Genomic DNA, 59218 nt, shown 5'->3' with positions numbered 1-59218 from the left:
TTGAGCAAACTATACTTATATGACCTGGTTTATGAATTAATGAGGGCCAGCTAATCTTTCAGAATTCAATTTGCGGTTTTGGTCAAAAGCCCTTCAGCCTTTACAACCTGTCTTCCTGGGTTGGGCTAACTCCTTTGCCAGTTAAAAGGTTTCTGTGTCTTTAAAAGGAGGCGGTACCCTGTCAAGTGTGCCCCAAAGGATAGGCTGGAGGCTCGTGAAGTTCCACCCGCTTTCTGTGACGTCCTGTGACCTGGCTTCTGATTGTCCGCCTCAGACGTCAATCGAGGGGCGTGTGTCTTGCTGGGACACAGTGGTGGTCTAACCTCTGGTTTGCGGAGCGGTCGGGTGTATTCTCCGCTCGCCCCCACGCCTTCGAGGACCCCGCCGCCCGACCCAACGGCGGAGCCCGCCAGTGGTTCCCTGGGCGCCCTCCCCCACCGATCCCTCCTCTCTGGGGCGGGACCTGGCCCGACGGCTCCGGTCACTATGGTCAGTGGTCGTAACGGGGAAGCGGGGAAGGAGGAGTGGGAAGGGGGGCTCGGTAGGCGGGGTCGCCGCCTGGGCGCATGTGCACTCGCGGGACTGGGGGTCGGGCGCGAGGCTCGGCCGCCGCCGTCAGACCTGACGCGTTCGGACACCCCGGGAATACGGGGGGCCCAGTCCTTCCTTGGAAGGCCCCCATGGACGGCCAGCGACGGAGACCCAGCCCGGCTCCCAGGCCTCCCGCCCCGGCGCGTTCGTCCCGGCTGTCCCCGAGTGCCGCTCGACGGTGGGCACCCGGAGGCTCCAGGGCTAAGGGTCGCTTCCCTTTTGTTAAGTAGACCTCCAGTCGGCAGCTCACGGCCCCAGCCATCCGAGGGCTCAGCCATGAGAGACCTCCCACTCCCAAGCCCCAAGAGTGGACCTGGGGAGTGCAAGGGTGTCCGGACATCCTCTCCGACCTACGCGTCAACAGAAGGTCTTTGGAGTTAGGACCCACGTGGAGAGGCTGTCTCAGGTTGTGAGACACGTGAATTAGGGGTCCCGGCAAAGCAAAGACTAGAGGAACCCCTGATTCAGAAGGCAGAAAGGGCCCTAGAGACCCTCTGAGCCAGGCCAACCGGGTCTTGGTCAGCTGGGGCCACTGAGGCCCAGACAGGGAGGGGGCCGGGACTGATCGTGGTAGACTTGGAACTGAACCCAAGCCTCTGGACTCCCAGTCCAGTGCTCTTTGTATTACTACATCAGTCCATCTTGGGGGCAAGGGGAGGCGGGGGACAGGCACTCTGCAGAGGACTGGGTGTGATGAGTGCCTAAAACTCTTCAACTCTGAGCCCCCCTGCTCCAGGGAGCTTGTAGAGTATAAGGACTGGTGGCCTGGCTTGTGGTCACACAGCCCTGAGTTCAAATCTCACCTCCATCCCTTGGAAGGCCGAGAGGCTTTGGTTGGTCGCTTCCCATCCCCGGCACTATTTTTCACGTCTGTATACTGGGCTGCTGTGAGCACCACGTGAGGTGATGCGAGTGGATCAGTTGGCTCAGATAACTGGGCACGGCTTTCCCTGTGAAAACAGCGTCCTGCAAATGCGCGTGCACGGGTGCCTGGTTTTTCGTGCTCGGCCTCCTCCCTCCCATGTCTGGGCAGAGGAATGGGTCACCACTGCAGGCTGCCGCTGGCTTGGGGCACAGGTCAGAAACTGTTCACGGTCTGACACATTCTGACTGTGGTGTGGGCAGCCAGGGCATCTGCGCTGGCCTGTCCTAGACAAACCAGCCTGCTGCTGGGTGTGGCTGAGGGCTTCTGGGGCATCTGGAAGCACCAGCTTCCTGCTTCTACCCAGTACCTAAGGGTTTACCTGGCTCTGCTGCTCCTGCAAGAGGACCCAGGTGTTTCTGCATCGCCCGCTAGGGAGTGGCCAGAGCTGAGGTAATAATGGGTTTAGCCACCCTGGAGCCGAGGCTGGCGGGGCTTCCAGCCACCACTGGGTAGCTGAGAGCATGGCAGGGGTGGTGAGGGCTGGGACCTGAACTTCTGGCCTTCGTGCTGCACAGGCCTCTGACTCCATCCTCACGTCTGCCCTGGACTCACAAGACCGGAAGTCAGAGGGCAGATGGAGTCAGAGCATCAGCCCTCAGCCTGTGAGGGGTGGCGTGGCTGCCTTGGAGAGGGATGAAGTTGTTAACTCACAAAATAGGACGTCTGCCGGGGAATCCTGGGAGGGTGGGGGCGGCAGAGGCAGTGCACGGTGTGTTCTCTTCTGTTCACCCAGCACTTATTGAGCACCTACTGTTTGGCAGGTACCGTGCTGGGCCCTTTGGTGGTTTTCTGAGTCTGTGTGGTGTAGATGGAGGTGAGTGTGTGTGTGGTGGGCAGAGGAGAATGTCTTTGGAGAATACGGTGTTTTCTTTCTGTGTTCGTTTCAAAGTCACGGGGCTAAGCTTGATGAAGGGTCCCAGGTAGAAGACACAGAACCCCTTGGGAATGCAGGGGCCAGGGTGAGGACAAAGCCTGGGGCTGCCACTGGCAGAGGTTGTAGGTAGTGAGGGGTCTCATGCTCACTCAAAGGGCATTTAACATTCAGTGAAGAATGAGGGTCGGATGTGAATAGCAAAACCACAGGGCCCTTCTGTGCTTTGTTCTTTGGTTTGTCAAACAAGCCCCAGTAGGTACCCTAGTCCAGCCCCATGCTGGGCACTGATGAGAAAGACAAGGGGCTTGCCCACTCTTAGGAGCTTACTGCCTGTTGGACAAGGCAGAGCTGGACACAAGCAATTCTTGAGCTACTGGTCATGACCTAAGACACCTGACCGTGGGCTTGGGGAGCACAGCAGGGAGCCATGCACTCTGAGGGAGTGGGGAGTGTTGAGGAAGGCTTCACAAAGGAGTCTTTTGAATGGGGTATTGAAGGATGTATAGGAGTTTTCAGGAAGGATTTGGGGAAGAGTGTATTCCGGTCAGGGTGGGACAGTGTGCTTACAGGCCTGTAAACATGGTTAAGAGTGGGATATGCTGGGAAAGGTGAGCGGTCTGTATGGATGCAGGGAGCTTGGGGGAGGGAGGAGAGATGAGTTTAGAAAAGCAGGTGGGGTCAGAATGTGCCATGAAGGGCTTCGCATGCTGCATCATGGGCTTTGGACTTTATTCTGCAGGTATGGCTGGGGAGGGGCGAGGACCATAACATATTTTTGACAAATAAGAGATGGTTGCTTTGGATGCCGTCTGGCAATGGAATGGACAGAGGGTTGGAAGTGGCCAGGCTGGAGTCGGAGACCAGCGCATACATCTGTTCACTCATCTGCTCGTTATCCATTTTGGGGGCATTATTGTGTGGCAGGCACTGGGGAATCTAGTCATGACAGGCAGGCAGAGTCCCTGCCCTCATGGAGTTGACATTCTCGTGGAGGGTGACAGACAGCGTGCAAGTAAATGAGTGAACCTACATGTCAGAGAGCTCTACAGACATAAAACAAGTCAAGGCAGTAGGGGTAGGGAAGGGGCAACCTTCACAGGGTGGTCAGGGAAGGAGGTTGTGTCATCTGAGTCATGTAAAGAGGCGAGAGTCATTCCATGCAGAGGCACAGCATGTGCAAAGGCCCTGAGGTGTCTTGGGGGAACACAAGGAGGGTCACTGTGACTGGAGCTCACGAGAGTGAGGGGAGCAAGGCCGGATGGGGTAGGACCTGGGTGGTTGTCATCCAGAGGTTGAGTCTTCTCCCATGTGAAGGAAGCCACTGGAGGGAACTGGGAAAGGGCATGTCCTCATCTGCTTCACATGGTAGGAGCCTGTGCTGGCTGCTGTGGAGGATGGTGGGGCTGGGGGCTGGGAGTGGGAGCCAGGAGGTCAGTTGGGCAGACACATGGTGCAGCCTCCCTGAGGGCAGATGGTGGCAGCTCTGGACGGACACAGGAGCTGAGCTGACGGAAGAAGGGGGAGGAGTAGAAGAGGCCTCCCCGGTCTTTGGCATGAGCTCTGTCTGGATGGAGGAGCTTTTGAGGATCTGGTGACACCTGGAGGGGATGCAGGGGTGGAGAGAGAAAGCAGTTAGGGGCACAGTAATTCTGGGATCTTGGTCAGACATCCTGGTGGCTGGTGGTGTTTGAGGCCAGAGCTCTAGGGAGAAGTCAGGGCGGGAGATCTGAGGGTCCATTAGGAGGATGTATGAGTCCAGGGTCAAATGAGAGAGGGCCAGCATCTGACTTCGGGGTCTCTGCAAGGCCAGCCAATAACTGTGACCCAAGGCAGGTAGGGGTCCAGATGCAGAGTCTTCTCTGTTTCCTGAACTGAACTGCAGAGATGGGGGAATGTGGGTGGTAGGCTGAGTAACAGTGCCCCGAAGACACCCACATCCTAATCCCCAGAACCTGTGACTAGGGTACCTCACGTGGCAACAGGGGCTTTGCAGCTGTGATGAATTAAGGGTCCTGAAATGGGCAGAGTACCCTGGGGTACCCAGGTGGGCCCAATGACGTAACCACAAGGGTCCTTATAAGGAAGAGGCAGGAGGCTGGGAGTGAGGAGACGTGACAGTGGGAGGGAGGGATCATGAAGAAATGCAGGCAGCTTCTAGAAACCGAAAAAGCTAAGGGAGTGGCTTCTCCCCGTGAAATGTAAGATAATAAACCTTGTTTTAAATCACTGAGTTTGTACTAGTTGCTGTTTGTACAGCAGCAATAGGAAGCAATTCAGGACACTAGGTCTCCCCTGAATCTTGGGCCTCCAAATGTTTTTGATCACTCATCAATAAAAATGTTTGATTATCCCGTATGTCGGTATATTATACATCATACCCTGAAGGAGACATTTAAAAAGCCATTTCCTTCCAGCCCCTGCAAACAGCCCCCTGTGGAGACCCCAGCCCCAAGCAGGCAAGGCCAGGTTTGGAGCCACGGGGCGCCTCTAGAAGTGGCGGGGACCTTCTGAGGGGAGGTGGTTGGCTGCGTTCTAGGCCCTGGCCCTCTGGTGGTGAGGCTGCAGGCTCTGGCCTCTGCCGTGGAGCAGTTGGTAGCTTGAGGTCAGGCCACGCGGTGCGTTGTGGCTTCTCGGGGCTGGGCCTGGTTCACGAGGCTGACTCATGGCCCGGGGTCAGCAGAGCGGCCTCAGAGGGAGGTCCAGCAGGCTAACGGCTGGCCTTGCCCGCCGGGGCCCAGGGTGGGCCCAGGAGAGGCCCACCAGCACCTCAGAACCTTGGTTGGGGGTGCACACAGAGGCACCCAAGGGTACGTCATGGGGGGTTTGTAGGCAGACGCATGAGCCCAAGGCCGGGCTGCTGAGGAGCCATCAGGAAGTGATGATAGGGCCCACGAGGGCCAGGTGGGTTCTCTTTGTGGAGAGTTGGGGCAGAAAGGCACCCAGGTCTGTTGAATACCTTTGATGTGCTGGGTGACCAGCATGGAAGTTTCTCCCTGGATTGCCTCACTGTGTGACCTCGGGCAAAGAGCTTGACCTTTCTGGGCTGCAGTTTCCATTTGTAAAACAGAGCTACTGCGAGGCCTAAGTGAGATCATCCCCAGCGCCTGGCATACGGTGACCTCCCGGCAAAGGTAACTTAAGTCATTCAACAAGTGGTTACTTAGTGCCTTCCGGGGGCCCGCTGCTGTTCCAGGCACTTGGAGTACTGTGATAAAAGTGACAAAGGACCCTGTCCTTGTGGTACTTCATTCTCCTGTTGTTTTGCCTCTCGTGAAAGCTCAGAGAAGCTGGATTCAAACTCTGAAGTGAACTGTATCTGTTCCAAGAGGGGCCCACGGAGAACTCACAGGAGGGGCAGGGGTTTGGTTTGGGTCACAGGTCATGTCATGGGTCAGACCTTTACGGCTTGCAGGACTAAGCTGCTAGGGCCCAGTCCTTGCAGTGTGGCCCTCCCCACCCTGCAGCTCCCTGCCACCCCACCGTCTGCTGGGGGCCCCTGGAGATGCTCGCACAGTGCTGTGCACGTGGGGTTCCCGTGGGCAGGGTGCGCAGCAGCTTGTGGGATGGGAGCTCCTGCATCGCCCTGGCAATGGGACCTCACTCTGGCTCTGCTTGGTCACTTCCTTACCGAAAGCTTTCAGGGCTTCAGATGCCACACCAGTGGGGCAGGATCCATGGATTGGGGTACATGGATGGGGGGGGCGGGGTATATGGATGAGAGATGGGGATCGAGTGCGGGGTCAGCAGCACTATTGTAGGTGGTTCCGTGCTGGCTCTGATGATCGGAGAAACATTCTTCTCTCACTTTGAAATATCTTCCTCGACTCAATAGCTCAAAGCTGTTTCCAAGCAGAGGTGCTCTCTGCCTGGCTTAGTTAATTAGCATCTATTTGCAAACCAGCAGTTTAAGGCTAAAATCCTTTAGGATTAGGTAACCTGATTAGGTCTGACAGGACGTTGTCAGGCGAGGCCTGTCCTTTTTCCATAACATCCTGGAAATTTGGGGCCATGATTTAAAAAAACAAACCACCACTTAGAGTCAGCCAAGGTCAAACCCAGAGTATTGTACCTGCTTTATGGGCCCGTATACTGAGGCTGTTCTTCCGGGGGTGTGGCCAGGGTCGTGCCGATGGGGAGGGGGCCGGGGACCACCCGGGCTGACTTGGGTCACTCTGGGCTGCCAGGCAGGGACTTAAAGGCGCCAAAGCAGAAACCCACTCCACTCACCCCTCCCAGTGGCGCCAGTAAACACACCTGGGACCACGAGGGGGCGCTGGAGCTAACTTACAGCTCCATCACAGGGCAGGGCAACCAACCTGGGAGCCATTTGTCAGGAGGGGTGGATCTTAAATAGTATTGAGTGAAGGAAAAAAAAGCCACGATATCTATAGAATAATTTGTATGCATATTTAAAACACGTGCATACATAAAACAACTCTGTATTTTAAAAAAGACATACATTCCACTTACATGAGGTCCCTAGGATAGGCACATTCATGGAGACGGAAAGCAGAGTGGTGGTTGCCAGGGGCCGGGCCGTGTGGAGTTGAGGGGTAGGGAATGGGGAGTTAGGGTTTCATGGGTAGAGTTTCAGCTGGGGATGATGAAAAAGTTCTGGAAAGGACGGTAGTGGCTGCACAACGATGTGAATGTACTTAATGCCACGGAACTGCACGCTTCAAAATGGTTACGATGGTGTATTTTGTGCTATGTATGTTTTAGCACAATTTTAAAAAGGCAGATACGTACTGAAAGACGTGCCATAGGGAATACCTATAGAGGGTGGGGGGATGGCGGGATGGGAACAGCCATCAGGGATGAAGGGGGAAAAGGTGACAGAATGCCTTGCAGAGGCCGGTGCTCACAGTGGGTCTCTTGAACCCTGCGTGTGATGAGCTTGACTCTCAGCGACCCAGAGCCCCCCACCCCCCGCCCCCAAACTGCTGTTTAATATTTTTCTTTTAAGTTGACTTTTAAATAGCCTAAGATATGACTATGGCAAGGGGAAAAGCTAGGGAGGCTTCCCTGAGTGAGGCCCATTTCCCCTTCCTGACCCACCTTTAACATTCTCATTTTGACTGGTGATGGCGGGCTTTCTAACATCTTAAATACTTATCTCTACATATGTAAGATTAATTCCTTATACTCCTTTCCACTCTCCCAGCGATACCTTCTCAGAAACTGCCCATCAAATAGAACTGATTTTATGCATCCTCCCACACCATTTGCCGTCTTTTTTGGGGGGCACTCCAAGCGCGAGCAGCGTTCAATACAGCTGCGCTGCTTTTTAATCACCCATTGTTTAAAAAGACCCAAACCATAATTTTAAGTCTGCTGTGGGTAAAAACAAGACTTTTTGTTGGTGAGATAGGTAAATAATGGGACTTTGGAATGAAAGGAGACGGCGGGTGGGTGAGTGCGTGAGATGGGCATTGTCGAGTGGGGACACGTGCTGTTTCTGAATAGTACCTGTTTGTCATCCCGCCTTACCCTCGGGTCAGCAGAGGTGGATTTGTAAATTCTGAAACTCATGGGATCCCGTGGCTATTCGCTTTATGAGCACACCGTGTGAGTGCAAAATTAACTGTACACCAGCCATTGGTATTTGTTATGCCAATAATGTAAGTCTTCCATGACTTAGAATAGGTCCAAACATGTTCACTTTTTATAACTATGCCAATGAAGTTAGTAAGTTAATAAGTTTTGGACTTCCCTGGCGGTGCAGTGGTTAAGACTCTGCTTCCTACTGCAGGGGGCGCGGGTTCGATCCCTGGTCGGGGAAGATCCTGCATGCTGCGAGGCATGGCCAAAAAGTTTTTAAAAAGTTAACAAGTTTTGTTTTAAGTTAAAAAAATTGCAAATGAAAATGGAAGATTTTATGCTCCAAGTCAGAGGCCTTCTCACCCTTCAAAAGAGGCTAGCACAGTGGAAAGGAGTTAAAGGTACACTGGAAGCCTGCTTTCTCCTTGGTACAATTAGAAGGTTTGAAGAAAGTTGAAAAGAGATTAAGTTTTGCTCCCAATGTCGCCAATGTCTTCTAACCCCCATGTCCAGACATCACCTATAAATGATCTCTCACTCCACCTGTGATGAGCAGCCCTCAGACTGGGGGATCCTGCTGTAGGCACCGAGGTCCGGGGCTGAGCACTCTGCCTGTAATGGATGGAGGGGGAACTGCAGGGGCCCAGCCTGAAGGTGAGAAGGCCCCAGGCTGCCCTGCACACAGTGTTCCTTTGAGGCCTAGCAGCCTTGGTCCCTCTAGAGCTCCTGGACTCTGAGCTCTGTCTGCTCAGCAGTTTGGCTTGGTAGAATTTCCATGGGCTTCAGAGTCAGGCAGATCTGCAGCACACCTCTTCCTGGCACAAGGGACCCAACCTTGTCAGTAGAGTGGGTTTAGTAATTGTCAGTCGGGATTAAATGAAATAGCGGGAATATGTAAGCCTCAGTCCCAGAGCTTGGCCACACAGCTGGTGTACAGTAATGGCATCCATTATTATTTCATACATCTTGGGCTTAGGGTAGCAGCAGATCATCAAACCATCCTCCACGCGTTGGCTTTCAACCTCATGGTCACAGGATGGCTGCTGGAATGCAGACGTTGCATCAGTATTAAGTCAGGAAGAAGGAGGAGGCGGACGCGCTGCCTCTGTTCTTTACATCCCAAACCAAAAGCCTTCCCCAAAGCCCCCAGCAGATTTTTTGTGAGTCCAGTTGGCCAGCCCCGGTCACTTGGCTGCCCACAGCTGCAAGGGAGGCTAGGGAAATCAGTAAGGAGGAGGTTAGGGTTGTCATGACTTAGCCCAGGCATTTTCCATCACCTTGCCCAGAGTAAAACAGGAATCCTGTCTGTAGGGAAGAAATGGGTAATGGCTGATGGGAAAGCAGCCCGTAGCATCTGCCCCAGGATGGTTATTTGATTCCTCCTGATGGCTCTCCCCTGCTCTGCCAGCCTGCCGCTGTGGTGTCAGAGCAGAAGTGAGGAAGGAGCCTGAGACTGACTTAATTTTGCAACAAAGATTGGGTACAGAATAGAAGTTTCCGGAAACAACACCTAGAATCCCTTCGCCCACCCACAAGCATTTGCACGCTCTCTTCCTTCTTTTAGAAATACTTTTCCTGCTGTTTTTAGGGACAACATTCATCTTCTCACTGTTTGGCTTTCGTCTGGGAAGATGCCCGGGCGTCCCACATCTCGGGAGGGCATGTTTGGGGCCACCAGAAAGGGAGAAAAAGGAACAAAGCATGAGTTCAAGGGAGGGCCCAAGCCTGATTCAGATGGGGTGGGGCAACCAGGGAGGCTTCACCGGGGAGATGGCTTTTATTCATTCATTTAACAAACATCTCATCCCCTGCTCTGCTTCAGGCCCTGTGAGGGGCCCTGGGGAATCAAGTGAATGGAAGGTCTCAGATGGTTTGACAGCTGCCCGCTGGCAAGGGAGGCCTGCGTGACTTTGGAGCCTTTGAGGGCTGAGAGCTTCCAGGCCCCCCAGAAATGCCGCTTCCCAGTCACAGAGCCTGGATGCCGAGTACAGGAATCAGAGCCAAAGAAGCTCATTGTCAGACAGAAGTTTAGAGTCTGTCCAGGCTGGAGACCAGGTAAGCCTAGAAGTCCCTTACGCCTCATTGTACGATTCTGGGGGCCAGCTCTCTGCTTCCGGTGGTGAGCTCTGGAGAATCTCATCATCAAAATCCAACCCATTTCTCCAGATGGGAAGGGGTTTGTAACACCGAAGGCTCCTTTTCAAGCACTGCGGTATTAGGTGGAGGCCACTGTCTAGTCAGTGAGGAGGCTGAGAGGCCGCCCGGTGACAGCTGTCAAAAGTGATGGCCGGAGACTTTTCCTCTAGTGGGTTCCCGGCCGTTGGTTTGCTAAGTGCAGCTGGGCCCGGCAGGTGCTGAAGGGTCGGGGTCGTGGACCCCCGCCAGGTCTCAGCAGCGCGGAGGTGCAGGCTGTCGCCGAGGGCCGCGCTCCGCCCCGGGGCCCCCGCCCCTGCCCCCGGCCCGGCCGCGGCCTCGCAGTTCACCCTGTTGGTGACGCGCCCCCGTGGAGGGCAGGACGAGGCTGTGGCCGAGGGCGCCCTGCGGCAGGCTCCGGCCCTGGGGGGCAGCGCCCGGGCTGCCCGATCGGTACCTGTGCCAAGTGGCGGGGGGGATGGCGAGGGGGAGGCGGGAGAAGATGAGGCAGACCTGCTGGACACTTCGGACCCCCCCGGGGGGAGGCGAGAGCACGGCTAGTCTGGAGGATCTGGAGGACGAGGGGACCCACTCTGGGGGAGAGGGCGGCAGCGGTGGAGCCCGGAGACGGGGCAGCGTGAGCAAGACCTGCACCTATGAGGGCTGCAGCCAGACGCCGAGCCAGGTGGCCAAGCAGCACAAGCCGTGGATGTGCAAGAAGCACCGCAACCAGATGGACGAGGATAAGTACAAGAAGCAGAAAAGCCACCAGGCCCCGAACTGCGGTGGGGCCGCCCAGCCTGGTGGCGCAGGAAACGTCAAACTCGAGGAAAGTGCAGGTAATACACTCTCCACTGTTAAACAGAGAACAGGATCTTTGGGGGATCGACCTGCAAGACCTACTCTTTTAGAACAAGTGTTAAATCAGAAAAGACGGTCATTACTAAGAAGTCCAGAAGTGGAGCAGTTTTCACAGAAACGGCAGCAACTCCTAATTCAGCAAGTTTTGGAGCAAAGACAACAGCGGTTTCCAGGAACATCAGCGTGAGGGAATTTATCAAGAAGTCCTACACGTTTTTTATCTTATTGTAGTGGATGGACATATTTTTATACTAAAGATAAATGGGGTAAGATTTGCCGGTAGAAGGTAAACAGTCATTTTCCTATGAATGTGTGTGCGTTTGGGGACAAATACGTATTGCACATTGTGCATCTATGACCCTGTTTCTGTTCTGCTATATTTGTTCATTTGTTTTTTTAGATTCCACACATAAGTGATATCATGTAATATTTGTCTTTCTCTGTTTTCACTTCACTTAGTATGATAATCTCTAGGTCCATCCATGTTGCTGCAAACGGCAGTATTTCATTCTTTTTCTATGGCCGAATAATTTTCCACTGCATATATATACCACATCTTCTGTTGCATATATATACCACATCTTCTTTATCCATTGATCTGTTGATGGGCACTTGGGTTGCTTCCATATCTTGGTTATTGTAAATAATGCTGCAGGGAACATAGGGGTGCATATATCTTTTCTAATTAGTGCTTTTGTTTTCTTTGGATAAATACCCAGAAGTGGAATTGCTGGGTCATATGGTAGTTCTGTTTTTAGTTTTTCTGAGGAATCTCCATACTGTTTTCCATAATGGCTACACCAATTTACATTCCCACCAATGGTGCACAAGTGTTCACTTTCCCTCACCGATACTTGTTATTTGTTGTCTTTTTGATAATAGCCTTTCTGACAGATGTGAGGTGATACCTCACTGTGGTTTTTTTGTTTTGTTTTTTGCGGTACACGGGCCTCTCACTGTTGTGGCCTCTCCCATGGCGGAGCACAGGCTCCGGACGCACAGGCTCAGCGGCCATGGCTCACGGGCCCAGCCACTCCGTGGCATGTAGGATCTTTCCCGGACCGGGGCACGAACCCGTGTCCCCTGCATCGGCAGGCGGACTCTCAACCACTGCGCCACCAGGGAAGCCCCTCACTGTGGTTTTGATTAGCACTTCCCTGATGATTAGTGATGCTGAAAATCTTTTCATGGGCCTGTTGGTCATCTGTATGTCTTCTTTGGAAAAATGTCTATTCAGATCCTCTGCCCGTTTTTTAATTGGGTTGTTTGTGTTTTTGATGTTGAGTTGTATATCTTCTTTATATATTTTGGATATTAACCCCTTGTTCAGATATATTATTTGCAAATATCTTCTCCCATTCAGTAGATGGCCTTTTCCTTTTGTTGAAAGTTTCCCTTGCTGTGCAAAAGCTTTTTAGTTTGATGTAGTCTCATTTGTTTGTTTCTGCTTTTGTTTTCCTTGCCTGAGGAGACATATCCAAAAAATGTTACTAAGACCAATGTCAAACAGCCTACTGCCTATGTTTTCTTCTAGCAAAGTTTAATGGTTTCAGGCCTTACATTTAAATCTTTAAACCATTTTGAATTTATTTTTGTGCACTGAGGTATTATGTTCTATAAAACAAATCAGTTTGGAAGTTACAAGTTGATACCCCTGTATGGTGGGCCTGACCCTGGCTCCCTGCCCGCCGGGGACCATGGCGTCTGGGATACTAGTCACACGCCCGGAGGTGCTTCTGTCGGGGGGAGGTAACATTCACTGTGTCCTACAGCCAGCAGTTCAGAGGCTTTCTGTTGGTGAAAGCCCAACAGCTGCTTTTGAAAATTGTTACAGCTTCACTCCTTTTTCTGTCTTTCAGAGTGAAGCATCTTTCAACCTAATATCAGAAAAATGTGACACTCTGTCAATTCTTCGGGATCATCCTGAAAACAGGATTTACCAGAGGAAAATCCAGGTAAGGCAGAGGGTCAGAAGAAGGGGAGCCTAGATGAAATGGGCTGGAGTTGGGAGCAGAGAAAGAGGTGACACTTTGAAGGTAAAAAAGGCTTCGCATGTGGACCAGGTTCCTGGGCAAATTAAAGGGCTCCCAGAATATTGTGATGTTGGGCATTTGCCTTAATGAGAAATCCTTTCGCTGCAAAGAGAAAAAAAAATAGCACTTTTGTTCTTAAAAAGCTAGGCACTCTCCTAAGTGTTTCCTTTCTCCCTGAGACCTCAGTACAACATTGCAAGGTCAGAACTTCTATTACCCACGTTTTACAGCTGAGGGAAACGAGGCACAGAAGTTAAATGGCAAGCACACGGCCCTACTGCTAGTGCGTGGAGGAGCTGGCATTTAGACCAGCGGGCCGACCTCATAAAAGCCGTCTTTGTAACCGCCCTGCAAGGGCATCTCTCAGGAGGGAAAGCCCACTCCAGCCGGGCTATGAAAAAGTGGGGGTAGGATTGCTGGAAGGATGCACGGACAGTCACAGAACAAGAAGGAGCCTGGGCGCTCCCCTGGTGCCCCCTCTCCACCTCTCGGCTTCCCGCCGGGGCAGGAGCAAAGGCTGGGCAGCACACTGACTCTCGTGTCCCCTGGAACCCCCTCGGGAGCTGAGATGGAGTTTTCAAGGAGCGCATCCTTCCCTACGGCCTGCCTCTGGTGGGCCCTGTCAGCTCCACTCTGGTGGGACCCCTTGAAAACCAGCTCTGCTGTCAGAACCCTGATGGTAGGCAGGCCCGGGAGGCAGCTGTGGGGACTCCGGGCCGTTTCAGAGGGAAGCTGACAGCCAGGAGCAGAGCCGGAGCGGGTGGCATGGGGAGGCCACACCTCCCAAGAAACCCTTTGAAGGACTGGTCAGACTGCTTGGAGAAGGCTGGGGAGGCCCTTCCTACCGACTCTGCAGCCTCCTGGCCCACCTCACAGGCATGCCCACCCTCACTGCCCCACCATGCACGCCGCTGCACCTCCTCTCAGTGCCATTCCTGGACTGCTGAAGTCTGATGTAGATGCCACTGCTCCGTGGCACCCCGGTGCTTCCCCTGTCCTCCTGTCACGATCATCTGACTGTCCATCTCACCTCAGACTGTAGGCTCCTGAGGGCAGGGCCGTGGGACCCCACCCCCACCCCGTTCGTGCTCAGTGTCTGACACAGGACACACTCTGAGTAGTTTTATTTTTGTGGGATGAGAGTTGGGACACCGTGAAGGGCAGCCAGTCTGAGAGGAGGGAGCAGGTGTTGCGTGGGGGAGGCAGGGGCCCTGGCCCTGACGGGACGCGACGGGGGTGCTGTTGGTGCAGACACCCACATTTCCTCTGCCCCCTGCAGGAACTCAGCAAAAGGTTCACTGCGATCCGCAAGACCAAGGGGGATGGGAACTGCTTCTACAGGGCCTTGGGCTACTCCTACCTGGAATCTCTGCTGGGGAAGAGCAGGGAGATACTCAAGTGAGTGGGGCACAGGGGATGCTGGGTGGGCTGCCAAGGGGCCCGCTGGGGAGGGACAGTGACCTAGCGGGCACTCTCAGCCCTCCGGTCTCAGTGCGCTTAGGCAAGTTGCGTTGGGTGCGTTCTCGAAGACTCACTGCAAGGAGAACACAAAGAAGCGTTGCCCCGTTGTTCTGGATGATCTCGCTGACCTTGAGTAACCCAGGGGTCCACCTGGTCAGCCTGGATCCAGAGTTGATGCTGTCCAAGGTCCCCCTGTCCCGCAGCTGCTGCCCGTAGCGATCCTCCCTTAGACCCTCGGGTTTTGGCTTAGCTCGAGGCTTCTCATACTTCATCATTTGTGCAAACCCCCTGGGATCTTCTTCAGATGCAGATTCCAGTTCAGTAGGTCTAGGGCGGGGGATTCCGCATTTCTCAAAAGCTCCCGGAGAAGCCGCCCCTGCCGCTGGGCCTCGGACCATGCTGGGGAGCAAGGAGCTGAGAGCTGCTTCTTGCCCTTGGAGGTCTCACAGCCCTTACAGGATTGGATGAAGACCCCGGGCTTCCGTGTCAGACACCCTTCCCCACATACCCTGGGAAAGAGTGCAGAGTGGCCACAGGTCACAGAGCCCTTGTGGTTGAACCGTGGACTCCGGCACCAGAACTCCTTTGCCGAGGCAGGTTTCTACCCTGCCTTCCGTCCGGGGCCCCCTTGCTCCTGCAGCCATCGCCCAACTGGGTGCCACACGCAGACTGTGTTGTGGGCCCTGGGGATGCAGCAGCCAACGAGAGAGACAAAACACCCTGCCTGTGGAGCTGGCATCCTGACCGGAAAAGAGGGACAGTGGATACGAAGCGTACTTGATGTGTCAGACGGTGATAAGCGTTGTGGGAAGAAAAATCAGGCAGGAAAGGAGGCCAGGTTGTCCAGGGGTAGAGGCTGCAGTTTTAAGTAGGGGTTGGAGAGGTAGCGGGGGCAGGTGGGGTAGGGCCTCACGGGCCTTTTTAAGGACCTTGAATGTCGGCCTGAATGAGATGGAGCCACAGAGGGTTCAAGAGAGCAAGGGGCCTGATGTGCGGCCTGCTGCGTGCAGGATAAGTGCAGCGGCGCGCAGCCAGGGAGCAGCAGGGGACGTGCTCCAGGAGAGCCCAGAGGAGGGGTGGTGACGGTGGCCTGAGCAGGTGGAGGTCGATCGCAGAGCCCTGCAGGGGGGCGCCAACAGGATTCACTCGTGGCTGGAGTGGGGTGTGTGAGCAGAGAGAGGAGTCGAGGATGGGTGCCTGGGGTTTGGCCTGAGAGTTAAAAAAGCAGGAGGTCCATGTTGCTAAGTCTGAAATCCCCATGAGCCATCCAAGTGGGGTCCAGTGGGAAGTACCAGGAGGGTGTTACCCCATTTTACAGATGAGTAAACCGAGCTTCGGAAAGGTTAAGTGACTTGCCCAAGGTCCCACTAAAGCTGGTGTGTTTCTGAGAGGGCCTGTGCTCCAAGTCCTGACTCCGTCCTTCTCCTCCCTCACCTCGTCGGGGCGGGAGTCCTGCCCTGGGTGTTCGTCCCTCGCTTGACTGGGTCTGTGTGTCGCCGTCTCTGTGTCCCCAGGGCTGGCACGGCGGGGCCAGCAGTCGTTGGTGAGGAATGAGTGGGGGGATGCGGCGGGGGCTCAGGAGTGTGTGGCCAGGGAGGGGAAGGGTGTGAAGGTAGGAAAGCTGGGAACAGAGCTGTGCACATTCACAGCCTCACAGAACAGTGGCCAGAGGGGCCCTCCCAGCACCCCTCGTGGAGGCCTGTTACCGTCACCCCTGCCATGCGAAAGGGGAGCCTATGGCCCAAAGCCGGAGAGCGACTTAGCAGCAGGGCCGCGGCTCCCAGCACAGCACTCCTTCCTACACCTGCCCTGGCCAAACCGGGCTCAGATACGCCGGCCGGCCCAGCCTTTGGTGGTTTGCCTTTCGGCAGAAGCACCTCACCTTCCAGGTAGATGGTTCCACTTCACACACACCACCCTCCCCTCACCTCCCCTGTCCCACAAGTCACCTAAGCCTCCCAGGCCTTTCTCATTGTGCCTTTAGTCCCTCGTGAAAACCCTAGAGTCTGGTCTCCCCTCCCAGGGGACAGGCTGCGGTTACGCCCGTGCCAGCTGGTCCCCCAGAGCCTCTCCACTTGGTCCTTCTTGCCGGGGATGCACCCCCTTCTGTGGACCAATCACTTGGACTGTATCTCATCTCTGCTGCTGAACTCTGTGTCCTGGGGCAGCTCCTCGCCATCCCCAAGGGGACCAGGACAGGTCCCAGATGGGGCCGTGCCAGTGGGGGGCCTGCAGTGGGAGCACTAACAAAGCAGGGGTCCCTGGACCAGGTCTCGAGGGATGGTCAGTGCTGGCAGAAGTTTAGTGGCTGTTTGGCCGGGAGGCCTGATTTGTGGTGCGAGTTGATTTCTGTAGTATAAATACTCTTGTCATGATTTTTTTTTTCCAAGCAACCATCATGGGGTCACTGAACAGGGAGTTGGGAAGAGATACGTAACACATGCTATAGTCCAAATCATATTGCCACCATCCACGCCCAATAGACAAAGATTACCTCAAGAGCATAGATTATAATTTGTGTTTTAAAGTTATTTAAGTTTACATAACTTGATTCTTAAATAATGGCTGTTTAACACCTGGATGGCAAAATGCGTAAATTTAACAACTAGCTCTTGTGAGCAGGTACAAACCAGCGCTAGCACACCTCTGAGAAGAGCATCCCTGGCTAAGGGGACAGTGGAGGCTAAGGGGTGAAAACGCAAGTGGGTAGTGACTGTGGGGTGTGAGGGAAGCTGTGAGACTTGACTAGAGATGAGGCTGCTGAGCTCGGCAGGGGCCCTTCCAGGACGCCTGTGCTGAGGAGCTGCGTCCTGAGGGAGAAGGCTGTGGCAGGTCACTCTAAGGTCCCTGTGGAGAGGGGACCAGGAGTGAGGGAAGGCTGGGTGTGGCCCAGGCCAGAGATGGTGTTGACACACCAGGAACCATGGGGACAGGAAGGAGGGACAGAGTCAACAGACCTTCGAAAGGTAGAATCAATGTATCTGGGAGTGGGTGGTGATTACCTCAATTTCCTCTTCTGTGAAATGGGTATACTACCCACCTCCCATGACCGTACAGGGGAGGACGGAACAAATCAGTGTGTGGTCCACGTGGAAGTGCTTTGAAAAGTAGAAAAGTCCTACTAGAAAAAAAGTCCTAGTAGAAAAATGACACGTACCCTCTCAGGTGTGTATGGGGTTGGTGGGTGAGTGGGATGACAGCTGATGTCACAGCAGCGCCCCCTGCAGTTCCTTGTAAGTACCAGTCTTTCCCCTCCAGGTTCAAAGAGCGTGTACTGCAGACCCCAAACGACCTTCTGGCTGCTGGCTTCGAGGAGCACAAGTTCCAAAACTTCTTTAATGCTGTGAGTTAACTTGGGCACGACAGCTGAGGGGCCAGGTTCTCCCTCGCTGGCAGAGCAGACAGGAGCGGGCACTGGCCGGAGTCCCCTCACCGCCCAGGGCTCTGTGGTTGCGCCCCTCTGGCTCCTCCCAGCTGGGGAAGGGCTGAGGGTTGCTTCCTGCTTGTGGGGACATCGAGGGAACAGGGAGCCCAGGGCCCTGCCGTCTCTCTGGGAGGAGGTACCTCCTTTGGGGCACTAGCTCTCAGGCTGGAAACTTCCCCCAGCCTCCTTCAGCCCCTCCCCTCTCCACCCCATTCCCCGGACCCCACTAGTGAAGGCGGTGGGGTTGGAAGACTGTCAGTTCTGAATCTGTAAATAAGAACTGGAACCACGGCAATGAGGAGGGAGACTAACCGCTGCTCCTTAGACGTGACTCCGGGCTGAGGGACTCGCTACAGAATCTCTCTAACCCTGTTACCGAGCTTTGGCGGGATCTGATTGATTGATTTTGGCGCCTCAACTTGAGGATTTGAAGATGGAAATGCCCGTGGAGGGAGGGGCGGGGCTTGCCCGTCCCCTGGCTGAGGGCCCAAGGGCTGCAGTTTTACAGTGTGGTAGAGCTCGTGGAGAAGGACAGCTCCGTGTCCAGCCTGCTGAAGGTGTTCAACGACCAGAGCTCCTCGGACCGCATCGTGCAGTTCCTGCGCCTGCTCACGTCAGCCTTCATCAGGAACCGCGGAGACTTCTTCCGACATTTCATCGATGAGGAGATGGACATCAAAGACTTCTGCACTCATGTAGGTCCTCGGGGCCCAGGCTTTGGGGACTCGGCCTCTGGCCCTGGGCTCCGCTCTCATCCCTCTCTCCTTAGGAGACTTTAGCACCAGCATTCCCTAACCAGGGGACCTGGATGTCATGTCTACATTGCAATTCAAAGAGCACTAGGTTAGCAAGCCGGAACACATCCTCCTTCTGCCCAAACTGTGTGGCTTTGGGCAAGTCACTTTCCCTCTCTGGGCCTCAGATTTCTCATCTGAGGAATAAGGGCTTTGGACTAGACTGTTCACAAAATTACAGAGTAGCAACCCCAGAGCTTAAGCACTGCGCCACCAGGGAAGTCCTTCCCAGGCCTTCTTCTTGCCCGGCAGTAATCAGCAGGAGCTAAGTGGCAGCTGCCCTGGTTATTGGGACTCAGTAGGCAGCTTGTGTCTCCATTGACTCACCCACTCGCTCACCCAGCCCTCTGTAAGCACGTAAGCTTGAAATCCCTTTATGATAAAGTCCCTTTCTGCTGAGATTGACTTTGTGCATTAGGAAGCCCAAGCTGAAAAACTCCTGCCCCCCTTTCCAGATTCTTCAAAGTAGTGTCCTCTTCTCACAACTAGGGGGTCCAGAATCAAAAAGATCTAGATTCAAGCCTTGCAACTGTGGCAATGTCTATCTGTCACCTCCTCAGCGAGCCTGCGTTTCCTCCTCTGGAAAATGCAGATGGCAACATCTGCCTCACAGGTTGTTGTGGAGATTATTTCCCAGCGCAGAGGTTTTGACCTAGGACCATGAAAGCCAGGGTTGGACCTCTCACTTGTCCTCTGCCGGGCCTCCATCCTCAACTGGGTTGTTTTTTCATTGTGACCTTTGCAGGAAGTAGAGCCCATGGCCACGGAGTGTGACCACATCCAGATCACGGCCCTGTCCCAGGCACTGAACATTGCCCTGCAGGTGGAGTATGTGGACGAAATGGACACGGCCCTGAACCACCACGTGTTCCCCGAGTGTGCCGTCCCTTCCGTTTACCTGCTCTATAAAACGTCCCACTACAACATCCTTTATACAGCCGATAAACGTTGATTAATTTTAGACCATGCAGTGGAGCCTGTCACCTAATGGGACTGCGTTTTTTCTTTTTTTTTTTTTTGCGGTACGCGGGCCTCTCACTGCTGTGGCCTCTCCCGCTGCGGAGTACAGGCTCCGCACGCGCAGGCTCAGCGGCCATGGCTCACGGGCCTAGCCGCTCCGCGGCATGTGGGATCTTCCCGGACCGGGGCACGAACCCACGTCCCCTGCATCGGCAGGCGGACTCTCAACCACTGCGCCACCAGGGAAGCCCTACGGGACTGCATTCTGAATGGAACATTGCAGCTTTTCAGTTTTTCTAAGCGATTTATAGTTAGAAAATGTGCAGCCTTTTGGGCAAAGTCACTGGGAATAAGGTCTACTCACTATGGACTGGTGGTAACTTGGCGATATTTTTAATATTTATCTTCATGGAGGATCAAATGTTTTCTAACTCTGGGCTAGGAAGCCATATGCCCTGGCTCTACCCCAGTTCTGAGACCTTGCATAGGACATCTCCTCTCTCTGGGCCCAATTCTTCATCTGGAGGAGGTTCCTGCCAGTGTTGACATTCCATTGTGGTATAAAAATGGGGTCCTCTGGTTTATTTTCACCAGGGGCAGTGCCTCTCTGTAGAAGAAAAGCCCAAGATCAGCTGTCTTGAGTGACTTACCAGTTCTATAAAAAATCAAGTCCAGTCAGCTGTTGGACTGGACTTGGGCACACGGTGAATTGAGGCCAATTTGAATGCGAGGGCTTCAGTGTACTTCCAAGCATTCATGACTGTTTTCTTACCCCTAACTTGAGGAAAAAGATACTTTTATGCCAAAGTCTAGAAAGAGGCCTGTAGCCATCAGCGTGAAGCCCGAGTTGTCGGGCCCCTCTATCTCCCTCAGGGCCAGGACTGCCTGCTTTCTGGCGGGCAGCCCTGCAGGGTTCTGCCGCCAGCCCCACCTGGACAGACACTGAGAAAGCCTAAGGTCTGGGGCCAAGAAGGTGTCTCATCGTCCCCAACACATCCTGGAAGTAGAACATGGATCCTCAGCCGGGTGGAGACATCGATCAGCACGTGCAGCCGTAGACACCAGCTGAGCAGCACACACAAGGTGTTCTGAGGCTGTCTTTGGCTTCCTTTCCCCTTCCCCCGCTTCTGTTTGGCTTACGGGCTGGCTAGAGGTTAGTGGGAAAGGACAGAGATAAGCCGAGGAGACTGGCCGTGGGGAGATCACCTCTGGGGAAACCGCCTGGTAGCCAAGAGCCCTGGCGCTCGCCGGTCTCCCTGTTCATCCACCTGGACATACGCCCCTTAATAACCTCCTCACCTTGCTGCCTCAGGATCTTGAGGAGCCCTGGCTGGGCTGGGGCGCTGCCAGCAAGCTCTCTTCCTCTGGGAAGAAATGGAGAATGCAAGGGTGTGGAACTGCCTTCCTTAATCGAAGGCCTCACAGGTTCCATTCTGCAGGGGTTTGTTAGAACCTGTTGGTGCTGCAGTGCCAGGCTGTGGTGTCTGCCGACAGGCAAACTGTGCACCAGGAGGACTGGGTGACAGACTGCTCCCAACCCTTGTATACAAATGTCAGATTGGTATCAGTCTTCCGCCTTTGTGAAAACTGATGTCAGGGTGCTTTTAATGCCAGGCAGGGACCCAGGTTCCCATACTGCCCTTGGCTGGAACTTGGACCCCAAGGGCTCAAGCTAAGTGACTGTCACTTTTTCACAGGAATGTAAAGCTGACCCTGATCTCTGATCACTGGACAGGAGTGCTGTGACAAGTACACTGTAAGAGTGGGGTAACATGTTACATGTTTTGTGAGTATCACGATCCCTGTTTCCAAACTGAAGGACACTGAGCTGAATCTTGGCTGCTCTGAGCAGTTGTGAGATGGGTCCTGGGCCTCCAGCTGGGCTCTCGAGCACAGTATAATCAGCACTGGCGGCCACTTAACTGCATTTGTAGCTTGTGTAGCATTCACAAAAGCAAAGCTTTCTCTTTGGCAGACAGGCTGGAGAAATTCCCCCTGAGGTGTGTCTGTGCTGTGTTTCCAGGCCGGAGAGCCTGCCAGTGCTCATGTGGGACCCTCTTCCCAAGAGAGATCCTATCAGTTTAGAATCAGAATGCCCAAGAGAGGCAGGCTGTTTTCATGACCTTCCTCTCTGCTCTCCCGTTTTTCATAAAACCATTGGGCAAATCCAAACCACTGCTCTCTTCCCTTCACATCTGCCCTCAGATCTTGCCTCTGAAGGGAAAGCACTATGGAGGAAAGGAGTGGCAGAATTCAGAGAAGCTTTAAGTAACAAATGTAAAACCCAGTCACCCGTGGACACTGCCCTGCTTATGTACCGCAGCCAGCCACGCCAGCAATCACACTTCCTGGGTAATTCTTCACCCACCCCACAAAGCCTTCTCTTTGCAGACCAAAAGCTGGAAGGAAGGTTGCTTTCAGAGTTTGTCTTTACAACTGCACGTGTTACCTTCCTTCCAAAGGGAACTTTACAAACCAGTGCGAATATCTGGCAACAAAAACCACTGTCCTTGCTTTTGGTTCCTACTTTAAGCACAGAGTGGCTCTGCAGCCAGGCTGCCTGGGTTCAGATCTTCAGCTTTGCCACTAACTAGTTATATGACCTTGGCCAAGTCCCTTCACCTCCAAGTTCCAGTTCCCACATTAGTGGAATGGAGACAACACGTCACAGAATTATCGGTTCAAGTGGAATAAGATTACATGTGAAAACAATCGCAAGACCTGGCGCCTAGCGAGCGCCCTACAAGTGGGATGCTTCCCCCCACGGACCCTTCCCAGCGGGCTGCGGCAGAACACTGCAAGACGGGAAAACACGCCACCTTGGCAGTGGCACTGTGGTTTCCCAAACAGGGAAGAAGTCTAAGGACCAAACGCATTCCCGTGCTGAGCGGAAATAGGGGCAGGGGCTGTGGCTCAGTAAATGGTTCCCCAGGGGCCCCTTGTCCCGTGGGACGTAGGCCAGGCCCACAGCTTCCTCGGGCAATGGGTAAAAACATTTTCCTAGCATTAAAATGGTTTCCATGACAACTGTTCGTCCTGGCTTCTTAATAGTTGGTACCTGGTATGCACCAAAAATCAACACTGCTATCCTATGGGGCTTGTACGTGTGAGTGGACTAGCACGGGTAGGAGTGTCCTTGTTTAGTGAAAGGTCCAGACACTCAGGAAACTCTGTTCTTGGGCTGGGCTGGAGGTGCCAAAGGAACCACAGGCCTCACCAAAGCTTCACCTCATCAGGTCAGACAGCAAAACTGTCAGGGAGGCTGGCCCTATCTTTTAAAACCTAGCTCTTTAACATGTTACCCCACAAAAAGGAATTTGCTGTTAGAGGGCAAGGACAGGCTGTCACAGGACGTTAGTGGCTCTGTTTGGCCTGTGCCAAGTATCCTCAGGCCTCTCATGGCTCAGGTGCTAAGGGACCCTGACCCTGCGTATACTTCCACTGTATCATTTGGAAAATGGAGAGCCCCCCTGCCATCCTCTGATAGCTGTCACTCAGGAGCTTCACAGACTAGGGCTGTTTTCTTTTGCATTCTCCTCTCCCAGTCACTGGTGACACTGGGAGACAGGCTCTGGCAACACTGCTGACTTTTAAAACCAAAGCAGTTTTCTGAACTTCCCTTGGGCCTACAAGGAAATACCCAAGGTTCTTATCCCAGCTCTGCCACTTGACTGCCATGTGACCCTGAGCAAGTCTTAGCCACTCACAGTGAGCTTTCTCAACTGCAAAAGAGGGTACTCTAAGACTCATGTCCCAGGGCCTTGACGGAAAACCAGATGACAATCGAAGTAGATAAAAATACCTAACCAACACTCAGTGATACCTGAATCTGAGTTTAGGCCAACTACCCTGTTGCAGTTGCCCACAGGGACCGAGGGAACACAGCTGCCAACCATGAGGCCAAGGGAACGTCTGTTTAGAAGCCCAGACTTAGCTGTGCAGAAATCAGTGCTTCTCCCGTGACTGTGGCTACTCACCCAGGCTGACCCGGAGGAAGCTGCGGTGGCGCCGGGAGGTCTCGGGTTCCCTCAGCACATATTTACACCAGGCCCTGATCTAAGTGCAAGGGCTGCAAGGAGTCATAAGCAGCTTCTGCCCGCAGGGAGCTCAGCAAGGTGCCGGAGACCAGTGTGGCAAGTGCCGTGAAGAGGGTGAGCCTGGGTACTGTGGGAGCTCACGAGAGGAACACATCACCTCCTGGGTCTCAGGGGCCACCAGTGCTCAGGGGCAGGAAAAGGCAAACAGGCCAAGGAAAAGCTTGGACAAAGGCTCAGGGCAAAAGAATGGGGGCGTGAGACCGTGGGCAGCAACCGGTTCTGTCACACAGAGGAAGGAAGCAGAGAGACGAGGCTGGAGAGACTGGCCAGGGCCAGATCCCAGGTGCCTCACAGCCAGACTCAGCAGACTGCTCCTGGCTTCCCCACACGTGGCTCTGTGATGTCACGGAAGCTGTGTTCTCTTGGAAGCCGGCAATCTCTTCCCTGCCCACCTCCCAGCGAGGCTAAGACAAGACAGCAGCTGTGAGGTAGAGCTAAGGAGCTGTTAGGATTCTTCTGTGGAGAAAAACGGGAACACACGTTGCGGACCCAGGCAGAAATGACTTTACAGTGATCTGCGAAGCTCACCAGCCTCTCGCTCTATCCACACCGTGCAGCGGAGTGAGACACACCCCGCATGCATCCTGCAGCCAGAGGACTATGACTGTGTCCCCATATCCTGGCTAAAAACTCAAGAAAATGCGCTGGTTCTGACCACTGTTTTTAATTGAGGAAATCTAGTTAACCATACAAGGAGCCTGTAAACACTGGAACGCAGAAATATATAAGATGCTATACATAGAATTCGTACTGTGAAACAACACAGATCTGCATGAGGTCTCTCCTGCTACCGGAGGTGGTGTGTGCAAGAGAGAGATTTTTGTAACTGGGGCTGACAGTGGCGTGAAGTCAAAGGTGCGAAGGTTTTCCGTACAACCAGAGGACACAGACACAACGTGCGGTCACCAGCAGACCCTGACCTGGGGGGCAGTTAGCCTGCACTTGTGCTTGGCCGTGGCTGTTCCTGCTGCTGCTCTTTCGGCTGCTTCTTCTTCTTCTTCTTCTGTTTGGAGAGGCAGCTCAGCGCGGACTCGCCGTTTCTTGGGGCGGACACGAGCTCGGGCAGCTTGCCAGACTGAGTGGGATACCTGGTTTTCAGGTCATCCTTAAACAACGGTTGGGAGAGTAAATGGCGCAGCTCCTTCTTCAGGACTTTCGTCTGCTTTTGTCGCCGACGCTCTTCTTGCTGGTCAACTTTTCCTCCTTGAAACACAATTCAAAATAGATCATGTTTACTATGACCTGTAGGAGCATTCTGTGTCCCCTGATGGATAACACTTGTGGTAAGAAATGTTCTGGGACTCTTGGGGAGGAAAGCTCTCTGCAGAAACTAGTGTTGGCTAACTTCCAACACAGTTTAGGAGAACCACTCAGGGCCACTCTGTCCTTTACTCCTCCAAAAACCCCTCTAAGACAGGAATTACCTTTATTTTACAGTTGAGGAAATCCAGGTCACTTGCCGAAGGTCACAGAGCTAGCCGCCAAATTGAGATTACTCCCCCAGTCTCCTGACCTGAAGATCACTTTTCTTCCTATGACCCACCCACTGGTTGCCTGGAATTTGGTGACTGGACGGCTACAAACCCCTCAGGAGACAGTGAAAGCCACCTATGCAGCCCAGCTCCCCTGCATCTCCCCGCCAGCGCTGTAACTGCACCTGCAGAGGCGGACATGGCCAGAGGGCTCCACGCCAGCCTGGCCTCAGGAAGGGAAGCCAGGGCCTCACATCACAGCCCTAGCCCCAAGCCTGAGCTACCAGGAGGACCACTGACTGTCATCGAGCCTAGTGATTTGGTTCCTGGCTTCCATGCTGAGCAGAGAGCAGTTAAGCCTGCCTCTGAATTTGTTGGCTTTGGCACCGAGATGCCAACACCTCAGCTGAGCTGCCCACTTGTGGGGTGGAAAGGGCACTGGACCTAATTCTGGTGTTAGTTCTAGATGTGGTTCTACCACTTCTTAGAGTCAGGAGCTTTCCCAGAGCAAGGACCACACAGATTCATCCCTGAATCCTTAGTCTCTGGCCTAGGTTCGGAGCAGGGGCTCAGTCAACACCCGGTGCTGGAGCTGCTTCCCTGCACAAATCGCTTCTGTGAGCCTCTAGTTCCCAAATGTAATAACAATTCCTGCTCTGTTTACATCATGAGGCTGGAGAAGATCAAATGAGATGATGACAGAAGTGCTTTGTCAGCTTGGAAGACAGGTGACAATAAATAACTTAAAATGTACCCAACACTTTCTATTTGCCAGGCACGGTTATAAGCACTTTATACTCATTAACTCAAGCCATCTTTGCAACCCCATGAGGTAGGTAGGTACTTTATGACCTGCGTTTTATAAATGAGGACAGCCTAGGTACGACAGAGAGGTTAAATAACTTGACCCGGTCACACAGCTAGTGAGGGATGAGGCAGCAGTCAATCACATGCAGCCTGGCCACAGAGCCTGCCCTGACATCACTGTACTCCACTGCCTCTCCACACGAGGGGTGGAGCTATAGGCTCCGGACAAACAATGACAGAAGCAGACCGAGGCTGAGGGCTTTAGGCCCATCTGAGATTAGGGCCTGTCACGAAGAAGGAAAAGGCGCCCTGCCGATTTTGATAGGACCCATGGTGGCGGGGAGGCTCCAACAGACAGCAGCTGAAGGGAGAAACGGAAGACACAAGCTGAATGAGCCCTTCCTCAAGTCCGTCTCGCCCCTTACCCTTATACATTTCTTCTTCCAGCTCAATCTCAAGGGCAGCCGCCGCCTGCTCAATCCAAGAATTGTGCAGACAAGCCTGGAAGTTGCGATACTCAGCTTTTTCAATCTGTCGAGCTAAACGGATTCGTTCCTAGAGGAAAGGAACAGAAAGTATTCATCTGACAGAGGATTCAGGGTTCTGGGAAGAAAAGTCTCATTTAAGTTGTGTTTTTAAACAAGCTCTTGAGATCAGTGTTCAGTGAGATGCACCTCAGCTCCCATCACAATGCATCTGCTTTGGTTCCTGATGAAAGCACAGAGGGCAACTGCTCCTTGTGAGCGTGTTCACACGAACCACAAGAGCTGTCTTTCCAAACCTGCTCGAACAGCCCCTCTTCTTGGCAGCCCACCTCCGTCAGACTCCCGAGCTACACGTGCCAAAGGGAACTGTTTCCGCAGACACCGCAGCTGGCTTCCATAGCTGAGCTGAGACCTGGAGACACCCCGAGAGCCCTCAGTTAGGGCCCCGCTCTCACTCACAGGGACAACACAGAACTGTCACAGAACTTCCATCCCCTCTTCCACACTGTCCTCTGCCAAAAACATTTCCGTTCTCCTTCTCCTGGGTTCTGGGTTCAGACCGCAGCGACAGGATACAGCAGGAAAATGGGAAGGATCTTGTGATATAGGGAAAAGAGCCACGGGAAGCCAGGGTGGCTCCTAATCCCCTCTGCTTTCCCCACCGCTCCATCTCACCTCCCGCCCTATTTCCCTGCACAGCTAACAGTCCTTTCGAGCCAGAGGAGCCAGCAGAGCTTGAACCATTCCTTGCTTTTTGCTCCCCCAATTCCTGGAAGTCCATCCCTTCTTCACCCCTTCACATCTCTGCCTGCAGGAGGCTTGGAGGAAACTAAATCTCCTACCAATGTTACCATATACCCACCAGTCCACAGTGCTCCATTTGTACCTGAACTTCAGCCAGACTCAACCTGCCTCACGAGCCAGTGGATTTCTATGGAAGAGAAGCCACCCTGTTTTGGTGCCTGACACGCTGCAGCCCATAATAAGCAGCACCCACTCAGGGAATGTTTATTGAGTTAAAAATAAACCCCCGAAGGTAGGAATTACAGGCATCTGCTTCAGGGATTGACAAAACTTTAGTTTCTGCCTCAGCACGACACACTGACCTCACTTCCCTATAACCCTCCATCCAAAGGCATGTCCAGACAGCCATGCTCACTGCCCTTGTCCATGGGGGCGGGGGGGTGGTGGTGGTGGTGGTGGAGGTTTCAGGGGCGGAGGGAAGGAAGGGTTCATGAAGAAAACTCCTCCCACTCTGGCCACTCGCCCTATCCCCCCTTCTGCCAGACACAGTGCCCCCCACCCATTTCTTTTTTTTTTTACAAATCTCCCTGCTTAGCTATTGGCAGAACTACTAACTAGTTTCCAAGGGTGGTACTGCAAGAATCTCACAGCAAAGTGAGGGAGCAGCCGAATCCCTCCCCTCATTAGCACTAGGCTTCGAACTTTTCTTTTTACCTTGACTGCATCCATGTACTTTGTCTGCACAGGGAACAGCGGGATGTCCTCATCTTTCTTAAGGGTTCTGTAGATCTTCTTAAAGTTGATCACGTCCTCAGGCCCAACCAGCATCAGGCTGAGGCCTTCACTGGTGGCACGAGCAGTTCGACCGCTTCGGTGGACATAAATCTCCGAGGTACGAGGGACCTGCCAAAGGAGGAACTGGGAGGTCATCGTGGCTGTCACCAAGCACTGCTCTTCCCCTCAAGGCCAACAACCCAAGGCTGGACCCTCCCCCCTCTCAGCCAGGCAGCTAGAAACCTCTCCAGCACTGTGGGCAGATCCAGCCCTTGTCCCTAAGTCTCACATCCAAACTGTCCCAGGTTTAGCCCATTCACTGTGCAGGCTCTGCCCTCCCGTGCCCCCTGCCCTGGTTCAGGTCGTCATGACCATTCAACTGGACAATGGCAGTCACTTCTTATTTGGTCTCCAGTCCTGCCACTGCCCCCCTGACCCAACCCAAAGCTGCCAGTGTCATCTTCCTGAGTCAAAGCTCTGACCATCATAACCCCTCTACCTAAAGAAACTCTAATGGTTCTTCATTAACTCTGCATGGATGGTTGATGATGGTAATCATAAGCAACATTTATTAAATAATTACAATGTGCCAGGCAATTCTAAGCACTCTGCATGTATTACTACCCCATTTATCCCTCAACAACAGTAACGTGAAATAGATGCTTTCAGGATTATCCATGTTATAGACCGGGAAACTGAAACACACAGATGTTAAGCAATTTCCCCTAAGTTACCCAACTAAATGGTGGAGCCAGGATTCGAAATGAAGCAGTCCAGCTCCAAAGACCATGCTAACGCCTGGGCTCTACTGCCTCTACTCCAATAAAATCTGGATACATTATCCACAGATAATGTGGCACGGCAGCCGACAACCCCTCCCTTCCCACACCCACGGCACACACCACTAACCAAGAGCAGTCTCCTCCACTGAGCCCCGACAAGGCTCAGTATCTTTTCCAATGCAGTGCTCCAAGCACGATTATCAGTGGTTCGTAATGGTGTGGGAAGTGATGCCTTCTTCACTTTCCTCTTCTAACATACATACACACATAACATCCTCTTCTTCTCACTCCCTGTCAGCTGCCCCCTTCCACGTTTTCTCCTTCTCCTTCCTTCTCTACCTCTACATGCCCAAATCCTCTCCATCCGTAAATGCCAAGCATCTTTTAGAAAGCACTTTCCAACCTCCTAACCTCCCAAACTAGCAGTTATCTCTCTCTCCGATTTTATTCTGCAGCTTTCTAATATCTTCTGCCTTAAATTCTGGGCAAGGTCACCTCACGTCCTCTGGTGGATGTGATACTTCTTAGGGGCTAGAACGGTATTTTGTTAGCTCATTTAATTGTGATAACCCTATGGCGCAGGTAGCATTATTACTCCCAATTTACAAACGATGACATTGAAAGCAGAGATACGGAGTAACGTGCCGAGAGCTAACCCGCTAGGCAGCAGCCGAGAAGCACTCGAGCGCTGGAAGCGCGGCTCTGCAGCCCGCACGCCTGACGGCTGCTCTAGGCTAACCTTTACCAGGCACACGCGCTGATCCTCATGTCAGTATCAACAGCGTCTAACGTTCAGGAAGTGCCACCTGGCTTTCGAAACTCCTCACGCATAACTTCACCTTAATAAGAACTTGAGGAGTCGATATTGTAATAACCGCCGTTTAACAAATGAAGAAACTGAGGCACAAAGAGACTAAGTAACTTGCTCAAGGTTGCACAGCTGGGATTTAAGCCCAGGCAGGACTTAGTTACCACACTCTTCTATTCTCTACAAGCAGGGTAATCATTTTACATGCTGAACTTATTATGTCCATTTCATGGAAGAAACTAAGACTCTAACCTGCCCATATTAAGTAGCCTGCCCAAGTCAAAAAGAAAGGGGCTATCTGATATTTGACATCAGACAGTGTCGAGAGGTTTTGGAGGATAACTCTCACCACAGTGTTCTAAAAGTGGCAGCAGCCAGTTGGTCACCAGACGCTCGTGGTATTCTCTGTTGCATGAGGCCTTGGGACCAACAATTCCTCCTCCCTCCCTCAACCCTTGCTTTAAAAATTCCCCACTCAATGTTGGGAGATGCCTACAAATTCCCTAATGTCCCTACCTGGTAATGGATGACATGCTGGACTTTAGGAATATCCAGGCCCCGAGCTGCCACATCTGTCGCCAGGAGAACACAACTGTGGCGGAGAGAGAAAGCTCATTAATAACGACTAACGGCTGTCATTAGTCAAATTCTTACCACCAACTGAGTACTCTAAACACGACTGCTTACGGACACTCTACGAGACGATACTATTACACATCTCCCTTAGACAGACAAAGAAGCTGAGGCTCAGAGATTAACTTCCCAAGGTATATATATGGCTATTCAGTAGCGGAGCCAGGATCCAAACCTGGGTTTCACTGGCCGCAATCGACAAGCCACACTCTGCAATAATAAAGACTACCTCAAGTGCATTAAATGGGGCCATACTCTAGGTCGGTGACCTCATCTCCTATCACCCTCCCACTTAATTCCCTCCAGTCACACAGGCGTCCTTGCTCTCCTCGCTCTTCCTTAAACATGCCAAACCTGCTCTTACCTCCCAGCCTGTGCACTTAGTGCACCTTAGGCCATAAAGGTCTTCCTCAGATATTCACATTTCCTTACTTTCTTCCACTCTCTGCTCAAATCTCACCTTATGAGAAAAGCCTCCCAGACCACACACCCACAGTCTGCACAACTCCCTATACAACTTTACTTCTTAGCACTTAGCACCACTTGACAAACTGTATACTTACTTTTCAGTTTATTACCTCTGTCCCCTGGGATGTAAACTCCACGAGAGCAGGGACTTTGCACTACTCACTATTCTATTACCAGCCCCTAGAACAGTGCCAGGTTCACCGCAAGCATTTAATAATATGTACTGGGTGATGTTTCTTAATGTATGTGTAGTTTGAGGGGAGTCAAAAGCACCTGAGGTATGTCTTAAAAACTAAAGATTTTAGGCCCTTCAGGGTCCCCACTTCCTGCATCTCTGAGATAGGCCTGCGGAATATGATGCAAACTAAAGTTTGTAAAATATTAAACCACCATTCTAAGTCAAGGTGAGCAAATTTCTTCTGTAAAGGGCCAGAGAGTAAACTATTTTTGGCTTCACGGGTGATGTCTGTTGAAACTACTCAACTCTGCCATTATAGCACAAGAACAGCTATAGACGATACATAAATAGGCCTCGCTGTGTTCTGATAAAACTTTACCAATAAAAACAGGTAACAAGCCAGATCTGGCCCATGGGCTATAGTTTGCCAACTCCTGATCCAATGAACCACTAACTCTACTTACTAACATTGAGAGGGAAGTGAACCACTTGTTCTTGAAACTAATCTGTAACCGGTAACCTGACAAAACAATGTGGGCAGAAACCAGTTTAATGTCCAGCTTCCCAGGCCCTCATTTTGACAGTCTGCACCGTGCTGCCTGCCTGACCATCAGTCTGGCCCAAAAGCAGATGGACATGACAGCATGAGCTCCACAGTCTGACAGGCTGGTCTGAGGCCCAGCTCTACCACTTCCAAGCTGAGAAACCTTGGGCAAGCTTATGTGCTTTTCTAGACCTTACTTTTTTTAATCTATAAAATAAGAATAATGACAAGTGGTTAAGTATTAAAGCTAACATTTAGCAAGCTCATACCATGTGCCAAGCACTGTTCTGAACACTTCAAATGCATAAATTCACTTACTCCTCAGAGCAACCCTCTGCCATAACTTTTATTATTATACTGATTATGAGAAAACTGAAACACGAAGAAGTAATCTGACCAGCTAGAAGTGACACAGCCAGGATGTGATCTCAAGCAGTCCGCTTCCAGTCTGTGCTCTTAACCATGATTCTATTCTTCTCGAGGATGTTAGAAGTGAATGAATGTAATAATGTATCTAAAATGCAAGCACAATACTTAATCTATTGTTAAGTGTTCAATAATAATAGGTATTATTGTCACCATTACTCATTATTAAAGAAGTTTCTGTTGGGTATTACCAGCAACCAAATGTACTAGATTAGAGTGAGCCTGCCTCACGCTGTGCAAAAAAAAAAAAAAAGGCTACCTTCTACAATAAGGCTCCCATGAGAGAAGGTAGCTTCCCACCATCCTGGCGACATAGACCCAATGGCTAATCTGTGGACAGGCCTGACTTACTCCTCCAGACGGGCAAACTGCTCCAGGTTTCTGAGCCTCTGCTTCTGGTGCATGCAGGCATGTAGGGTCAGCGGCATGACATCCAGGACTTTGAGGAGCCCAGAGAGGCGTTTGATGCAGGAGATACTGTTGGCAAACACTAAGGTGCGGCCTGGATACTGCATCAGGAAGTAGTACAGATATAAGTCTTTCTCATCAGTCTCACAGTGGATCTTGGTCTCTGTCAGTGTCTCTGCCGTGGCCTCCTTTCTTGTAAGGTCGATGACCTTGGGCTTGCCCCGCATGCCAATCTTCTGCATGAGGAGGTCAAGTTTGGCAGACCTGTCGATTTTCTTGGCGTGCTTCTTGTGAAGGACTCGAGCAGGAGCTTGATGTACCAGGGTCAGCGTGGCCGAGAAAACAAGCGTCTGTCTCTTCGGGTTGTACTGGGCATCACTGAGCATCTCTAGCAGCTGGGAGAGCTCAGCAAAGTGGCCTTTCTCAACCATGCGGTCAGCCTCATCGACCACCAGGCACCTACAGATCCAGACAGACCCACATCACCTGGTCAGCAGCAGGTAAGAGGAGTCCCCCACGGCATATACTCTACCGCCCCACCGCCCCCAGGGCCCTCAGCTAACCCCCCTCACACATGCCCAGCTTTCTAAAGGCCCAAGTCTGGCTAGGGCCACACCAGGGCACTTTGTAACAGGGAGAAGGCATTGCACACTGTGCCATGTCACCTCAGGTCCACTTCAGAACGGGGGCTGCGGGAAAGGGGAGGCACTGTTTCTCACCTGAGCTGCCGAAGGTTGCTCAAATGAGGGTGCTTTTCTTTAACTAGCTCCCACAGCCGGCCTGGAGTGGCAATCACAATCTCAGGCTGACGGTTCAGCATCCTCTGCTGTTTCTGTGTGGACATTCCACCAACCAAAATAGCAGTTTTAATGCCTGTGGTACACAAAACATAAGGGACACTGTTATTCAGACTGATTGCTTATTTCTTCCAACGCTGACACAGGTGCCCCCAGATTAGTAAAGGCTGCGAGTCACCAGCACAGCTCCCCTCTCCAGGGGAGTGCTAAGAGCTCGCCTGCCCTGTTGATGCCATTGCTAGAGGGCTTACCAGGTCTTCTATGATCTAGGCCCTGACTATTTCCCCAACCTCATTTTTTTCTACTCTTTCCCCTCCAACCACACCAGTAGGGCTGGATTTGAACCCAGGCATGGTGACATCCAAAGCTCTGGAAAAAATGAGCAGTGGTGCACCACAGTGCTGGGAAAGATGTAACTTGTAGCTGTGACACACCTCCCCTAGGAGTTCCTGCCCATGCCCCTCAATTAAAATTAAACTGAATCTCCTCTGATGGTTAGTGTTCTCTTCTCCTCTCTAGTGGAGGACTTTGCAAGGTAGCCAGTATGGAAGGAACACAAAGGGTCAGGCAAGCAAAGTGCTTAGTAAAGTGCCTTGTAAGATACAGTCAGAGCTTGACAAGTAACTGCTCCTTTTACTATAAAATTGAAACCCCGACTCTGCAGCCTTTCCCAAAGAATTCCCTGAAAAAGTTAAGTTCTAATGCCCGAAGGCAAGAGTCAGCAAACTTTTCCAACAGTAAACATTTCTGGCTCTGTGGGCTAAATGGTCTCTGTACAATTACTACCTCTATTCCACTCTGCACTGGTGATGCAAAAGTGACCATAGACGTATGTAAGTAAGTGGGTGTGGCAGCACTTTATTTTAAAAAAAAAAAACCCAAACAGTGGTTTGCCAAACGCTGCCCCAAGTATCTACTGTATCCAATAAGTTAACTAATTTGCTACGCAGCTAGAATAGCATTCGCTATGTGTTATCCTTGGGAGAATAAAGAATGTGTCACTCAAACAGTTTTCTGTCGGGCTTAATTCTCTGGCAGAAGAGAAAGGTTCCCTCTAGAGGGCGGGCACAGCTGATTCACCTCTGCCACCCCAGCTACTGGAATCCTTTCAGGCAACATTTATTAAACGGAATTAAACCTCACTTGTAAACTTGGCCACAGCATCAATGTGTTGTTTGACTTGAACGGCTAGCTCTCGAGTGGGAGTCAGAACCAGTCCAAGCAGAGGACGCCTTGGATGTGCAATTCTGCCACCCAATTCTTGTTTTAACTTTCTAGTCTGCTCTTCATCAAGCTTCTCCTCCTTGTTTTCATCCTGTTTGGGAATGGGCGTCTCCCTGATCAGGGAAGAAGGTCCTTCACCGGCATCATCATCATCACAGGAGGGCAGCACCTGGTTTGAGACTGTGGCTCCAATCTTGGCTCTTGCCTGGCCGGGTGGTGCTCTAGCCTTCGCTCCAGCCTCACTGGGCAGTGCTTCACCCTCAATTCCAATCTCAACAGGCAGAGCTCCAGACTCAGTTCCAGCCCTGCCTGGTGATCCCATCTCAACTCCAGCCTCATTACTGGTCTCCCCAGGCGGTGCTCCTGTGTTACTTAGAGCTGGGATAGGCTTCTTCCTCACCTGCCACTGCAGCACTGCATGAATCACTGGAATGGCAAAGGCAAGAGTTTTCCCACTTCCTTAGAAGCAAAACAAAAAACAAACAAAAACAGTGTGAATCAACAGATGTACATACTTTTGCCTGATTCTATCCTGTACACCGAATAAGGGACCCTGAAATAGCCAAGTGCCACCCTGACCAATCCAAAGCTCCTTCTACCCTACACAGGTATGGTACCCCTACAGCACTGCAACCAGAGGGCACCTGTAATTAGGAGTCTGAGGAAAAGTCTGACAGACTGGCATTGCGGGCTGAGGTCACCAGTAAACTACAGACAAATGTCCAAACAATGAAACCCTAAAGAGATGGGCAAGTTTTGTGCGTGCGTGCGTGTGTGTGTGTGTGTGTGTGTGTTGCTGTTGTACAGGAACACAAAATTGAAGGGTAAGGAATGGAAATCTGTATAATACTTTCCCAAAACCTTTCTCTGGTGGGGAAGGAGGGAGTAAAAGAAAATTTTCGTAGTTTTCGAGAAAATTTTAAAACTTTTGTCTATGCTTGAACATTTTCAAACTAGCCTTTGAATGTATATGGAGCCCAAGTATTCACACCATCTGTGTGGACAAAAACAAACAAACAAAACAAACCACTTCAAGCTGAGAATTTAAAGTGGTTCCAAAATTAAAATGCCCCAAGCAGAAGCAAATAAGTGATCTCTGTATAAAGAAACTTTTATCACAGACCTCAAAGAACTCTCACAGATAATTTTCAGAGGAAAATGAGCATCTCTTAGGAACGAGGTACTATAAGCAAGAACTATAACAAAAAAAAAAAAGAAAGAAAGCAAAAACAAACTCATAAAACTTCAGAGAAGAAAAATAGCACTTTTCATCAGAAACAACAAATGCTATAAAATAGTGCAATGACATCTTTATCTGAAGACCTGGGGAAAAAAATCTGACAATCTACAACTCTACACTTAGCAAAAATCTCTTTCAAAACAAAATGCAAAATAAAGACTTTTGTAGGTATACAAAAGCTGAAAGAATTTATCATCAGCAGACCTGGTATACAAGAAATATTAAAGGAAGTCTTTCGTGTAGAAGAAAAGATGATATTGGCTGAAAATCTGGATCAACACGAAGGAATGAAGAGTACCAGAAACGGTCACATGGATAAATATAAAAAGTCGTTTTCTTATTAAAACTTCTTTAAAAAATAACTATTTAAAGGAAAAATAATGAAAATGTGTTTGGGGATTTCTAACACATATAAAGTATAAAACAAAAAGCACAAAGCAAAGAAAAAATGCAAATATCCTCTTGTAACGTTCTTGTAGTATATGTAAAGCAGTATATTATCATTTGAAGGTAGAGTGTAATATACTGAAGACATCATCTGCGAGCCCAAAGCAACCTCCAAAAGGACATGACAAAGAGTTAGAGCTAACAAGACTATAAAAGAGATAAAATGGTATCACAAATATTCAATCCAAAAGAAGGTAGAAGAGGAACAAAGGAATAAAGAATAGCTGGGAGAAACAGAAAACAAATAGCAAAACAGATTAAAACCCAACCATTATCAATAATCACATGAAATGTAAACGACCTTAACACAATTAAAAGACAAGATAGTTGGATTAAACAGCAAGACCCAATTATATGCTGCCTATAAAAAACTCACTTTGAATATAAAGATATAAATAGGACAAAAGTACAAGAAGTATGGAAAAAGACACACCATGCTAACATTAGTCAAAATAAAGCTGGAAAAGCTACATTAATAACCTGACAAAGGAGATTTTAGAACACAGAATACTTCAGGGAAAAAGAGGGCCATTTCTTAATGAAAAAAGTGAACTCATTTAGAGGATACAATAGCCCTAAACATTTATGCATCTAATAACAGGGTTTCAACATTCACAAAACAAAAACTAACTGAACTGCAAGTAGAAAACTATCACTCAAGAAAAAATAAAAATATTTCTAATATGGTAAAGTAATTAAGTTCATAATTTAAAACCATCCTATACAGAAAAGGGCAAGCACAGATGAATTCTACCAAATACTTAAGGAAGAAAAATGCCAATTCTATACACACTCTTTCAGAAAATTGAAGGGAATACTTCAACTCACTCTGAGGCCTGCATTACTCTGATTCCAAAACCAGTCAAAGACATTACAAGACAAAACTACAAACCAATATCCCATTAACAGAAATTCAAAAACCATCAACAAAATTTTAGCAAATCAAATCCAACAATGTACAAACAATACACTGCGACTAAGTTCAGTTTATCACCATTATCAACAAACTGAACATGGAAAAAACATATATCTCGATATATGCAGAAAAGGCGTTTAAAAAAATACAGTAACCATTCCTGATACAAATCTTTCTGCAAACTAGAAACAGAAGAGAATTTTCTCAACCTGATAGAGGACAAATAGGAAAAAACCTACTGCTAACATCACACTTAATGATGAAACACTGAATATCTTTCCCCAAAGATCAGGAACGAGGCAATGATGTCCACTATACCACTTCAATTCCAATTGTACTGGAGTTTTAGCCAGTGCAATAAATAAGACAAAAGTAAACAAAAGGCATCCAGACTGGATGAATAATCATCTTTGAAGAAAATCCTATGTAATCTTCAAGAAACCAGTTGATGGTACCAAGTTGCAGGATACAAGATCAACATACAAATATGCAGATTTCTATTTATTAGCATCAGAAATAGGAAATCTTAAATTACCATTTACAAAAGCATCAAAAATATGAAATACTTAAGGATAAATCTAATACATGTGCGTACACTGAAAACTACAAAGCGCTGCTAAGGAAAACTGAAGACCTAAAAAAAATGGAGGGCTTCCCTGGTGGCGCAGTGGTTGAGAGTCCGCCTGCCGATGCAGGGGACACGGGTTCGTGCCCCAGTCCGCGAAGATCCCACATGCCGCGGAGCAGCTGGGTCCGTGAGCCGCGTCCGGAGCCTGTGCTCCGCAACCAGAGAGGCTACAACAGTGAGAGGCCCGTGTACCGCAAAAAAAAAAAAAAAAAAGAAGAAGAGCTATACCACATTCATGGACTGGAAGATTCTATATTGTCCAGATGTCATGTCCTCAGTTGGCTCTATGACCAAGGCAATCCCAATCCAAATACCAGCTGACTTTTTGGTTGAAATTGAAAAACTGACTCTAAAATTCACCTTGAAATGCCAAGGGCCTAGAACAGCCAAAATAACTTTTGAAAAGAACAAAATTGGAGGACTTATACTACCTGATTTTAAAGCTACTGTATCCAGCATAGTGAGGTACTGGGAAAACAGTAAAGATAGACAAATAAATCAATGGAAAAGAAAAGACTCCAGAAATAGACCCACACCTATATGGTCACTGATTTTCAAAAAAGATGCAAAGGCAATTCAGTGGAGAAAGTAGTTTTTCAACAAACGGTGCTGGAATAATTACATAGCCACGTGCAAAACAAAACAAAACCTTTGATCTGTATTTCTCCCCATAAAAGTTAACACAGGAAGGATCAGACTGAAACACAGAACCTAAAACTAGTAACACTTTTAGAAGAAAATACAGGAGAAAATCTTTGTGATCTTGTGTTAGGCAAAGGATTCTTAGGTAAGCACATCTGTAAAAGAAAACATGATCATTTAAACTTCATCAAAATAAATAACTCCTGCTCTTCGAAAGACACTGTAAAGAGAATGAAGACATAAGCCACAGACTGGGAGAAAAAAATGCACATCACATATCTGATAAAGGAGGTATATCTAGAATATATTATGAATTCAATAATAGGAAAACCACAACCCAATTAAAACATGGGCAAAAGAACTAAACAGACACCACCAAAGAAGATAATATGGATACAATTAGGCACGGAAAAAGACGCTGCTCAAGGAGTCACTAGGGGAATACCAATGAAAGCCACAAGGAAAGATCACTAAAATTTTTAAAGTCTAAATCAAATTAAAGACTGACCACACCAAGTACTGGCAAGGACATGGACCAATCTGAACTCTTATAACCTGGTGATTATGTAAAATGGTACAATCACTTTGGAAAACTCCTAAAAAGTTACATTTACCATAAGACCTAGCCATTCCACACCTAGGTATTTACCCAACAGAAATCAAAGCATATATCCATACAAAGACTTTTACGCCAATATTTATGATAGTTTTACTTGTAAATGCCAAAAACTAAAAAGAACAGAACTATACATCAATAGATAAGATAAACAAACTGCACTATATCCATACAGTGGAATACTACTCATCAATAAAAAGAAATGAACCATTGGTATTTGCAGTAACATGGCTGAATCTCAAAGTATGCTGAGCTAAAGAGCAGACACTCTCCCTCCCCAAAGTACATACTGTATGATTCCATTTTAAAATTCTGGAAAATGCAAACTAATTCATAGCGATAGGAAGACTATCAGAGGTTACCTGGGGATGAACAAGGAGGGGCGCCTAGGGAAGGAGGGATTTATTAAGGGGCCCAAACATCTTTTGGGGGTGATGGATATTCATTATCTGCATTGGCAGCAGTTTGCCCACAGCCCCAAAACTCTTTGAGACTTGGACCTGTGGATTCACAGCATTCCATAGCAATAGCCTGATAGGAGCTGTGGTATAAATCCAAATGTCAATCTCTAGCCAAAGTGGCTCCCGTCTCTCCTCTGCCTTCCAGAAACAGACTTCCAGGCCTCTCTGCACCGACCAAAGTAGTGTAGCAGAATGCTTAACAGCACACAGACCTAGCCTAGAACTATTCAAGCACTACCACTTTTCAGTGGGGCAGTTTTAGGGACACTGTCTACCCTCTGTGAGGCCGAGTTTCCTCTTCAGTAAGATGGAATAAAGGAATCTACCTCAGGGTGGTTTTCAGAAACTGAGTTCATGCATGTAACACAGGGCATGACATATTTTAAATGTTAAATAAATGTTCTAAGCTATTACTGTTACCTCCATCCCCTTTCCTGGGGATTCCTCCCTCTTCCATCTTCATGACTCTTATACAGGACCTCACCTCAAGTTTCCTGACCACTCTTCCAGAAATCCAAGGCACAAAGTGTCTAGATCAGGGGTCCCCAACCCCCAGGCCATGGACCAGTAGCGGTCTGTGGCCTCTTAGGAACCAGGCCGCACAGCAGGAGGTGAGCGGCCCGGCCAGTTAGCGAAGCTTCATCTGTATTTACAGCCGCTCCCCATCGCTCAAATTACTCCCTGAGCTCGGCCTCCTGTCAACATTATGGTGAACTGTATGATTATTTCATTATATATTACAATGTAACTAACAATAGTAGAAATAAAGTGCACAATAAGTGTAATGCACTTGAATCATCCTGAAACCACCACCTACCCCCTTCCGTGGAAAACCTGTCTTCCACAAAACCAGTCCCTTGTGCCAAAATGGTTGGGGACCGCTGGTCTACATGGTCCAGCTCTGAAATGGAGCAGGACTCTATGGTCCTTCCCGCCCATGTCCTCTGCCTGCATTTTGTCTGTGGGAAAACTTCAGCCAAAGAATAAGTTTAATCAGAGAAGTGAGAAAATGCAGAAGCAAAGGAAAGCAGTCCGACAAGACTAAATAATAATAGTTTAGTCAATAAGCATAGCTAAGGACCTTCAGTTCCTTCTCAAGGGCTATAGATAATATTCTGAGCCATATCCTGTGAGCTGTCTTGTAGATACTCTCTGTGTATCTACAGATAAAACGCCCACCAGGTGGAAAAAGTTAACTACATGATGACCAGACTGTAGCCATGACATAAGCTGCCATTCCGAGAACTGGCCTCAAGAAAATGGAAACAAACCGACCCTGGAACTGAAGATCAACTGTACTTAAAACAATGAAGACGATGCTGGTCAGACCATCAATGACCAATTTCAAGGTGACTGTCAACAGCCGACTGTGCTGTTTCTGTTGCGGCCCCCTCCCCTCCATCTATAAAAGCTCTTGCCCACTGGTTGGGGGGGTGGGGGGGTCGGCCTTCAGACAGAAGCACCCCCGCCCCGCCCCCCCCCCGCCTCCGTTGCCGGCATCCAAAATAAAGCAAGCTTTCCTTTCACCAACCTGGCCTCTTTACTGGCTTTTGAGCGGCGAGCAGCTGGACCCCACTTTTGGTTACAATTCTATGCCATACAATATAGTAGCTACTAGCCACATACCGCTGTCAAGCACTTAAAACGTGGTTACTCTAAACTGAGATGGGCGGCAACTTGAAAATACACATAGGAGTCTGAAAACAGTATAAAAATAAGAATGTAAAATATCTCTAATTTTACGTTCATTGCGTACTGAAATATGTAATTGGTTAAATATATTGTTAAAATTAATTTTCACTTTTTAAAAACCTTTTTTAATATGGCTCCTAGGAAATTTTAAGTTACATATGTGGCTCACATTACGTATATATTTCTATTGGCTACTGCTGGTCAAGTTACACTAATAGCTCCAGGCTTGTATTGCTCCTTCCCCCATCAGTAGTTTAGTCTCCCCAGGGTGAGTGTACCTGTCATTGCTTCACAAAGTCTCAGGTGGCCCAAGGAATGAGGGAGCTTTAAGCAATGCCTAGTCGCAATAGTCACTTCCTGCCCCAATCTGCCTACAAAATCCACCCAATGGTTACACAAACTCAAATCCTTCCAATGCCAATAAACCCACCAACTCCCAACGCAGCCCTTTTTATCTTTGGACAACTCTTGCGAACGAGACACTTCTTCCTTATACTAATGAAGATCGACCTCTCCAGAGGGCTGATCTTATTAGCCCTACTTTACCTCTGAGCCATTCAGAAAAGGCTCAAGACCTGGAAAAAAACTACCATTCGCAGATCACTTACAATGTACTGTGTAAATTTTAGTTTACTATTTTTTTTGTTACTAGTTTACGATTGTGTAAATGTAGAAATTTAGTAGGCATTTATATTTAACCCACATAGCAAAAGAAGGAGGTACTGCAGTTGTCTATCTCCATTTTATAATAGGGTCTGCAGGGCTCAGAGAAATAAAGTGACCTGCCTAGGGCACCAATCAGCACATGGCCTATTTCAACCCAGAGCTAGCTGACTTCTAAAAACCTTCACTCAACAGTGCTTTTGTGGTCATGCTCCCAACCAACCAGCCTGTTAGCAGCCACAAGCTCAATCCAGAAGCAATCTTGCCCTGGCCGCCAGGTAAGGATGCCCTTACCTGTCTCAGCAGCCCCAAGGATGTCCAGTTTGTCACGAATGGCAGGTGCCAAGGTCAGAGCTTGGACTGGTGTGGGGGCAGAGAAGCCTAGGAAGCTGAGCGCTCGGAGAACTGGCTTGGGTACAAAGAGATCCTTCCAAGCTGATACATCTGCCTTGTGATCATGCATTTCAGGCATCCAGGTCTTTGCTTTTTTGGGCGCCTTTGGAGTAGTACCCTGGGAAGGCTCTGAGGTTTTTTTCCCTTTCTTGTTCTTCTTTTTTGGAACCGTCTGGGCCGGGCTTTCTGATGCCATCTCCCCTACCTCTAGATCAGGACAAACTGTGCCATCTCCCTGGGGCCCTGGCTCAGTATCTTTGCCCTCAAACACTTTCTGGGCACTGGTTCCTTCAGTTTCCACATCTTTACTCTTCTTCAACTTCATCTTTTTCTTTGAGGAGGTAGACTCTCCTTCCGAAACAGCTTGTGCCTTTCTCTTCTTGGGCTCCTCCTTTGAGAAGAGACTGGAGGAACTCTCCGCAGAGGAGACCAACTGATAATCCGTCAGTTCCTCAAAGCACACCAAGTCATCCATCTGTCCGTCTGCAAACATATTTGGGTCAATCTTCACCTGCTTCCATTTTCCCACAACTTTGATGCCCTTCCTCTGAATTCTGCCATAGTTTGATGGCTTTGGTCTCGATTTTTTCTCTTTCAACTTCATGGTTGCTGAAAAGGAGAGAAATGTTCCACTAGATTGGCAACTGAGAAGCACAGGGCTCTGAGGCAACAAATATTTTCTAAGCAGCCTATAGAGTATCAGGCCCTGCACACAAAGATGGCTCTAATGGTGATGCCGCCAGCTAGAGAAGATCAAAGAAGAAAAGAAATGCACTCACACAGTGGGCAGCTTGGTCTGCAACAGAGGGGACACAGGAGGTGTAGCAAAGACATATGAGCTAGATCTGGTTTGGATTCTAGATTCAACACTGACTGCTCGTGTGCCCTTGGCAGGTCCTGCTTAATCCTCTCTAAACCTCAGTGTTCTCGTATTTTAAAAACGGGGGAGGGGTTTACTAGCTAAGTCCCAAAATGTTCTCTGCAATAAATAACATTATGTAAAGCATGGAGGGTGAAGCCTGCCACACCCAAGCCATCTTGAAGGCTGAGTAAGTATCTTGGGGGGGTCGCTGGAGGGTGGGTGAGGAGGGCAGCTTTATTAAGAGTGCACAGAGCTTTCTTCCTTCTCAAGCCTTGCCCCAAGAGGGCAGATGCCTTTGCCACGACTCTGGCCTTTGCCAAATGGCTTAAAACCCAACTAGCTTTTTCATTACCTTTTAAGTGATTTAAAAACAAGTGATCTATGCACACGTCGTCAGACTGGAACTCGAGCCACGTTCTCCCTTTTCAGAAAGGCCGAGAAAACGAGATCCTGTGGAAAGACAAAGGGAAATCTTGGTTCAAATCTGAACCCGTCACTGGCCAGCTCTGGGTCTGGGGTGCACGTATTAATCACTGTGAGCCTCAGTTCCTCGTCTGGAAAATGGGGATGATGAGGGTCTGTGTCTCCTTGGAACGTCACACGAAGACAAAAAGATGACGCAGGTCCAGAACCGCTCAGCATGGCGCCCCGACGGCAAAGCAAGCCAGAGCGCAACGAAGGTTCACCCCCAGCATCGGCTACGCCGCGATCACAAGCAACCCGGATCAACGACGGGGGGGGGAGGAGGGAGGCACATGGGGGCGAGGACGCGGACTGCGACCCGCAGAGCAAGCAGGAGGGGGTCCCTCCTCCTGGCGCCCGGCCAGGCGCCCGGCGCTGGCGCCTCGTGTCAGGCACGAACCGGCTCACGAAGCTGAGAAACCGAGGGGACCCCGGCGCAGGGTCGGCCAGGCCGCTTGACGAGGCCGGCGGCCGCCCTCTCTGGTCCCGAGAACCCAACGGCCTGGAGAGACCCGCGCTGGGTGGCCGCCTCCAGCTCCTCTCGGGTGCCGGGTCCGGCCCCGGCCCCGCTCCGGCTCCGGCCTTGGTACTCACCGTGTAGGGACGCCGACTAACCGCCTCACACACTGCTGCACCAGCCCTCCTCGGCAGCGTCCACCGCAGTTCCGGGGAGGGGCTTGCGCCCACGCACGCGTGCGCATTGGGAAGGAAGTCCCGCCCCCATTCTAGACCCCGCACTTAATTCGCTGCGCTCGGCGGGCTTCCGCAGTGCGGGTACCAAGAGCGCAGACGGTGAGTGCAAGGGGCCGCGCTGATAGGTCCCCCTCTCGGGCTTAGGGAGCGGGAGCAACAGGTGGAGCCCGCCGTACTTCCTCTGAAGGGACTCTGTTCTAGCTCATGTATGGGAACGTAAATTCTTGTATTCTTGCTTTGGTTTTAGTGCAGTGGCTGTTTACGTACTGGCTGTATGCCTTGGAGCCTCGCAAAAGTTTTAGCATTTAATTTACAACTCAACCAGCCTGTATTGGAGGTGTTGTTTTCGCTAGGTTTTCATGCCTCGCCTGTTGCTCACTGATGGTTGGGGAAGGTCGGGCTGCCTCCAATAATCAAGCTAAACTGGGTCCTTTGTTATATGCAGAGAAATCAGCTTCACGGTAGTTACTCTGTTTTTCGAGGTGGGGATCACCAGACCATCTGGGAAACCTTTCCCATACACTGTCTCTATGTCCGGTGACTTTGGGAAGTCCTAAAGGACAACGGGGGAATTCACCAAGCTTAGGTCGAGTGAGCCTCCCCACCACCCCGGAGCCACCATGGGACACAGCTCAACTCATTTCTGGGAGGAACTTGCCAGTGTGTCCCCAAGAGCCTGGGTGGCATAGTCTGCGCCCACCTGGTGCCTGAAGTCCACGGAGACTGCACTTCCTGTGCTCCGGACTTCCTCATAGGTACTTTTCCATCTGGCTGTTCATTTGTATCCTTTAATATCCTTTGTAATAAATCAGTAATGGTGGGTAAAGTGCTTTCGTGAGATCTGTGAGCCTTTTGGCAAATTATCAAACCCAAGGAAGAGGTCATGTAACTGAACCCAAGTCTGTGTGCCTGACGAACAGTGAGGCCAAACAATACCAAAACGTCATTTTGGAGCAGAGAAAGGTATATTGCAGGACCCTGCAAGGAGACGGGTGACTCATGCCTGAAAAACCCAGAACTCCCCAAGCTTTCAGCAAAGCCCTTTTATAGGAAGGGTGAGGGAGGGGCGTGGTTAGTGTTTGCAGACTTCTGGGTGTCACATCCTTTGTGCTTGAGGTCAGGCCACGGTCACCATGTTCCTGTAAACCTCCACCAAACAAATGTTATTCTCTGTTCTGACAAGGAAGGGCAAGGTCCCAAGTCACAACTTTCACCTTCCGAGGTCCAGGCAGTGCTTAAGAGGAGGGGGTCTCTGTGCAGACAGGTTACCCTGCCCGGGACCCTTAGTCCAGCACCCAGTCTGGGTTCTCCCGCAAGTGCCCAGGCCCTGCTAAGGAGGCAGATCTCAGCTGGTGGCGCCCTCTGGGCCAGGTCCCCAAACCCTGCCCAGCCGTCATCACTGAGGGACCCAGGCGCCCAGAACCCCAAGAGTTCGACCAAAACAACCCAAAAAACCTGTTCTGCTTAAGTTACCTGGAGTGACTTCTGTTATCTGCAGCCAAACCCTGACTAACAGGTGCATGGAACACACACACACACATACACACAGAGTTTTCTCTTTTAAAAATTATTTTTAGTATTAGCAGATTGAACACATTTTCAAATATTTATTGGCCATGTATAATTCTTTTTTTAGGAACCACCTCTTCTAGTCTGAGTTCCTTTTTAAAGACAGTTCTTTTGAAAAATTGTTTCATAAGAACTTTCTTTACATTGGGGATTCTAATGATGCAAAGGGTATTGTGGGTTATTTTCCCCCCTCAGTAGATTACATGTCCCTTACCCTTGTTAGTGGTGTTTTTAATGTCACATGTGGTCTGATGGTACCAGTCTCTTCTGTTCCATAGGTTGTCTTTCTATCTGTCTTCTAGTGACAGGAAATTCACAGAAACCAACAGGCCTGTTTCTCCAGGAGGGGGCTGCCTCTCATGCCTTAAATTCCACCAGGAAAGTAGATTGGATACCAAGTGACGAGGAAGAATGTTGTAGTTTATCTTAGGACAGGGCCGAAAGTAAGCTCATCACACGAGATGAATTGTGCCGAAGCACAGCAGTAGAGGGCTGCCGCTCGCTCAGGCAAAACAGCGCCGTCTGTCCTGCTGTGGTAGCTTTTATTAAAGCATTATCTAGGTTTACACTTTAAGACTTGTTTTCTTAACATTTCAGAAGTGCCAAAGCAGCAACCTACGTTTTTATTAATTATAGAAGCAATAATTGGCTTTCGTGAGAACCTGCCGTGCTTCGTCCTTGAGCGCAAAGCAGCACAGAGTTCCCACCATTATTCTGATTATACTGAAGTAGCACAAGGACACTTCCTTGCGCTCCCACCACTCTGATTAGACTGAGGACATCTCATGGATCAGTGCCCAAAGCACTCAATGCTTCTTCGCAGGCCCCCGGTTTGCCGGGGGGGCTCAAAACAATCAGGACTGTTTGCAGTTCTGGCTTATTCGCCAGCCCCGAGTTTGCTGGGGGGGGGGTGCGGCTCATGGGTCACGTCTCCTTTCCATGTCCTCAGTTGTTCCACTACAGAAGAGGGGCTCCTGCAACCTTGCTCTGAAAACCTCTCCCCTCTGTGTCCCACGGACAGTGTCCCCCAGTATCCCAGGGAAAACTGGAGCCGTTTTTGCTGAGCTGTTTGGGGCTGTTGTCCTAAAGCTAAGCAGGGGTGGGGGTGGGGAACAGACAGGTCCTAGGTCTGGTCCCTCATGTCCTTGTCTTGCACGAGGGACAAAGCCTCATTTCCCAGGACATTCAAGCATATTCCAAGCAGAGCCCTCTTCCAGCCCTGATTCTGCCCCTTCTTTCATCTCCTGCTCCTCCTTTTCCCCCCAGCTTCACACTGAGATTCTCACTTCCCCCTTTTTTCTCCTTATTCATTCTTTCATTCAAAACACATTTACTGGGACTTCCCTGGCGGTCCACTGGTTAGGACTTCGCCTTCCAATGCAGGGAGTGCGGGTTTGATCCCTGGTCGGGGAGATAAGATCCCACATGCCTTGCGGTCAGAAAACCAAATCATAAAACAAGAAATATTGTAATAAATTCATTAAAGACTTTAAAAATGGTCCACATAAAAAAAAATCTTTAAAAAAATATTTACTGAGCTCCTGACCCAGGGGAATAAGACAGACAAATCTACACTTTTCATGAGACTTAATCCACTAGGGGTAAGGAACAGAAAGAAGTAAATGTAATAATAAAAATAAAAAATAAAATAAATAAATAAATAAAATAAAAATAAAATAAATAAAATAATAAAAATAAAAAATAAAACCCATACTGCCTCCTTGGTTATTACAGATATGAGATTAGGGAACTAATCTGGAAGCAGAGTCCTGTCGCTCTCTCCCCTCCCCCACCTCCTCTGCCCCTGCCTACCCTGGGAGGTCACTGGGAAGGAAGAGCAGTGTCAGAAGTTCTGCAGGTAGTGAGGCTGCCGAGGGCACCAGCTGGGTGTTAAAGTCCCCTACTATGATTGTGTAACTGTCAATTTCCCCTTTTATGGCTGTTAGCATTTGCCTTATGTATTGAGTTGTCCCTATGTTGGGTGCATAAATATTTACAATTGTCATATCTTCGTCTTGGATTGATCCCTCGGTCATTATGTAGTGTTCTTCTTTGTCTCTTGGAAGAGTCTTTATTTTAAAGTCTATTTTGTCTGATACGAAAATTGCTACTCCAGCTTTCTTTTGATTTCCATTTTCATGGAATATCTTTTTCCATCCCCTCCATGCTGCATGACGTCTAAGCCCGAAAGCCCAAGGAGGAAGTGAGTCTATCTCTTCCCAGGTTTGGTGCCAGATAGAACTCACCTTGGCATGCTAATGCAAGGATGAGGCCTGCGTGAGTGAGTCATTCTGTGGGAGCATTATTTTCCCTCTCAAAATCCCTTCTTGGATATGTGAGAAATCCATAGTCCTCCTTTTTATAAAACTCGACTGCAATTCTTCTGAACTTTATTTTGTATGAGATCATCCTTCCCCTGCCTGCCGTGATTTACAAATTTATAGCCCAAAACATTTTACCTTGGCTGACAAATGCCACAGAGCCCTAATCTCATATCTGTAATAACCAAGGAGGCAGTACGGGTTGATGGTTAACAGCATGATTTCTGACCAGTGCGTGGGTTGGAATCCTTAGTTGTGACCGTCGGCAAGTGAATTACCCTTGACGGGCCTTAGTTTGGACGCACATAGGCACTCACAAAATAGGTGCTATTATCACATTTACTTCTCTGCTTCCATCCAGGGCAGCTGTCACTGTGACCAGAGGTGAGTGTGCTGGGAAGGGGCTTGAGCCCACCTTTACCAGGAGACTGTGGGTACCTCCAGTCTTGTATCAACCCAGGTCACTCTGAAGCCCTAGGACTTAGGCTGGCCGGGCAGTGGGTGGGGCAGAGATGGATAACCAAGGAGGCAGTATGGGCAGAGATGGAAGTGCCCACAGGCTCCTATAGGACAGAGGGCAAGGCTGGGGCAACAGAGAGGTGCCCCTGCCCTCCCCCCACCAGTCCATCATAAATCAGGCAGAGCACTTCCGATTTTCATACTCTGTTTCTCAGAAAGATAGTGGTGTCCCTGGCTCTGCACCTGGTGTTCCCACACTGCCTCCAAGATGTCAGCTAAAGCCATAGAGAGCGGGGAAGGAGATGCCACTGAGCTCAGCCTGCTGGAATATCCCTCTGATGGTGAGTGCTCTAGGGAAGCTCCAGAGGGTGGGGTGGCCCAGGGCTTGGGGTGCCTGAACGAGGGCAGAGGGGGTCTTCTAGGTTCTGGCCTGGACCTGCCACCAGGTGCACTGTGCCCCATCAGGTCTCTAACCTCGTGGGCCTCAGACTCCTGCTCTGTGAAGTCTGGAATCTGCCAGCTCCGCGTTGGTGCTGGGTCTCCCTCTCTCTGTCTTCTCCTTGGGTTCACCTCCAAGCATCTTTGTCACCTCTTAGCACAGCTGCCGTTGAGGTCCCCTCCCAACGTCAGAGTTCTTGGGAGTTTCGGGAGATGGTCGAGGGCGCCGTGTGGGGCCTCTGGTCCCTCAGCTGCCCACCCCGCTGGGAGCTCCCCCTCCTCTTTTTTTTTTTTTTTTTCCAGAGGAGGATGAACCTTCCCAGTCAACCGACCAGGCCTCTGATGGTTCTCCTGGAAAGCCACCACAGGGGCCACCCCAAGGGCCAGATGGATCTGGCTCTGACCCCAGAGACCCACCCAAGGCTGGAGGAAGCAATTTCGCCCATTACGCAGGTAACTGATCCCTGAGCATCAATCCACGGGCCCTCACCCAACTCCCCACTGCTCAGTTCAGCCTTCTGAGTTGTCAGTGTCAGGCCCACCTTCCTGATAGAATCTCTCTGACACTCACATTGTCAGAAAAAGGGCACAGTATACATGAGAGATGAAATCAATGATGCTCTAGAATCAGAGGAACCACATGTGGACTAGCCACATGTCCCTGAAATGTGGGCCGTGGGACTGAGGAACTGAGTTTTAAATTTTATTTCATTTTAATTAAGATTTACATGGCACACATGGCTAGTGGTTCCTATAGTGGGCAGCATGGGCCTAGTGTATGACCTTGGGTGTGTGTGGCATAGAGTTCAAGATCCCTGGAAGTGAGGCGTGAGAACTTCAAGGCCAGTTTGTTGGAAATATCATCTGTGCAGAAACGGAAACCCTCAAGACAGGTCAGGGGTACTGATGGAGGGAGAGGTGATGGTGAGCCATGAGCTGCAGCCTTCAAGAAATGACGAGGTCTGAGGCTGATTTCGTACCTTCTCTCCCTTGCCTGGGACCAAGGCTCCTCTTCGTGCGGAGCTGGCTGAGCTCACTCCTGCAACTCCTGAAATCTCCGGAACTCCTTGTCCCAGCTGACCCAGCACCCCAGTCCCTGCCCCTGTCAGATGTCCCTGCCAGCCCCAAGAGCTCTCAGCAATTCGACATGGTCCAGGCATGCTCTGCCCCGTGGTGCCAGGGGCTCCAGCCACAAGGCAGGACACAGAGGAAGCAGGGTGACTTCTCTCTTTTTTTTTTTTTGAATTTTTGAATTCTATTTTATTATTTTTTTATACAGCAGGTTCTTCTTAGTTCTCCATTTTATACATATTAGTGTATACATGTCAATCCCAGTCGCCCAATTCACCCCACCAGCACACCCCCCACCACTTTCCGCCCTTGTTCTCTACAACTGTGTCTCTATTTCTGCCCTGTAAACTGGTTTTTCGAGGTTCCACATATATGCGTGAATATACGATATTTGTTTTTCTCTTTCTGACTGACTTCACTCTGTATGATAGACTCTAGATCCATCCACATCACTACAAATGACCCAATTTCGTTCCTTTTTATGGCTGAGTAATATTCCATTGTATATATGTACCACATCTTCTTTATCCATTCATCTGCTGATGGGTATTTAGGTTGCTTCCATATCCTGCCTATTGTAAATAGTGCTGCAGTGAACATTGGGGTGCATGTGTCTTTTTGAATTATGGTTTTCTGTGGGTATATGCCGAGTAGTGGGATTGCTGGGTCGTGTGGTAATTCCATTTTTAGTTTTTTAAGGAACCTCCATACTGTTCTCCATAATGGCTGTATCAGTTTACATTCCCACTAACAGTGCAAGAGAGTTCTCTTTTCTCCACACCCTCTCCAGCATTTGTTGTTTGTAGATTTTCTGATGATGCCCATTCTGACCGGCGTAAGGTGATACCTCACTGTAGTTTTGATTGCATGTCTCTAATAATTAGTGATGCTGAGCAGCTTTTCATGTGCTTCTTGGCCATCTGTATGTCTTCTTTGGAGAAATGTCTATTTAGGTCTTCTGCCCATTTTTGGATTGGGTTGTTTGTTTTTTTAATATTGAGCTGCATGAGCTGTTTATATATTTTGGAGATTAATCCTTTGTCCATTGATTCGTTTGCAAATATTTTCTCCCATTCTGAGGGTTGTCTTTTCGTCTTGTTTGTAGTTTCCTTTGCTGTGCAAAAGCTTTTAATTTTCATTAGGTCCTATTAGTTTATTTTTGTTTTTATTTCCATTACTCTAGAAGGTGGATCAAAAAAGATCTTGCTGTGATTTATGTCAAAGAGTGTTCTTCCTATGTCTCCTCTAAGAGTTTTATAGTGTCCGGTCTTACATTTAGGTCTCTAATCCATTTTGAGTTTATTTTTGTGTATGGTATTAGGGAGTGTTCTAATTTCATTCTTTTACATGTAGCTGTCTAGTTTTCCCAGCACCACTTATTGAAGAGACTGTCTTTTCTCCATTTTATATCCTTGTCTCCTTTGTCATAGATTAGTTGACCATAGGTGTGTGGGTTTATCTCTGGGCTTTCTATCCTGTTCCACTGATCTATATTTCTGTTTTTGTGCCAGTACCATATTGTCTTGATTACTGTAGCTTTGTAGTATAGTCTGAAGTCAGGGAGTCTGATTCCTCCAGCTCTGTTTTTTTTCCCTCAAGACTGCTTTGGCTATTCGGGGTCTTTTGTGTCTCCTACAAATTTTAAGGTTTTTTTGTTCTAGTTCTGTAAATAATGCCACTGGTAATTTGACAGGGATTGCATTGAATCTGTAGATTGCTTTGGGTGGTATAGTCATTTTCACAATATTGATTCTTCCAATCCAAGAGCATGGTATATCTCTCCATCTGTTTGTGTCATCTTTGATTTCTTTCATCAGTGTCTTATAGTTTTCTGAGTACAGGTCTTTTACCTCTTTAGGTAGGTTTATTCCTAGGTATTTTATTCTTTTTGTTGAAATGGTCAATGGGATTGGGGATTGTTTCCTTAATTTCTCTTTCTGATCTTTCGTTGTTAGTGTATAGGAATGCAAGAGATTTCTGTGCATTAATTTTGTATCCTGCAACTTTGCCAAATTCATTGATTACCTGTAGTAGTTTTCTGGTGGCATCTTTAGGATTCTCTATGTATAGTGTCATGTCATCTGAAAACAGTAACAGTTTTACTTCTTCTTTTCCAATTTGGATTGCTTTTATTTCTTTTTCTTCTCTGATTGCCATGGCTAGGACTTCCAAAACTGTGTTGAATAATAGTGGTGAGAGTGGACATCCTTTTCTTGTTCCTGATCCTAGAGGAAATGCTTTCAGTTTTTCACCATTGAGAATGATGTTTGCTGTGGGTTTGTCATATATGGCCTTTATTATGTTGAGGTAGTTTCCCTCTATGCCTACTTTCTGGAGAGTTTTTATCATAAATGGGTGTTGAATTTTGTCAAAAGCTTTTTCTGCATCTATTGAGATGATCATATGGTTTTTCTTCTTCAATTTGTTAATATGATGTATCACATTGATTGATTTGGATATATTGAAGAATCCTTGCATCCCTGGGATAGATCCCACTTGATCATGGTGTATGATCCTTTTAATGTGTTCTTGGATTCTGTTTGCTAGTATTTTGTTGAGGATTTTTGCATCTCTATTCATCAGTGATATTGGTCTGTAATTTCCTTTTTTTGTAGTATCTTTATCTGGTTTTGGTATCAGGGTGATGGTGGCCTCATAGAATGAATTTGGGAGTGTTCCTTCCTCTGCAATATTTTGGAAGAGTTTGAGAAGGATGGGTATTAGCTCTTCTCTAAATGTTTAATAGAATTCATCTGTGAAGCCGTCTGGTCCTGGACTTTTGTTTGTTGGAAGATTTTTAATCACCGTTTCAATTTCATTACTTGTGATTGGTCTGTCCATATTTTCTGTTTCTTCCTGGTTCACTCTTGGAAGGTTATACCTAAGAATTTGTCCATTTCTTCCAGGTTGTCCATTTTATTGGCATAGAGTTGCTCATAGTAGTCTCTCATGATGCTTTGTATTTCTGTGGTGTCCGTTGTAACTTCTCCTTTTTCATCTCTAATTTCATTGATTTGAGTCCTCTCCCTCTTTTTCTTGATGAGTCTGGCTAAAGGTTAATCAATTTTGTTTATCTTCTCAAAGAACCAGCTTTTAGTTTTATTGATCTTTGCTATTATTTTCTCTGTTTCTATTTCATCTATTTCTGCTCTGATCTTTATGATTTCTTTACTTCTACTAACTTTGGGTTTTGTCTGTTCTTCTTTGTCTAGTTTCTTTAGGTGTAAGGTTAGATTGTTTATTTGATATTTTTCTTGTTTCTTGAGGTAGGCTTGTATTTCTATTAACTTCCCTCTTAGAACTGCTTTTGCTACATCCCGTAGGTTTTGGATCATCGTGTTTTCATTGTAATTTGTCTCTAGGTATTTTTTAATTTCCTCTTTGATTTCTTCACTGATCTCTTGGTGAAGAGATTTAGTAATGTATTGTTTAGCCTCCATGTGTTTGTGTTTCTTACGTTTTCTTTTCCTGTAACTCATTTCTAATCTCATAGCATTGTAGTCAGAAAAGATGCTTGATATGATATCAGTTTTCTTAAATTTACCAAGGCTTGATTTGTGACCCAAGATGGGATCTATCCTGGAGAATGTTCCATGTGCACTTGAGAAGAAAGTGTAATCTGCTGTTTTTGGATGGAATGTCCTATAAATATCAATTAAATCTATCTGGTCTATTGTATCATTTAAAGCTTGTGTTTCCTTATTAATTTTCTGTCTGGATGATCTGTCCATTGGTGTAAGTGAGGTGTTAAAGTCGCCCACTATTACTGTGTTACTGTCGATTTCCTGTTTTATAGCTGTTAGCAGTTGCCTTATGAATTGAGGTGTTCCTATGTTGGGTGCACGTATATTTATAATTGTTATATCTTCTTCTTGGATTGATCCCTTGATCATTATGTAGTGTCCTTCCTTGTCTCTTGTAACATTCTTTATTTTAAAGTCTATTTTATCTGATATGAGTATTGCTACTCCAGCTTTCTTTTGCTTTTCATTTGCGTGGAATATTTTTTTCCATCCCCTCACTTTCAGTCTGTATGTGTCCCTAGGTCTGAAGTGGGTCTCTTGTAGACAGGATATATGTGGGTCTTATTTTTGTATCCATTCAGCAAGCCTGTGTCTTTTGGTTGGAGCATTTAATCCATTTACATTTAAGGTAATTATCGCTATGTATGTTCCTATTACCATTTTCTTAGTTGTTTTGGGTTTGTTTTTGTAGGTCTTTTCCTTCTCTTGTGTTTCCCACTTAGAGAAGTTCCTTTAGCATTTGTTGTATAGCTGGTTTGGTGGTGCTGAATTCTCTTAGCTTTTGCTTGTCTGTAAAGCTTTTGATTTCTCCGTCGAATCTGAATGAGATCTTTGCCAGGTAGAGTAATCTTGGTTGTAGGTTCTTCCCTTTCATCATTTTAAGTATATCATGCCACTCCCTTCTGGCTTGTAGAGTTTCTGCTGAGAAATCAGCTGCTAACCTTATGGGAGTTCCCTTGTATGTTATTTGTTGTTCTTCCCTTGCTGCTTTCAATAATTTTTCTTTGTCTTTATTTTTGCCAATTTGATTACTATGTGTCTTGGCGTGTTTCTCCTTGGGTTTATCCTGTATTGGACTCTCTGTGCTTCCTGAACTTGCGTGGCTATTTCCTTTCCCATTTTAGGGAGGTTTTCAACTATAATCTCTTTGAATATTTTCTTGGGTCCTTTCTCTCTGTCTTCTCCTTCTGGGACCCCTATAATGCGAATGTTGTCACGTTTAATGTTGTCCCAGAGGTCTCTTAGGCTGTCTTCATTTCTTTTCATTCTTTTTTCTTTATTCTGTTCCGCGGCAGTGAATCCCACCATTCTGTCTTCCAGGTCACTTATCCGTTCTTCTGCCTCAGTTATTCTGCTATTGATTCCTTCTAGTGTAGTTTTCATTTCAGTTACTGTATTGCTCATCTCTGTTTGTTTGTTCTTTAATTCTTCTAAGTCTTTGATAAACATTTCTTGCATCTGCTCGATCTTTGCCTCCATTCTTTTTCCAGGGTCCTGGATATCTTCACTATCATTATTCTGAATTCTTTTTCTGGAAAGCACTTCATTTAGTTGTTTTTCTGGGGTTTTATCTTGTTCCTTCATCTGGTACAAAGTCCTCTGCCTTTTCATTTTGTCTAGCTTCTGTGATTGTGGTTCCTGATGGGAGGGACTGGTGGTGGGTAGAGCTGGGTGTTGCTCTGGTGGGCAGGGCTCAGTAAAACTTTATTCTGCTTGTCTGCTGATGGGTGGGGCTGGGTTCCCTCCCTGTTAGTTGTTTGGCCTGAGGTGACCCAAAACTGGAGCCTGCCCAGGCTCTTTGGTGGGGCTAATGGTAGACTCTGGGAGGGCTCACGCCAAGGAGTACTTCCCAGAACTTCTGCTGCCAGTGTCCTTGTCCCTTAGTGAGCCAAAGCCACCACTTGCCTCTGCAGGAGACTCTCCAACAGTTGCAGGTAGGTCTGGTTCAGTCTCCCCTGGGGTCACTGCTCCTTCCCCTGGGTCCCGATATGCACACTACTTTGTGTATGCCCTGCAAAAGTGAAGTCTCTGGGACTTCCCTGGTGGCGCAGCAGTTAAGAATCCGCCTGCCAATGCAGGGGACACAGGTTCCATCCCTGGTCCGGGAAGATCCCACATGCCGCGGAGCACCCAAGCCCGTGTGCCACAACTACTGAGCCTGCACTCTGGAGCCTGTGAGCCACAACTACTGAGCCTGCGTGCCACAACTACTGAAGCCCACGCCTAGAGCCCACGCTCTACAACAAGAGAAGCCACCGCAATGAGAAGCCTGCGCACTGCAACGAAGAGTAGCCCCCGCTCGCCACAACTAGAGAAAGCCTGCCTGCAGCAACGAAGACCCAACGCAGCCAAAAATAACTAACTAGATAAATTTATAAAAAAGGAAAAAAGAGCGAAGTCTCTGTTTCCCCCAGGCCTGTCAAAGTCCTGCAATGAAATCCCGCCAGCCTTCAGAGTGATTCTCTAGGAATTCCTCCTCCCGTTGCCAGACCCCCAGGTTGGGAAGCCTGACGTGGGGTTCAGAACCTTCACTCCAGAGGGCGGACTTCTGTGGTACAACTGTTCTCCAGTTTGTGAGTCACCCACCCAGCAGTTATGGGATTTGAGTTTATTGTGATTGCGCCTCTCCTACCGTCTCGTTGCACCTTCTCCTTTGTCTTTGGATGTGGGGCACCTTCTCCTTTGTCTTTGGATGTGGGGCACCTTTTTTGGTGAGTTCCAGTGTCTTCCTGGCAATGACTGTCAGGAAGCAGTCATTTTCATTTGCATAGAATATTTTTTTCCATCCCCTCACTTTCAGTCTGTATGTGTCCCTAGGTCTGAAGTGGGTCTCTTGTAGACAGGATATATGTGAGTCTTATTTTTGTATCCATTCAGCAAGCCTGTGTCTTTTGGTTGGAGCATTTAATCCATTTACATTTAAGGTAATTATTTACCTTATTTAAGGTTCTTGTCACTCGAGGTGACAAGAACCTTGCCAAGAAGGAACCGAAGCAGGGTCCCTTCTGGTGGGGGAATTAGAGATGCTTCCTGCAGAAAGTGACAAGTAGGCTGAGCCCTGGAGGACGGGGGGCTTTCACTCCAACTGTAGCCTGAGAAGGGTATAGGGTGTCTGGAAGAGGGAAAGACCAGAAAAGTCAAATTTATTCCATCGCAAATGAAAATAGCATGCTTTTCTTGATTTTGTTTTGTTTTGAGAAAATGATACCAAATGTATTGACGTCACAGAGCAGCATGAAACTTTTTCAAGGCAGGTGCCCCTCGCCATCTGGAGCATAACAGAGCTCCAGACGCTCGTCCATCCCCCTCTGCATTCTCAGAAAATCAGACTTCTCAGGAAAAGCAGGAAGAGGCCAGGCAGGGGCTGCTCTCTTCTCTGATCCCAACTCCAGGGAACCCCCTCCCACTGTGGCAGCAGCGGGGGTGCAGGGGGAGGCCAGTGCCATGCACTCATGGGGGTGCTTTTTGTCTCCAGGTATGGCCTCTGTAGCCGTGATTGGAGGAGGTGAGTCTCTTTGGGAAGAAACTCAAGCCCTCATCTGACCCTGGGACCACCTGGCCTTGACCAAGCCCAAGATTGCCTTGAGCCCCAGGACATAGGTGGGTAAGGGTGCAGTGGGCAGGGGACAGAGTTGGAACACTCGAGGTGACAAGAACCTTGCCAAGAAGGAACCGAAGCAAAGCCATTCAAAGCACCCAGGTCCAATCTCAGCTTCTCCCAAGTGCAAACCGTGTGATCCAGGCAGGTTGTTAAATCTGTCTCAACCCATGATTCCTGCCCAGAAAGCAGGGCCAGTGGTACCTCCAGAGGGTTGTAGGGGATGTGTAAGCTGAGCTGTAGGGATTCCTCGGACTGCTTTACAAACTCTCTAGCTTATCCCGTGAGCCCAGAGGTTTCCAGCTGTGCCCCTGGCCAGCATCCTCTAACACGGTGGCCAGAATTCAAGAAAATGAAAACATTTCTGTCACACCAGCCACAGTCTCAGGTGCTCATTGGCTACAGGCGGCCAGCGTGTTGGACAGTACAGATACGGAACGTTTCCTGGTTGCAGAAAGTTCTATGACTGCACTCTCTGGAGATGTAGGGGACCCCTGGGGGGGACGCCCACAGGCAGCTGCAGGGCAGAGGGCAGAAGCCGCCACCCCAGCACCTCTTCAGAAGAGCAGCTCTGTCCTTATTCTGTGGGCCCTGTGATAGGGGGAAAGACGCTATTTTCCCTGCCAAAAGGGGGCGCTTGAAGACCACTGCTCCTTTCATCTTATTTCACACAAGGGCGGTTGAGGCACAGGGAGGACAGGTGAGCCTTCCAGGACCACAGCAAAACAGAGAAATGCACAGGCCTGGGATCCAGCTTCTCGGCAGGGCCCCGTGCACTCGTGTCCACTTCTACAGCCTTCCTTTGCCTCAGGCCCCGTGGCTCTCACGAGAGGGACGTGGACCCCTCACCTCATCCCCCTCAGGAAGGTATCAGGGAGAACTGGGGAGTCTGTCCCCTGTGGCCAACCCTAAAGCTCCTCTCCCGCTACAGCCGTGGCCGTGGGGGCTGTGCCCGTGGTGCTGGGCGCCATGGGCTTCACTGGGGCAGGAATCGCGGCCTCCTCCTTAGCGGCCAAGATGATGTCAGCGGCCGCCATTGCCAATGGGGGTGGAGTTGCCGCCGGCAGCCTCGTGGCCACTCTCCAGTCCGTGGGTAAGTGTCTGGGCGGGAGGAAGCGGGGAGGGTGTGACACACCAGCACAGGATTCAGGCCAGAGGCTAAGCCGGAGGGAGGGCCTGTCTGCTTCCTCCAGCTTCGTGGGCATCAATGTCCCTGGTCCTTTGAGTCTCCCGCACTGTCCCCTCTTCTGGTTGGGGGTGGGCTTGGGGGCACTGGGGGCGTGCAGCGCAGCAGGTGCGCGTTCCCCATCAGCCCTGCAAACCTGCGTAGGGCCCTCCCCTCGCTGGGCCCAGCCTCGTGCTGGGGAGGAAGAGGCAGAGGCCCTGTGCCATTTCTCAGAGGGTCTGTCCTGTCGCTGGTGGAGTCACCACCAGAGTGCGTGTCTCCTCTTCGGGCAGCCATGGGCAGCAGCCCCTCCCCAAAGCAGACCTCCTGGGGTTTCAGGAAGTAGAGGAGGGAACAGGACTGGGATGTCTGGGTCTTGGGCCTCCTGTGGGTCCTGGGTTCTCTGACCTCCCCAGTCTTGCCGGGAGCTGCCGGGGCTGCCTGTCCCCTTGTGCTCTAACCCCCTCCTCTCTCCCAGGGGCAGCCGGACTTTCCATGTCATCCAACATCATCCTGGGCTCAGCTGGGTCAGCTCTTGGGGCCTGGCTGTGGGGTAGAAAGAAGAAAGCTCCTTCCTCTCCTCCACCAGGATCCAGTACTGAAGCAGAGAGGGGCTCCCGGGCTGGAGATGACCCTCCAGGGCCTCAGGAGGTCAGTCCCCCACATGACAAGTCCTCTGCCTCCTAAAATCCTTCAAAGAAGCATAGGAAATAAAGAAGAGATGCTGTGATCTTCACGAGTGTCTGCACTGCATTCTTGTCTACCAGGCAGGGCGCAGTGCATCTGCAGAGCCATGGCTTCAGGGTTGGGGGCAGCAGGAAGTCTGTAAGAATGGGCACTGCTGTCTGCGACAGGAAGCCAGGTCTGTTGCAGTCCTGCCACCCAGCTGTGATCCTGGGAAGGTCATGTCTCCCCTTTGAGCCTCAGTTCCGCTGCTCTTTGGATGGGATGGTGGATCACATGTCTTCAAAGATGTCAGCCAGAGGCAGCAATACAGGATGGCTTGGCCCTGGGGTCAGTTTGAGCCATTGACCCTCAGTTATGAAACACTTTATCCTCAGGGATTCTTGACCCCTCCCCTCCCCACCCAAGACTCTGGGTCTGACTGTATCAT

At 49.5% G+C, this 59218-nt stretch overlaps 3 protein-coding genes and 1 pseudogene across 17 annotated transcripts; 3 read left to right on the top strand and 1 right to left on the bottom strand.

The window, feature by feature from the left end:
• The first annotated feature begins 289 nt into the window (after nt 1-289).
• Nucleotides 290-22624, top strand: OTUB2 (OTU deubiquitinase, ubiquitin aldehyde binding 2). Of its 2 annotated transcripts, XR_010940941.1 has the most exons (7): nt 290-489; nt 12785-12880; nt 14238-14356; nt 17678-17762; nt 18344-18538; nt 19383-20680; nt 21295-22624. XR_010940941.1 is itself a non-coding variant. In XM_067726847.1 (6 exons), the coding sequence occupies exons 1-6, from the start codon at nt 487-489 to the stop codon at nt 19587-19589; spliced, it is 705 nt and encodes a 234-aa protein (XP_067582948.1). In that variant the 5' UTR covers nt 290-486; the 3' UTR covers nt 19590-22624. The 2 variants fall into 2 exon arrangements, 1 of the variants encoding a protein (XP_067582948.1); XM_067726847.1 differs by having other exon boundaries at nt 19383-22624.
• Nucleotides 2325-11868, top strand: LOC137206783 (regulatory factor X-associated protein pseudogene; annotated as a pseudogene).
• Nucleotides 22625-24342: 1718 nt separating the features above from the next.
• Nucleotides 24343-43981, bottom strand: DDX24 (DEAD-box helicase 24). 4 transcript variants are annotated; one of them, XM_067726806.1, is made up of 10 exons: nt 43861-43981; nt 43157-43254; nt 41844-42551; nt 34164-34703; nt 32943-33096; nt 32167-32682; nt 30083-30158; nt 27917-28105; nt 26399-26528; nt 24343-24897 (listed from the first exon to the last, which is right to left on the bottom strand). In XM_067726806.1, exons 3-10 carry the CDS (start codon nt 42544-42546, stop codon nt 24626-24628), a joined length of 2580 nt encoding a protein of 859 aa, XP_067582907.1. In that variant the 5' UTR covers nt 42547-42551; nt 43157-43254; nt 43861-43981; the 3' UTR covers nt 24343-24625. The 4 variants fall into 4 exon arrangements, with proteins under 4 accessions (XP_067582907.1, XP_067582916.1, XP_067582926.1 ...); XM_067726815.1 differs by having other exon boundaries at nt 34164-34670; XM_067726825.1 differs by having other exon boundaries at nt 41844-42425.
• LOC137218968 (interferon alpha-inducible protein 27-like protein 2A) lies at nt 43961-58840 on the top strand. 11 transcript variants are annotated; one of them, XM_067726883.1, is made up of 8 exons: nt 44006-44165; nt 44442-44714; nt 48211-48233; nt 48524-48649; nt 49050-49199; nt 56817-56846; nt 57871-58032; nt 58583-58840. In XM_067726883.1, the coding sequence occupies exons 4-8, from the start codon at nt 48577-48579 to the stop codon at nt 58789-58791; spliced, it is 624 nt and encodes a 207-aa protein (XP_067582984.1). In that variant the 5' UTR covers nt 44006-44165; nt 44442-44714; nt 48211-48233; nt 48524-48576; the 3' UTR covers nt 58792-58840. The 11 variants fall into 11 exon arrangements, with proteins under 11 accessions (XP_067583009.1, XP_067582975.1, XP_067582984.1 ...); XM_067726874.1 differs by lacking the exon at nt 44442-44714 and having other exon boundaries at nt 43977-44058; XM_067726916.1 differs by lacking the exon at nt 44442-44714 and having other exon boundaries at nt 48216-48233.
• Nucleotides 58841-59218: the final 378 nt, after the last annotated feature.

This window comes from Pseudorca crassidens, chromosome 1 (assembly GCF_039906515.1).
Source record: "Pseudorca crassidens isolate mPseCra1 chromosome 1, mPseCra1.hap1, whole genome shotgun sequence".
In the NCBI taxonomy this organism is placed as follows: domain Eukaryota; kingdom Metazoa; phylum Chordata; class Mammalia; order Artiodactyla; family Delphinidae; genus Pseudorca; species Pseudorca crassidens.
This window is presented reverse-complemented; position numbering and strand designations above follow the sequence as displayed.

Coding starts and splice junctions, on each gene's coding strand:
- DDX24 (XM_067726806.1), bottom strand. CDS start 42,546: ATGAAGTTGAAAGAGAAAAAATCGAGACCAAAGCCATCAAACTATGGC. Junction 33,097..34,163: donor TGCTGTGGCCAAGTTTACAA/GTGAGGTTTAAT, acceptor TGTGTACCACAG/GCATTAAAACTGCTATTTTG. Junction 26,529..27,916: donor AGTACATGGATGCAGTCAAG/GTAAAAAGAAAA, acceptor CCTTTCCTCTAG/GAACGAATCCGTTTAGCTCG.
- LOC137218968 (XM_067726908.1), top strand. CDS start 48,577: ATGTCAGCTAAAGCCATAGAGAGCGGGGAAGGAGATGCCACTGAGCTC. Junction 48,650..49,049: donor GCTGGAATATCCCTCTGATG/GTGAGTGCTCTA, acceptor TTTTTTTTCCAG/AGGAGGATGAACCTTCCCAG. Junction 49,200..56,816: donor CAATTTCGCCCATTACGCAG/GTAACTGATCCC, acceptor TTTTGTCTCCAG/GTATGGCCTCTGTAGCCGTG.
- OTUB2 (XM_067726847.1), top strand. Junction 14,357..17,677: donor AAGAGCAGGGAGATACTCAA/GTGAGTGGGGCA, acceptor TTTCCCCTCCAG/GTTCAAAGAGCGTGTACTGC. Junction 18,539..19,382: donor TCAAAGACTTCTGCACTCAT/GTAGGTCCTCGG, acceptor TGACCTTTGCAG/GAAGTAGAGCCCATGGCCAC.